We start from the raw sequence: 57,263 nt of genomic DNA on the forward strand, positions 1-57,263 counted from the left end.
AGCGTCCCACCCGCCCGAAAGGAAATGACATCAGAGGAAGGTGGGACGCAGAGAGGGCAAGGGAAGTGAAGGACGGAGTCAAGCCTGCCTGCTTGCTGCTTTTACTACCACCGCCCACCAGTACCGGCACATAAACAGCACTGGGTAAGACAAAGTCATTTGGGGGGGCAATGCCCCCCCTCGACCCCCCCCCAAACTACGCCCATGCTTCAAGCCTCACAAGAAGCCATTGCACAGTGGTGTTACCTACAGGATGGACATCTTGGAGAGGATGCCACTGCTCTGTGGGGTCAATCCCAGGGTATTCATCTCACAAAAGAACAGTGTAGCATGATCATCAAGCAGTGCCCTATGTGTCAGGTCATTAAGCATCTTGATATGCCTGCTATTGCCCATGTTAAGTAGAAACATAGTACTTTTCCTGCACAAATTTGGCAGATTGATTTTGTAGGTCCTTTTCCTCATTTCCAAGATTCTAGATACATTTGTACTGCTGTAGATATTTCCAGTGGTTTCCTTGTTCACCATTCGAGCGCTCCCACTGCTGCTGCTGTGATTGCCCTTGTACAGGATATTGCTTATCATTATGGTTATTCTGTAGAGGTTCAATCAGACAATGGTTCTCACTTTAAAAATCGTACAATTTTCCAATGGGCAACAGAGAACCATGGCTGTTGGGTTTACCATAACCCATACTACCCACAGCCAGCTGGTCTCATTGAACAGCTAAGTGAATTGTTGAAAACACAGTTGCACAAACACACCTCTGATTATTCTAAATGGTCTCAACACCTCTTTGTTGCATGTATGGAACTTCACAATAGCCTTGCTACTGCTACTCCTCTGTTACGCATTATGCCTTTAGTAAATCATTCTCTCACTGAGTTTCATATCTTTAGTGTTCAGTATTGTATGCTACTGCCAAACTGCTTTTGCGTGCCACTCCTGATGCAGCGGGGCTGGATATTTTCAGCCTCGAGGATTGCATGCTGTACACTATGCAACCCCCCCCCCCCCCATATGCTGCCTCTTGGGTTTGCTCTTTCCCCCGGTTGGTAAGCCCAACCTCACCTCTATGTGAAAGCAGCAGATCGCCTGTCCTCGGGCCTTCCTTCACTGTGCCCCGCCCTCGCGGAAATAGGAAGTTACATCAGACGAGGGCTGGACACAGTGAGGGAAGGCCAAAGGTGATCTGCCATTTTCACACAGATGCGAGGCGCTGTGCTGCCAATTAGATATTTTTTTTTTAATGCAGGGGGCCCAGTGGCAGACAGAAGTGGGCTGTCAATGGAGCTGAGGGTAGGCAGGTGGAGACTGGGGACTGTGGTGCCAGCAGCCTAGAAGCAGGAGAGGGAGAGATTCCCCGGTGCTGGGCCCCCCTTGGAGGCCCGGGCCAGGGGAATTTTGTCTCCCCTGCCCCCCCTCCCCTCGGCGGCCCTGATCCCAGTTGTGTGAGAAGCTGATTCAGTGGAATACTAGCAAGACTTTTGATGATGTGGGGTGTATTCAAGTGGGGAGTAACCAAGTATGTGGATTACAAGTCTTCGTGTATGAACACTGCTTACTGCAACATGCCATTAACATATGTGCCTGGAAAACTACCTATCTGATTAATTACACAGAAGTGATTCAAACTGCCACCCATACAGTTTGCGCAGTATCCTCACAATCTGTACAAATCAATAATGTTATATATCACCCACATATTAATCATGGCTTTCACAATGTATCCATGCTAGCTTTTGGAAATCAAATGTATGTACTTTAAAATATTACTCACCAATAGCATGAGCAGATGTATGATTATTTGGAATTGACACAGAATTTCTTCCCACTTATTCATTTAATCCCACTGAAGAAAGCATTAAATGTTCCCCCTGATGCTACGGTATTTAGACACTGTTAATTGATCAATGCTGCAGTTTGAGCTAAACACTTTGATAATGTCTGTTCAACTCATGATCATCATTGGTATGAAATATTCACTGGGTGGTCTGAGGAGTCTGAAGGTAGGATCAGTATGGAATTTGACCTGTAGGTGACCTCTATCTAAATGCAGAAAATATATTGCTTAGCCCAGCTCTTACAGAGACTCTGGAGGTCAGCACCTTTACAAAAGACAGAGAAAAACAGAATGCAGCTTCTATCCTGGCTAATGACAGAAGGGGACTGGAAAGTTACAAAGAAGGAGCATCACATGAGGAGTCAAGAGCCCTATGAGTGATGTGCTGTTTAGCCTTATACAGTTTAGTGTTTAGAAATGGACTATAAAAATACATGAGAGACCCTTAGTCAGACCGTGGACACGCATGAATTTTGTACCCAAGCAAAATTTTCCAGGAAATAGCTGAAAAAACTGCCCAGCTGAAGATAGCCTAGAATGAAGCCAGGCTTGTTGATGTATATTTAATCTGCTAATAAATGTCTGTATTACTTTTATAATTGCTGCATGTGTGTCATATGTGAGTCTTTGTGTCTGTCATTTGTGAGTCTGTGAATTTTCTTGTTCTTATACATTCGGGATCCAAAACAGACCAAGTACAGCATGGTTTGTTGACATAGAGGGGCATTTTCGAAAGAGATGTCCAAGTTGTGATTTGGACATCCTTGTAAAATGGCAAAATCCAGGGGCGGGGAAACCCTTATTTTTGAAAAACAAGATGGACATACATCTTTCAGTTCAAAAATACCGTCAACGACGGCCAAATCCTTAGATTTGGACATCCCTAGATTTGGATGTCCCTAGATATGGACGTTTCTGACTTTCGGTGATTTTCGAAACCAAAGACGTCCATGTCAAGCATGTCCTAATGCAAGCCATTTGGGCATGGGACGAGCCAGCATTTGTAGTGCACTGATCCCCCTGACATGCCAGGACACCAACTGGGCACCCTAGGGGGCACTGCAGTGAACTTCAGAAATTGCTCCCAGGTACATAGCTCCCTTACCTTGTGTGCTGAGCCCCCCCAAATCCCCCCAAAACACACTACCCACAACTGTACACCATGGGTAATTACCATAGCCCTTAAAGGTGAAGGGGGGCACCTAGATGTGGGTACAGTGGGTTGTGGAGGGCTTGCTGTTTCCTCCACAAATGTAACAGGTAGGGAGGGTATGGGCCTGGGTCCGCCTGTCTGAAGTGCACTGCAGTACCCACTAAAACTGCTCCCAGGATCTTCATGCGCTGTCATGGACCTGAGTATGACATCTGAGACTGGCATAGAGGCTGGCACGAAATATTTTTAAAGATGTTTCTTGAGGGTGGGAGGGGGTTAATGACCACTGGGGGAGTAATGGAAGGTCATCCCTGATTCTCTCATCTGGTCATTTCGGGCACCTTTTTGTGCCTTAGTCGTAATAAAAACATGTCCGGGTGAAAACGTCCAAGTGTTCGTCAGGGATGTCCTTGATTTTTTTGATTATGGGTCAAAGATGTCAAAGTGTTAGGCACGCCGAAGTCCCACCTTCGCTACGCCTCCGACATGCCCCCTTGAACTTTTGCCGTCCTTGCGACGGAGTGCAGTTGGAGATGTCCTAAATCAGGTTTCGATTATACTGATTTGGACATCCCTGGGAGAAGGACGTCCATTTTCCGATTTATGTCGAAAGATGGACATCCTTATCTTTCGAAAATGAGCCCAATAGTGGCATTAGTGCTTAGATCATGCTTAGAATCTTCTTTATTAGCAGACTTTACAGTAACATAGAATGCTAAGGATAAATGATTACAATAAATCTTTTATTCTTTTCATTTGTATTTTTCCTGTTTCTTGCACTTGACTCACAGATTTAAGGTAAAGTTGTAGAGATCTTGAAAACTCTATAGTAGCCAATTCTGTATTTGAAAGAAGTGGTCAGCATTTAGGGACTGTGACTTTATCCATGGCTGGGAGCTGGACATAGTAGTGAACATGGCCTATAATATTCATAGCAATTGCAAAGTGGAAGGAAACAGCCTCTGCTCAAGACATGATATTGCAGAGATGCTTCTTTCTGAGCTACATACAGGTGAGTTTGAGATTTTTACGGAAGGTGAGCCCCATTAACACTGACGGCGAAAAATCACAGGCTCCAGTTGTCGCACATCCTTTATATTCATATTTTTCGAATGGAGTACCTGTATACAGAGAGAAATCACAGAGAAATCATTGCTGTTTTGAGTCCTTCTGTAAAAAAAGGACATTTTTCAAAGTTTTCTACCTGAGTACATAGGTATTAGTTTGATGACCTGGCCTATGCTGTACTTTGCTGTATGACCCTCTTTTTAAACCACTGACACGCTAACAAGATTTTACAAGTACAAAAGCATATAGAACAGAGGGGGCATGTCAAGATGGTGGTGTGACTTGGCGGTGAGTGAAACGCTGTGTCTCTGCTGGAGCAAATAGTGGATCCCTCAAGCAATATGCCTCATTCAAAGAGAAAAGGGACGGTGAGGTTCAATCCCCCGCCTACCTCAACTCCCTCTTCAATTCAGCAGAGTCTAGATCGTTTCCTCACCAGGGCCTCGTTAAATGAATTGAGGGTGGCAATTCCCATTGCGGAGGTTACCGGGGGAGTGGACCCTCTGCAGAGATTGGAAACATCTTTATCTCCCCCCTCTGATTCCAACATCCCTCCATGCCCGGCGTTAACAGCGACATTGGGAGATCGTTTCCACACTACCAGAAGTGCAGTGAGTGAACTTTCTGGCGAGGGCCCAACACTGCAGCAAACACGCTTGGAGACTGAGGCCCATAATTTAGTTGGAGCCCTAGAAACAACTACGGAGGTTAGTCTTGGAAAAATTTGGTTAAAGCTTAATGAAATGGATGTGACTGTTCAAAAATCCTCAGGTGAAATATCTGCTTTGTCTTCAAAATTTGAAGAAGTTGTAAAGACAGTGGAAGTTGTGAAGGAAGAACAAACCACTTGGGTTAATTTGATTCAAAAGTATATGAAATTATTACAAGATTTTTAACTCTACAATGGCAAAAGATAAACTGGCTCTTTACAGAAAAATTGAGCAGATAGAGAATTATAATAGGCGTTTGAATCTTCGCCTCTTGAACTTCCCAAAAGTACTGGGATTTTTACCTATTGACTTATTTAAAAGATATTTGCTTGAAAATTTGAAATTTCCTCAAGACGCTATTCCCCCAATTAATAAGATTTACTATATTCCAAAAAAGCCTGGGGAAAATTAGGAGGACTTCAGAGGTGGGGGCGAAAATATTGATTTGGATAACATCTGCTATTCTGGAAACGCTACGGATAGAGCCACGTTACTAGTCTCCTTTCTATTTGAGCAATACCTCAACTCTATTTTAAGACTTTAAACATTCTAAGGAATTTTTTTGAGGAGGAAAAATTTGGATATATCCAGATGTTACTAAAACAACTCAAGAAAGGAGAAAGATTTTTCTTACTATGAAGCATGATGTGTTGGAACTTGGGGGTACATTCTTTCTTGCTTATCCATGTAAATGCTCGATTCAATTCGGAGAGACTAAGTATGTATTTTATATACCTGAATAATTGAAAGCTTTTCTAGATTTGAAAAAGTTAAAATAATGTTGGACATAGTAAAATTAGAGGTACCACACGTAGCCCTTATGCACTGAACTTTACTATGAAACTCCTATGATATTTCCTATTTCACGTCTCCCAATGATTGTGGTCTAAGAAAGCTGATTTAATTAAATTTATGTAATAATTCTTTTTCCTAGTTGGTAAATTCCAAATACCTGTGTTTCTGTTAACAAATGTATGACTTGTAAAAGTGATGTTCAAAACTACTATAAATAAATAATTTAAAAAAAGAGTATGTAAAACAACTCTTTCAACATATTGCTGAATTGCTCCCAGCTTATCTCTTGCCTAGAAAGAGGGCTGATTGAGAACAGACTCCCAGTTTACAAGGCAAAAACTATTGTCTAGCACATCTGAACTGTAAGTAATTTTTTCCTTATTTGATTACTGCATTAAAGAAGATTTTGGTTCAAGAATATTGAGTCTTATAGTGATGTTCTGTACTCTGGTTTAGCTGAAAGCCATTCATGTCAGGCACTGAATGGGCAGAACACCTTTGAAGTCTATGAAAGTGATTGATATGAATAGATACAGATCAATATTTGGATCCAGGATTCAGTATTTTTTTAAAATCTTAGACAGAGCACTTAAAAATATGTATATTCAATGGCACTGAATATACATTTTCCAGTAGCTATATCTGTAGCAGTGATCTTCATCCACTATAGGGGTAACTTTATAAATGAATCTTTAAAAACAAATCATGGTGACATGAAATATCTTTTTTTTCTGCAGTTATAATTACTTAGTATTTTCTTAATATTTATTTTTTAAATTTATGTTTTATAAGTTATATAATTCCTAATGTTTATCCATTTCTTAATTTTACATATTATACAGAAAGTCCCTTATTACAGAAGTATCCCCACCTATAAATAGCAGGTTTTACAAGAACAGTGCTGGGCAGACTTGTACGATCTGTGCCCTGAGAATGGCAAGGAAAAATCAAACTTGGATATTGTCAGGATGCAGCAGAGGGAAGATCCAAGAGTTAGCTAGAGGTTCCACTTCTGTTGCCAGCAACCCACAGGAAGTAATGCTGGACCCAGGGGGAGTGGAGGGGAGAGACAGACTAAGGCAATGGGGAGGGAAGAGGAGAGAGATGATGGACCTGAAAGGAGGGGGAGGGGAGAAAACACAACTTTTGGACCAGATGAGGCACTGGCAGTGATGTCAAAGCTGGGAATTTATGTGCCTTTTATCACCAGCATCTTGAGCCATTGCTCACCTAGTGCAATGGCTAAGTTGTCCCTGGGAGAGGGAGTGGTCACAGCAGGCCTACAATATCAACATGCACATCAACATTTAAACCTGCCTCTAAGCATGTGCCAAAACCGACAGCCATCCCGTTTCCTTCAACCTCCCCAACATTTTGTCCCCCTCAATTATGGTTTCTGGCTATCTAATCCCCCCACAGTGGTCTAATCCTCCCAATAAATATATCCCCCCCACTTGACACCTCCTGGTAACATTAAATCCCTATGAGGCCCCCTGGATGATCACCCCAAATCCATTCCATGGATTTACTGGGGACCCTTGTTGTACTTATTCTGTTAGTGGATTGAATATCTCTGCTATCAATTAAATCCCAGCACTGCCTTGACTCCACCCCTGGGCCACTGTGGCACTAGTTGGCCACAGTGGTCACACAGGATTTTCAGTGGTACTGTGCAATTAATTGCCACTGTAAATCCATGGATGGCCTGTTTACCATGATTTAACTGGGTAGAATTGTCTTCATTACATGGAAACATCAATATTAGGTTTATTTTCCTTGTTTTGAGTTATTGGACCCATAAAATCTATCATCTCAATATCTTGCCCAATCTGAGAGGATTTAGGTGTAAAAAAAAAAGGTGCATTTGTCCCACAAATGGAAATGGTTGCATGTCAGACTATTTTTCAAACATGCTCTAATAGATGTGAGGCTGTAGGGATTGAGTGAGTGTTTCATTATACCATACCCAGATAACTGCAATACATACCTGGCCTCCTCAATTCGCCAGAATATTCAAGGCATTGTTCCTGATTCCCAATACATTTGATAGTTCCAACTTCAGTGCATTCATAAGATCCTTTAATATAGCAAGCTGGGCACTCCAAGCCATTCTTGGTCATATTTATGGCTGGAACTGAGAACCAATAAAGGAAACAAATGCAGTAAGATTAATGTGTTCTTGGATAAAATTATGAGTACTCCATGTTTCATAAAGTGAGAACTACAGCCTTAATTCTACAGTGCAGTGTTTGATAAGCATGCATAGCACACATGTTTTAAAAGGGCATACTATGGCCTTCATTTTTAGATGATCACTCCAGTAATTCAAAACTGCTTATCTGCTACCTGGATAAATAGTACTGACTAGGGCCATCCTTTGATTTTCAGTGCTGGAGTGGTTTGTGGGCAGAGTGAGGGTGGTCCCAGGCCAGAACCAAAACTCTTGTCTGAACGGTTTCAGCCAAAATCAAAACTGCAGTTGAATCTTATTACCTGGTTTTAGCCAAAACCAAAGCCAAATCTGAAACCAAAAACTAAAGTTTGGTTGTGCCAATGTGAACCATTGAGGCCCACTGGGGATTGTCAGAGCCTCTGATAAACCCACAGGAGATTATTACCATCCAGTCCCAGGAACTGAAAGCTGTTGGGGATGCGAGTATGAAAGTCCAGTGTTGATAGTGTACAGATCTACAGATGGTGATCTACTTCTCTTACTGTGGGTTAAAGCAATCGGAAAGCATTTGCAGCACAGACCAGCACAGATACCCCCACCTCCCCTATTCTGAAGAGCAACATTTCATACAGTACAATACTGTCTATGCAGCTGTGTGATGAAGAATGTGAAGGTGGGGGTTGCAGGTGTTTCCATAAGCAGTATACTAATGGCTCTTGACGGAATGAAAGGAGGGTGGATGTGGTGACGGGGTGATAAGATAGGAACTTGATTGCCTGAGGTGAGGGAGAAAAGCATGTTCTTTCTTGTGGGAATGTGACCTTTTCTTTAGGACCCTGACCTTTGTATGAATGAGATAAGGAGTTTTAACAAGAATGGGTGTAATTAGGAAAGCAGGCAATGTAATTTTTCAGTCATGCAAAAAATAACATATTACAGAATCATGAACAATAGTATGTAACACCCTGGATAGGAGGCTTGTGTCAGAGTCCTGAGTCTGCTGGAAAGCTGGTGACTTAGAGGGGCATAATCGAACGCGAACGCCCATTTGTAAAAACGTCCATCTCCGAGAACGGGTCCGTGAAGGGGTGGGCCGAACTGTATTTTCGAAAAAAATGGACGTCCATCTTTTTTTTCGAAAATACATTGGATTAGGGCGTTTTTTGAGCTGGGCGTTTTTGTTTTTTAGCGATAATCGAAACCGAAGCGTCCCAGCTCAAAAACGACCAAATCCAAGGCATTTGGTCGTGGGAGGGGCCAGCATTCGTAGTGCACTGGTCCCCCTGAGATGCCTATATGCCAGCCTCAAATATCATACCTAGCTCCATGACAGTAGTATGCAGGTCCCCAGAGCAATTTTACTTTAGTTGGTGCTGCGCGGGACCCATGCAGAGAGGAAAAATCGGAAGAAAAAAAAAACAAGCAAGCAAGTGCAGTCAGGGATGTCCAAATTAAAAGATAGTAAAAGGGGGAATTGAACCAGCAACCTTTTGCTTACAAGCTCAGTGCTCTAGCCAGTGCACCACTGATTAGACATCTTTCCCTTTCCATGAAGTCCCTCCAAGTTTCTGTCAGCCAATCACAGCTCATTTAGCTGACATCTGTGTCAGCTAAACAGCGGTGATTGGCTGACAGAAACTTGGAGGGACTTCATGGAAAGGGAAGGACATCTAAGCACCTGAATAATGTGGTTCACTGGCTAGAGCACTGCGCTTGTAATCAGAAGGTTGCTGGTTTGATTCCCCCTTTTACTATCCTGGTAATTTAGACGTCCCTGACTGCACTTGCTTGTTTTTTTTTTTCTTCCGATTTTTCCTCTCTGCATGGGTCCCGCACAGCACTAACTAAACTAAAATTACTTCGGGGACCTGCATACTGCTGTCATGGAGCTGGGGATGACATTTGAGGCTGGCTTACAAGTTGGGAAAAAAGTGTTTAACATTCATTTTTTTTTTGGTGGGAGGGGGTTAGTGACCACTGGGGGAGTAAGGGGAGGTCATCCCCGGTTCCCTCCGGTGGTCATCTGGTCATTTAGGGCACTTTTCTGGGACCTGTTCGTGAAAAAAACGGGTCCAACAAAAGTGACCTAAATTCTCTCTCTTTTTTCCATTATCGGCCGAGCACGCACATCTCTGCTCAGCCGATAACCACGCCTCAGTCCCGCCTTCACCACGCCTCCGACATGCCCCCATCAACTTTATGCATTCCCGCGACGGAGTGCAGTTGGAAACGCCCAAAATCGGCTTTCGATTATACCGATTCGGGCACCCACAAGAGAAAGACGTCCATCTCCCGATTTAGGTCGGAATTTGGGCGTTTTTCTCTTTCGAAAATAAACCTCCATTGTTGAACAAAAGTATGAAAGATTTGTTGAATAAAAGTATGAAAAATGCGGAGTGGAAGGCTCCATGATTACAACAAGCTGGTTTAACACTAACCCTCCTGAGGCATGAGAAATTTGACGGACATTAAACATTAGCCAAAGGCAGGCTCCAGAAAGTCTGTGGGCTAAATAGGGGGGTAATAGAAAGCAGATGTTCTGCACATGATTAACAGTTTGTGGTATTCAGAGACTTGCACAGGAATGTTGTATGAGAGAATTAGTCAGAGGCCCGGTATAAAACTAGAGGGAACAAAGAAATAAGTAAGCATTTTGAATTTCTCTTTGTCTGTCTATAGCATTGCTTTAAGCACTCTGATTTCTCTCTCTGCTGTACATTGCTTTGTTTTTAAGCATTCATTCTGACTCCTTAGCTTTAAGCATGCTAATATCTTTGCTGTATATTGCTTGTGTAGATATGATTGGAGTACAGAAATGCTTCCTGACTACCCCAATTAAGGGTAATCAGTAGAATTGTAAATAAACTGTTATATTAAATATGAAATTCGTCTAGTCTTCTCTTCAAAGTGGCGAGCCAGCCAGGAGTAGAATTAGGCCGCACACGGAAAAGAGAAGGCGAGACGAATAACAAATTAAGTGTTTGTTGTTAACGAAGTTTTTTACAGGATTTTGAGAGAGCAAGCGTTGTTTGCGCCTGATTACTATGTACCACGGATTTGGGAGTGATCAAACTATTGAAGTGGACATACAGGTGACGGACTCCTGGGCTTGCTAAAAAGAGAAATAAGAAGACGCGTGAGTAAGCTTACATTGTGGACTTAGGTATATTTGTTTAGCTTTGTAGTTTTCTGTTTTGTATATTTTCTTGGTTTAGGTGCATTAGTATATTTTTGTAGGTTGTGGCTTTATAGGAGAAATTGTAATAGTCAGAATAAAATGGAAGGGAAAGGGGCAGATAAGAAAGAAAAGCCTCCTGTATATGCTATGTATTTAGATTTAGATAGTTCAAAAAAATGCACCCCTTTGCAGCATGTCATAGAATTATTCCCATTAGAAAAAAAACAGATTGAAAAAATACATGAGAAATGGTATGATGCAAAAGATTCTTTTTTGAGCTGGTCTCAGTATGGATCGTTTGAAAAAATACAGCAAGAGCGGGAAAAGCAACCTTTTGTTCAGCCTGAAGGTTGAGGAATGTCATCTGTTTTTGATTTCTCGGTGTCTGGCTGTTGCTAAGAACTGAAATTTTCTTTGTTCCTTTTAAATGTTTTAGATTAGATTTAAATAAGTTCTTTGTCTTATAGGGAATTCTGATCTCTGTTTATTTTAAAATATGTGTTAATTAATAAGTTCTAGTTCTCTATGTGGAATGTCTTTGCAATTTAACTTTGTTTGACTCTTTTTTTACGTGAGATTCCTGCAGTGTTAAGAGATCATCTGGCTTGAATTAGTCACAGTCCTAGCTAGTTCTGTGTGTAGGGCTAGGTGAAAGAGGTGATTTAGCAATATGGTCACTATGCCTCAGAATGTTATCAGAATGCAGGAATGCCCCAAGTACAAATGCAGACACAGCAAGGATTGATGCCACAAGTAATAGGGATGCCTGTGAGTGCCCCGCAGACTGCAATACAGCAGCCAGCGACGCAATCACAGGGACCAGGAGCTGCAGTACAGAGACAGGGTACTGTAAATGCTTTTCCAACTTGGCAGAATATTCCAGACCAATGCTATTGACTGGAAGCAGACCCGTGTCAGGAGGAGGGAATGATTTTCAGATTAGACACAAGGGAACCCTTTATTACATTGGCAATTGGCAAATATGGAACTCCTGTGAGATTTTTGATAGATACAGGGGCGAGTACCTCTGTGTTGTGTGCAAAACCACTGGGAGTTAAGCTTTCAAATCAGTATAGAACAACAGTGGGATTTACGGGGATAGAACAAAGAAAAAGGTTAACAGAACCGACTCTGGTGCGATTGGAATGCCAACCGCACGGTTCAAGGGAGGCTGTGGTACCCTTCTTAGTGGCACCTGATTGCCCAGTAAATTTGTGTGGTAGAGACTTATTGTCTCAATTAGGACTGTGTTTAGATTTTGGAAATAAAGAAATACCAAGTTTGCTCACCATGGTCCAACAGTTGAATAATGAAAATAAAGTAAGGGTTATGGAAGAATTACCACAACATATTTGGAGTACAAGTGATTCACCATATGGACTAGCTGTAAATGCAAAACCCCATAAGATAGAATTAATAGAAGGGGCAAAGGGGCCGAAGCAAGACCCTTACCCCATACGACCTAAATTAGTATCCAAAACCCTGGAGCACATTGATAAATTATTGAAATGTGGTATTATTGAACCTTCAGTATCCCCGTATAATACCCCATTGTTTCCAGTCCCAAAAGGGGAAAACAATGTAAGGATAGTACATGATTTAAGAGAGCTAAATGAGGTTACAAAAAATCAATTTCCGATTTGTGCAAATCCTGCTACACTTTTGCACACCCAGAATATATATGCATATAACACTGTTATTGACTTGTCTAATGCATTCTTTTCAATACCTCTTCATCCAGAGTCTAGGGATTTGACGTCATTTATAGTACAGAATGAGGCATACAGATGGACTAGGATGCCGCAAGGCTTTACTGATAGTCCATCGGTATTCTCAAAACAACTAATGATGGATTTAAAGGATTTCAGGAGTCAATTGCCTGATACGGTGTCATTGTGCATCTGTGGGTAAAAGATTTGGAAAATATCAAGCAGTACTTTTAGGACAAGATATAAGAATAATACCATTAACTAAAGAACAGAGAAATAAGATAGATCTGCTTTTTCCTGTCAATCTAGAGGGTGAGATCGATACTATAGAAATCCCTACATTTCACTGTCTTACTTTTGAACCCTTATCTGATGGATTAATATGGTTTACAGATGGAGCTTGTGAAAGGACTGTTGCAGGCTTTGCCTGCGTGCAGGTAGATGAGAATCTAAGAAAGATAATGCAAGTACAATATAAAACCCCTCCTGACCATACTGCACAGCATGCTGAACTTTTAGCCGTTATTACGGCCTTACAACACACTGATATGACTCAAAATGTTACTATATATACTGATAGTGGTTACGTTGCAAGTTCACTACAGTATCATATATTAAAATGGCAGCGTAGGGGGATGATAACCAGTGCAGGTAAAAATTTACAACATTACACATACTGGAAATTGCTGTTTGAAATTTTGGCAAGAAGGGAACGTGAAGGTAGAAAAACTGCAGTTGTGTGGACCCCGGCCCACACTGAAAGGCCAACCTTTGAAGCACTAGGTAATGCAATGGCTGATGCAGCAGCAACGGAGGTTGTTAAGCAAAGTGAAAAGATTTTGTATGATACTAGACAGACACAGGAAGGGCCACTTACGAATGTAGATAAGATTGAAATGTGGCAGCCAGAGGGACAGGAAAGTGAAAAATGGTTGAAGAGAGGATGTATGAAGTTGGGAAGTGAATGGTTTAATGAGGAAGAAGGATTACCTTGCATGCCAATGAGCCAGGCGATTAAGGTATTGGCTGAGTGGCATGCAACCATGCATTGGAATAAGGAAACAATGAGGCAACAGTTTGAGCAAAGATTTTGGACTTTAAAAATTGATAACTTGGTTCAACAGGTTGTGCAGAACTGCATGGTATGCAATATTAACATACCTAAGCGAGGTCCTAAAATATCACATGTTGAACCTGACAAGTGATATGATCCGAACAAATGTAGTATCACAGGCAGGAACTACTAATGATGTTTGTGCTTTTAAAGTAGGTGACCTAGTGCTATGAAAGAACTTTACACATAAAACATGGAAGGATCCTGTGTATGTAGGGCCTTTTGCTATCACGGCCCTTACTCAGACCTCTGCCCGTCTGGAAGGTCATACTTCTTGGATACACTTATCAGATATTCGACGAACTAATAATATTGAAATGGACAAAGAATAAACAAACATGTCCCGAAACATGATGGTATTGGGATGTTGTTGTTTGTTAATGGACAATGAACACATATGATAATAGACTTGTTACAGTGGCCAAGATGTTGAATTTGACTGATTGTATCATATGTGCCCACTGACTGACATCATCCTTGTCCTTGCCAACTATGATATATGGGACTACAATGATAAAATCATGTCTGTTATCCCAATAATACCTGTGTAAGAGAGGATGAAAACCTTCATTGGACAAATGAGACTATTTATAAGCAAGCCTTGCTTATGGACAAGTACCCACAGACATCATGTTGGTGTCTGATTAATAGTATGACAACTGAACACATTCCCCCGATAAAGTGCACTTACACGCAGAATGTTGTAACAACTGTTAATGAATGTTATGCTTTTAATTTGTGTAATTTTTAATGCCACATCAGCTAATGAAAAGTAAGAATGAATGACAGTGTATTCCCCTGTGATGAAGCTCACTGTCCTATAAATTATATACCTCAAGAGATATAAATTTTGTACCCTAGTACAATTGAATCTGTTTAATGCAACATGTATTAGCATGTTTGCAAAGATGTGCCAGGATGTTTTTAAAATAACAATGATAACTGAAATTCAGAATAAATAGAACTTTAATATGTCAGCCAAAAATATTGAAAAAGCGTGCAGAAACTGAATGCCACAAACAAAGGGGGGAGGAAATTTAGAAGGGAGGTAAGGATACAGACTGGAGCTAAAACAGATGTTTGAGTCCTGGAATACCCGGCCTCAAAAGGGAGGATTTGTTGAACAAAAGTATGAAAGATTTGTTGAATAAAAGTATGAAAAATGCGGAGTGGAAGGCTCCATGATTACAACAAGCTGGTTTAACACTAACCCTCCTGAGGCATGAGAAATTTGACGGACATTAAACATTAGCCAAAGGCAGGCTCCAGAAAGTCTGTGGGCTAAATAGGGGGGTAATAGAAAGCAGATGTTCTGCACATGATTAACAGTTTGTGGTATTCAGAGACTTGCACAGGAATGTTGTATGAGAGAATTAGTCAGAGGCCCGGTATAAAACTAGAGGGAACAAAGAAATAAGTAAGCATTTTGAATTTCTCTTTGTCTGTCTATAGCATTGCTTTAAGCACTCTGATTTCTCTCTCTGCTGTACATTGCTTTGTTTTTAAGCATTCATTCTGACTCCTTAGCTTTAAGCATGCTAATATCTTTGCTGTATATTGCTTGTGTAGATATGATTGGAGTACAGAAATGCTTCCTGACTACCCCAATTAAGGGTAATCAGTAGAATTGTAAATAAACTGTTATATTAAATATGAAATTCGTCTAGTCTTCTCTTCAAAGTGGCGAGCCAGCCAGGAGTAGAATTAGGCCGCACACGGAAAAGAGAAGGCGAGACGAATAACAAATTAAGTGTTTGTTGTTAACGAAGTTTTTTACAGGATTTTGAGAGAGCAAGCGTTGTTTGCGCCTGATTACTATGTACCACGGATTTGGGAGTGATCAAACTATTGAAGTGGACATACAGGTGACGGACTCCTGGGCTTGCTAAAAAGAGAAATAAGAAGACGCGTGAGTAAGCTTACATTGTGGACTTAGGTATATTTGTTTAGCTTTGTAGTTTTCTGTTTTGTATATTTTCTTGGTTTAGGTGCATTAGTATATTTTTGTAGGTTGTGGCTTTATAGGAGAAATTGTAATAGTCAGAATAAAATGGAAGGGAAAGGGGCAGATAAGAAAGAAAAGCCTCCTGTATATGCTATGTATTTAGATTTAGATAGTTCAAAAAAATGCACCCCTTTGCAGCATGTCATAGAATTATTCCCATTAGAAAAAAAACAGATTGAAAAAATACATGAGAAATGGTATGATGCAAAAGATTCTTTTTTGAGCTGGTCTCAGTATGGATCGTTTGAAAAAATACAGCAAGAGCGGGAAAAGCAACCTTTTGTTCAGCCTGAAGGTTGAGGAATGTCATCTGTTTTTGATTTCTCGGTGTCTGGCTGTTGCTAAGAACTGAAATTTTCTTTGTTCCTTTTAAATGTTTTAGATTAGATTTAAATAAGTTCTTTGTCTTATAGGGAATTCTGATCTCTGTTTATTTTAAAATATGTGTTAATTAATAAGTTCTAGTTCTCTATGTGGAATGTCTTTGCAATTTAACTTTGTTTGACTCTTTTTTTACGTGAGATTCCTGCAGTGTTAAGAGATCATCTGGCTTGAATTAGTCACAGTCCTAGCTAGTTCTGTGTGTAGGGCTAGGTGAAAGAGGTGATTTAGCAATATGGTCACTATGCCTCAGAATGTTATCAGAATGCAGGAATGCCCCAAGTACAAATGCAGACACAGCAAGGATTGATGCCACAAGTAATAGGGATGCCTGTGAGTGCCCCGCAGACTGCAATACAGCAGCCAGCGACGCAATCACAGGGACCAGGAGCTGCAGTACAGAGACAGGGTACTGTAAATGCTTTTCCAACTTGGCAGAATATTCCAGACCAATGCTATTGACTGGAAGCAGACCCGTGTCAGGAGGAGGGAATGATTTTCAGATTAGACACAAGGGAACCCTTTATTACATTGGCAATTGGCAAATATGGAACTCCTGTGAGATTTTTGATAGATACAGGGGCGAGTACCTCTGTGTTGTGTGCAAAACCACTGGGAGTTAAGCTTTCAAATCAGTATAGAACAACAGTGGGATTTACGGGGATAGAACAAAGAAAAAGGTTAACAGAACCGACTCTGGTGCGATTGGAATGCCAACCGCACGGTTCAAGGGAGGCTGTGGTACCCTTCTTAGTGGCACCTGATTGCCCAGTAAATTTGTGTGGTAGAGACTTATTGTCTCAATTAGGACTGTGTTTAGATTTTGGAAATAAAGAAATACCAAGTTTGCTCACCATGGTCCAACAGTTGAATAATGAAAATAAAGTAAGGGTTATGGAAGAATTACCACAACATATTTGGAGTACAAGTGATTCACCATATGGACTAGCTGTAAATGCAAAACCCCATAAGATAGAATTAATAGAAGGGGCAAAGGGGCCGAAGCAAGACCCTTACCCCATACGACCTAAATTAGTATCCAAAACCCTGGAGCACATTGATAAATTATTGAAATGTGGTATTATTGAACCTTCAGTATCCCCGTATAATACCCCATTGTTTCCAGTCCCAAAAGGGGAAAACAATGTAAGGATAGTACATGATTTAAGAGAGCTAAATGAGGTTACAAAAAATCAATTTCCGATTTGTGCAAATCCTGCTACACTTTTGCACACCCAGAATATATATGCATATAACACTGTTATTGACTTGTCTAATGCATTCTTTTCAATACCTCTTCATCCAGAGTCTAGGGATTTGACGTCATTTATAGTACAGAATGAGGCATACAGATGGACTAGGATGCCGCAAGGCTTTACTGATAGTCCATCGGTATTCTCAAAACAACTAATGATGGATTTAAAGGATTTCAGGAGTCAATTGCCTGATACGGTGTCATTGTGCATCTGTGGGTAAAAGATTTGGAAAATATCAAGCAGTACTTTTAGGACAAGATATAAGAATAATACCATTAACTAAAGAACAGAGAAATAAGATAGATCTGCTTTTTCCTGTCAATCTAGAGGGTGAGATCGATACTATAGAAATCCCTACATTTCACTGTCTTACTTTTGAACCCTTATCTGATGGATTAATATGGTTTACAGATGGAGCTTGTGAAAGGACTGTTGCAGGCTTTGCCTGCGTGCAGGTAGATGAGAATCTAAGAAAGATAATGCAAGTACAATATAAAACCCCTCCTGACCATACTGCACAGCATGCTGAACTTTTAGCCGTTATTACGGCCTTACAACACACTGATATGACTCAAAATGTTACTATATATACTGATAGTGGTTACGTTGCAAGTTCACTACAGTATCATATATTAAAATGGCAGCGTAGGGGGATGATAACCAGTGCAGGTAAAAATTTACAACATTACACATACTGGAAATTGCTGTTTGAAATTTTGGCAAGAAGGGAACGTGAAGGTAGAAAAACTGCAGTTGTGTGGACCCCGGCCCACACTGAAAGGCCAACCTTTGAAGCACTAGGTAATGCAATGGCTGATGCAGCAGCAACGGAGGTTGTTAAGCAAAGTGAAAAGATTTTGTATGATACTAGACAGACACAGGAAGGGCCACTTACGAATGTAGATAAGATTGAAATGTGGCAGCCAGAGGGACAGGAAAGTGAAAAATGGTTGAAGAGAGGATGTATGAAGTTGGGAAGTGAATGGTTTAATGAGGAAGAAGGATTACCTTGCATGCCAATGAGCCAGGCGATTAAGGTATTGGCTGAGTGGCATGCAACCATGCATTGGAATAAGGAAACAATGAGGCAACAGTTTGAGCAAAGATTTTGGACTTTAAAAATTGATAACTTGGTTCAACAGGTTGTGCAGAACTGCATGGTATGCAATATTAACATACCTAAGCGAGGTCCTAAAATATCACATGTTGAACCTGACAAGTGATATGATCCGAACAAATGTAGTATCACAGGCAGGAACTACTAATGATGTTTGTGCTTTTAAAGTAGGTGACCTAGTGCTATGAAAGAACTTTACACATAAAACATGGAAGGATCCTGTGTATGTAGGGCCTTTTGCTATCACGGCCCTTACTCAGACCTCTGCCCGTCTGGAAGGTCATACTTCTTGGATACACTTATCAGATATTCGACGAACTAATAATATTGAAATGGACAAAGAATAAACAAACATGTCCCGAAACATGATGGTATTGGGATGTTGTTGTTTGTTAATGGACAATGAACACATATGATAATAGACTTGTTACAGTGGCCAAGATGTTGAATTTGACTGATTGTATCATATGTGCCCACTGACTGACATCATCCTTGTCCTTGCCAACTATGATATATGGGACTACAATGATAAAATCATGTCTGTTATCCCAATAATACCTGTGTAAGAGAGGATGAAAACCTTCATTGGACAAATGAGACTATTTATAAGCAAGCCTTGCTTATGGACAAGTACCCACAGACATCATGTTGGTGTCTGATTAATAGTATGACAACTGAACACATTCCCCCGATAAAGTGCACTTACACGCAGAATGTTGTAACAACTGTTAATGAATGTTATGCTTTTAATTTGTGTAATTTTTAATGCCACATCAGCTAATGAAAAGTAAGAATGAATGACAGTGTATTCCCCTGTGATGAAGCTCACTGTCCTATAAATTATATACCTCAAGAGATATAAATTTTGTACCCTAGTACAATTGAATCTGTTTAATGCAACATGTATTAGCATGTTTGCAAAGATGTGCCAGGATGTTTTTAAAATAACAATGATAACTGAAATTCAGAATAAATAGAACTTTAATATGTCAGCCAAAAATATTGAAAAAGCGTGCAGAAACTGAATGCCACAAACAAAGGGGGGAGGAAATTTAGAAGGGAGGTAAGGATACAGACTGGAGCTAAAACAGATGTTTGAGTCCTGGAATACCCGGCCTCAAAAGGGAGGATTTGTTGAACAAAAGTATGAAAGATTTGTTGAATAAAAGTATGAAAAATGCGGAGTGGAAGGCTCCATGATTACAACAAGCTGGTTTAACACTAACCCTCCTGAGGCATGAGAAATTTGACGGACATTAAACATTAGCCAAAGGCAGGCTCCAGAAAGTCTGTGGGCTAAATAGGGGGGTAATAGAAAGCAGATGTTCTGCACATGATTAACAGTTTGTGGTATTCAGAGACTTGCACAGGAATGTTGTATGAGAGAATTAGTCAGAGGCCCGGTATAAAACTAGAGGGAACAAAGAAATAAGTAAGCATTTTGAATTTCTCTTTGTCTGTCTATAGCATTGCTTTAAGCACTCTGATTTCTCTCTCTGCTGTACATTGCTTTGTTTTTAAGCATTCATTCTGACTCCTTAGCTTTAAGCATGCTAATATCTTTGCTGTATATTGCTTGTGTAGATATGATTGGAGTACAGAAATGCTTCCTGACTACCCCAATTAAGGGTAATCAGTAGAATTGTAAATAAACTGTTATATTAAATATGAAATTCGTCTAGTCTTCTCTTCACCATGTAGCCTATCCTATTTTTGTATCCCAATTATCTTTTGCTTACGTTAAAGATTACTTGATTGCTGGCTAGGAGTTTTGGTGTTGGTTTTTTTTTCTGACCCACTTATGGTAACGCCCCAAGAGGTACAATTGGGATAGGGTGTGTGGGTTGCAGACCAAATGTTCCTGGTCCAGTTCTGACCCACACAACTTTGTGCTGAAACCCGAGAAAAAGTGTCGGGCAGTTCCCAATCACGTGCACATGTCCGGAGTGGCGAATCCTACATTTCCTGACTTATCTTTGTGACTGAACATGGACAATGGTCTTGGGACATGGTGAGAAAATGGCATTGGTAAGTGAATTGAATTTATTTACTTGTATTCTCTTTTCTGTTGTTATAGAATTTTTGTAGTAGAATAATATCTATCAGAATGCAAACCCCTCTAGGTCAGGTATCTGAGGCAGTCCCTTCTTGCAAAAAGGAAGTTTTGACTTCTCACAAAAAATGAGTTAAAGGTGCTAGGGACTTAAGTGTTAAGTGGTCAGAGCAGAGAAGTAGGCTCTGACAGCTTTGAAGTTGTGGATAGAAAGAAGTAAAACAAAGAAACGTAGAGAGAAATATTTAAATATGTGGAAATTGTGGGACACAGTAGCGAAGCCCATTTATGACCAGGTTGTCCAGCCCCCTCTGCCTTACGTGGCACCCTCCAAGCAATGTATGTTTAAGGAGGAGACTTCATCCTCTCCAGTTTGTCCTAAGGAAATCTGGAGGAGGAGAAAGTATATAAGCCAGTGGAGAAGGCAACTGTATGGCTAGTGATAGCAGGATATACGGTCCTGGAATCTCTGGGTCCATCTGCGCCAGCACCTTAACCCGCTTCTCAACCCAAACCTAGGGTTAACCTGAACCTGCCCGAGGGGGGAGGACCCATTCAGCATCCAGACACAAATGAAGACAATAGCATGTGGACAAGGACTTGTGGTTTTCTACATCTTAAAGGTTTGAATCATGCCTTGGCTGTAGATGAATGGGTAGAACAGTGGATGAAAGATGGATCGGTTTAAGGAGGATGTTAGGAAAATCAAATCAGAATACCATGAGGAGGAAAATGAACTGAAAAATAACCAAAGCTGACAGGTAGATGAGGCAGGGAAAATCCATACCTGGAGTGTGAATAAAGACAAATTACCCCGAAGGAGACAAGACCCAAACCTTCTGAGATATGCTGGCAGGATGGATTGAGTCTTTACATAAGACTCAGTGCGCTCCCTGGCCCTGGGTTCTTTTCAATCTGGACCCATGAATTTAGCAAGAAGAGGTATCCGGGGAGACTTTGGGAATCCTAAGTGCCCTTATCTATATACGGACTAATGCTGTCAAATATGGGAATGATATGAAATTCCAGCTGTAAATTCGGCTGCAAAAATGAACCCAGTATGAAGCACAACTCACCTGGACAGGTTAGGTAATCCTGTTATGAGATATGTCCCCTGGTCTTTTATAGACCTTGAAAATGTTTGTAAATCACTACCCTCTATAGAGAAGGGAGCATAAGCTTTTATAGCAAAATTTAGCCATGGGAGATGTAAAAGCATTGTTGGCCAGGAAAGTGGTGTATACTACTGATGAATGTTTTAGGATGGCAGGATTCCCTGGGGTCACACTACAGACCTCAGATAATGATAGGGCTGCTTTAGGTCCATGCGTAATGATTTATGGTGAGTTTTGGGAGGGGTTCCTGAGATCAAACACGGAAAGGGGATGGGGGGTCCTGAGACCTGAGAGGAGGGGGAGGGAGACATCTCTGGCACACACACACTCTCTCACACACACTCTCTCTCTCATACACTGTCTACCACACACTCTATCACATTCACTATGTGTCACACAGTCACTCTCAAACACTCTCTTGATCTCATACACTCACGCTGTCACAGAGAGTCTGTGTATTGCACATGTGGAGGAGAATAATCGAACGGCGCTGGCGAAATACATGGCCGGCGATGTATTTTGGCGGTGCCGCAAACAGCTGGCCAGACCCGTATTTTCGAAAAAGATGGCCGGCCATCTTTTGTTTTGATAATATGGTTCCGGCCAGCCAAATGCCTTGGATTTGGCCGGGGTTTAAGATGGGCACAGTGGCGTAGCTACGTGGGACCTGAGGGGGCCTGGGCCCCCGTAGATTCCAGCCTGGACCCCTTCCCGGCGAACCCGCCGCCACCTACCTTCACTTTTGCTGGCAGGGGACACCACTCCCCACCAGCCGACGTCCTCCCCATCCTGCTCCTGCTGTTGCATGCATTGCTGACGTCCTGCACGTTCTACGTGCGACGTCAGACTCAGAGAACAGAACTCTGTTCTCTGAGTCTGACGTCCTGCACGTACAACGTGCAGGACGTCAGCAATGCATGCAACAAGAGCAGGAGCAGGATGGAGAGGATGTCGGCTGGCGGGGAGTGGGGTCCCCTGCCAGCAAAAGTGAAGGTAGGCGGCGGCGGGGGAGGGTTCGCGGCGGGAGGGGGTCGGAAAAGACGTGGGGGGTGGCAATGGCGGCGGGGGGGGGGGGGGGGTGGCTCCGGGGGAGGGCTAAAATGTGACCCCTCCCCTCAGGCTTTGGACCCCCCTCCCATGGAAGTCTGTCTACGCCCTTGGATGGGCGGCTTAGTTTTTTAGCGATAATGGAAAGTTATGTCGGCCATCTCAAACCCCGGCCAAATCCAAGGCATTTGGCCGTGGGAAGAGCCAACATTTTTAGTGCACTGGCCCCCCCTGACATGCCAAGACACCAACCAGGCTCCCTAGGGGTCACTGTGGTGAACTTCAGAAAAGCTCCCACGTGCATAGCTCCCTTACTTTGGGAGCTGAGCCCCCCCCCCCCCCAAACCCACTACCTATAAATGTACTGCACCCACTAAAACTGCTCCAGGGACCTGCATACAGCCTCTAGGACTTATTGCTGCTGTATAACTTTGGCACACCAGTTCACACCTGAAGACTAATCTCTTTGAAAAAGTCCTTTATTTGAATAAACACGTTTACTCACAGTTAACTGCAGATCAGAGGTTGTGCCCCACTGGCAAAGAGTCCCCTGGTACTAAGATTAGCAGTAGGTCAGAGCTGGCACAATGGTGTACAATGCCCTCTTTCTGCACCATTCAAGGTAAGAACTACGTTCTCTAACGTGGGTAACAGAGGAAAGGGAACTAAAACTGGCTTACAAAAATGGCCACTACCGCATGGAAAACAACAGGAAACAAAACAGGGCACACTCTGACCCAGTAAGCAGGGGGAAAGCACCAGGGGAGTATAGCTTACCAACTACCAATACCTACACCCACCACAATGAATTGCTGATGTGACTCTGCAGTGCAAATAACAGAAAAGGTGCCACACTCACCCCAGAGCCACATCACAAGCAGGAAAAGGCTGTCGGAGGACAGAACACATTCTGCTGTCATGGAGGTGAGTACGGCATTTGAGGCTGGCATACAGGTTGGAAATAAAGTGTTTAAAGTGGGGTTTTTTTGGTGGGAGGGGGTTAGTGACCACTGGGGGAGTACGGGGAGGTCATCTCCGCTTCCTTCCGGTGGTCATGTGGTCAGTTTGGGCACCTTTTTGAGGCTTGGTCGTGAAAATAAAAGGACCAAGTAAACCCGGCGAAATACTGCTTAACACCGCATTTGTTTTCCATTATCAGCGAAAGCCGGCTATCTGGTAGCCAAGCCCATACCCGCCCATGTCCCGCCTTCGCTTCGCCGCCGACATGCCCCTTTGAACTTTCGCCGGTGAGGCAACAGGAAAGCGGTGATGCTGTCAAAAAAAGCAGCTTTCGATTATACTGATTTCGCCGCTTTTCCCAGATCGCCGGCCATCTCCCGATTTGTGTCGGAAAATGGCTGGCGATCACTTTCGAAAATAAGCTGGATACTCTCCCACACTATATCTGTCTCACACAAACACTCTCTCTCTCACACACACACACTGTAACTGTGTGAAACACACTCTCTCACACTCACTGTGGCTCACATACGCACTCGCACACATTCTCATTCTCACACACACACACTCACTCTCTCTGTCACACACACACATTCACTCTCTCACACAGTCACTCTCACACACACTCCGAGGAAAACCTTGCTAGCGCCCGTTTCATTTTACTAGTATGTCAACGTTGCGTACATTTGTACACAACGTTGGAATGCACTGCTGAATGCCATAAAAACAACACAAGATTTAGCAGCCTTCTGGAAACTATTAAAGACTAACCTGTTCAGAGAGACTTATCAAAAGGGCCCTTCTTAAAAAACAGGACATAAGAACTGTACCAGAATTAGTTAACATTGAATTATTCTTATTTTGGTTACTTTATCACATTGTTATTATTGAATGCTTTTCACTACCCATGATTTCAGCACCTGAAATGTATTGATTACCGATTTTATTCTAATTTACTGTGTACTCTATATACTCTGATTGGAACATTTTTCTGTATTTCTTATTCCGGAAATTGCGATCACCACTACGGTATTTGTAAGCCACACTGACCCTGCAAAGAGGTGGGAAAATGTGGGAAATAAATGCAGAAAATAAATAAGTAAATAATCTAGAATGAATTGAACTTGCCTTTGTGTTAAGCTTGCCTTTTATTCTACCTGATAAGGTTAACCAGCTGAAGCAGATGCTTAATTTGGGATCAGGTTCATACCAAGGATAAAACACCTGAGCATGTGGCGTACCATCAGGATATCCCACAGCCATATCTGGTACCTGTCACTGAAGCTTTTTGTGGTATATCCTCTGTTTAGGCCAATGAGAAATGTAAGGTTACTGGAACAAAGCTCACAGGCACCATGTGAATGTATGACACTGATAACACCGATTACTTGGCAATAGTATCTGATTATGTCTCTGAGATAAAACATTCTGTTATCAATATAGAGACAGCCCTACTGCCTCACTTGGACCCTGTTCTGGTCCACATTGAGGTGGAAATGTGGGATGTACCTTGCAGTCACTCCTTGAACTCCATTCAAGAGTTATACAACCTCTTGAATCATAATGACTGCCAAGTCACAAGCTGTGGGAAGTTTGTTCCCCAAATGTGGTGCCACTACCAAAGTCCTCTAGATCTCAGAAATTGCAAACAAATTTTTCTCATCATTGTTAAAAGGATTGGCCTTAGTAGAACGAAGATCACAGCAAGGCACAAAAGTCACAAGCAAGCAAGCCTTCAAGGTTCTGGGGACCCATACCTTTCCTGTCCTTAAACATATCCACCTGCTGAAAGATAAACTAGATCACAGCAGTCAGCAAAGTCCTGAGAGCCTGAGTAGTTATGCAGTGGAGCTGGTAGGAGGAAGAAAGCAAAGGCAGAGGCAGCCTGTGCAGCTGAGGAAAGGACAGTTCAGATATATGCAAAGACAGAATGGTTGACAGTGTTTATCCAATGAGAATCTAATTCTTGTTTGCACTGGTATGTTTTACTTTTATCTATCAGTTAAAATCTAAAAAGTGAAACCCAAATATAAATTGTGGAATACAGTCTGCATACGGCACTAATTCTATCTTTGCAGCACTGATTATCCTTCTGTAAACAGCTGTAAAAATAAAACCCCCACTACTAAGAGTCATGATATCCCTCTGATCTGCAGTATCCTGCATAGTAATAAACAGAGATAGAGCTCCTACCTGTGACTGTTCCGTTGTTACAGTTGTCTTCTTTGCAATACTCAATGTAGCCAGTAAAGAATACTGGACCACCACTGTACAATATAATACCTTCAGGAATCCTGGGGTCATACTTTTGACATCCCTTGAAAACTGACAATCGCATGTCATTTCCTAGAGAAGAAAATATTTGTAAGAGTTATACTTGCAGAAATTTAGAAGACTGATAATAAATTGGTCAGTGTTTCACTTTTGGGCATCTTTAGCTCAGTGTATACAAGTTACATTTTGGAAGGTCTTTGCCCAACGCAAGGATCTGAAGCCCAGCCAAGAATGAAACAGCCTCTGACACAACCAGCCTCTCCTTGGAAGGCTGGAACTTACCCACTGTGGAATTTTCTAGCGTTGTAACACACACTTCTTCATCTTTACAGGGAGAAGACACAGTTTCACACGAATGACCATGAAGGTTCACACAATGATCACAAATCAGGCAGAGTCCTGAGGAAAAAGATAAACCATATTAGACAAACAGTGTCAAATTTTTTCAAACATCCTGTACTCTCTTTCAGGGGCGTATCTGAGGTTCGGCGGTAGGGGGGCAGGGGCTAGAGTGAGGGGGCACATTATAGCCCCTCCTGGCCGCCGCCCCCCCTACCGCCGTTAACCCACCCCCGCCTACTGCCGTCAACCCTTTCCCCACATACCACCATCACCTACCCCCGAGGTCCGCTTCCTCCTGCCGGTTTTTAAAAATATTGCTTCAGCTGGCGGGGGACCCCAACCCCCGCCAGCCCAGTTGAGGTCTTGTTTAAGTTCTTCATCCTCGTGCTGTGAAAGCTGCATCCTTCCAGTTGGACGGAGTCTGACGTCGCAGCACGTAGTACGTGCAGGACGTCAATGTGCTGCGACGTCAGACTCCGTCCAACTGGAAGGATTGAGCTTTCACAGCACGAGGATGAAGAACTTATACAAGACCTCGGCTGGGCTGGTGGGGATAGGGGTCCCCCGCCAGCTGAAGTAATATTTTTAAAAAACCGTCAGGAGGAAGCGGACCTCGGGGGTAGGTGACGGTGGTAGGCAGGGAAAGGGTTGACGGCGGTAGGCAGGGGATGGTTAACGGCGGTAGGAGGATCCAGGGTGAAATCTGCGGGGGCCCAGGCCCCTGTGGCCCCACGCAGATACGCCCCTGCTCTCTCTCTTTCTCCACTATCCCTTCTATAGCTGTACATTCTCTCTTCTTCATCCATCTCTCCTTTCCTCCTCCTCTGTTGTCTTGCTTTCATCCCTCTCCTCATTGCTCCTCATTTCTTCTCTCCTTCTTCCCCTATCTCTCCTTTCCATTGCCTTAAAAAGAAGTGAAAGGTTGTATCTAAAAATAGGAACAGATGGGAACATCCACTTTATTGGTCTTCCTGAAGAAAATATATTTGAAGTTGATTTAATGGAGTGTCAGATTAGGGACAAGGCACATGTATTCAGCGTTGTTTCAAGGGAGTTAATTTTATAACGGAGTACCTACAAAAATTCTCCAAAACGTGCCTATTTCTGTTTATGAAACATGATCCCAGAATTATCCCCAGTAATGCACAAATGTTTTCACACACACTTGCACCTTCTCCAAATCAGGTGCAAATATGTGTGCGTTCTCTATGTGTGTACGCATATATTTTCTACAGAGGGCTTCTGATTTTAAGTTTTTACCAATAAACACGGATAAAACATTTCTTAGACAAAAAAAGCTAAAACCAGGTTTTTATCGAATTAAAACCTGAAAAAACACATTTTCCCTTATACTCACTCACTCCTTCCTTCACTGTCTCCCTTGTATCCTCCACTCAGTTTTGTGCCTTTTTTATGATGATTTCTAAGTGACACAAATGTATATGTATGTGATACCACTGGAAAAGATACTGTGACATGAAATCTCAAATAAACACCAACTGTTTTTCACCGAGCTCCTAATTAGCTGAAAAGTAAACATTTAAATCTACACTAGTAAATATTCAGAAGCAATCACCGGCAGCATCACATATTTGCTATCCAGAAAATATCCTTACAGATCATCTAACCTCTCTATCTTGATAGTGCTTGAGTGGAACGTGGATGGAGTCAGGACTCCCTATAACCCAGGCTGACTGCTGGGATGATGAGAAGTTGAAAGTATTGATTACCCATCCCCTCCGAAGGGACACCACCTTGTAGTGGTGGAAGGGCTTCCGTGTTTCAATGACTCAGGGAGGGGGCTATGCTGAAGGGTTACCCATATCATACAGGCCTCTGAGGAGAAACCAGACAGAGTGTCCCAAACTATGGAGAGTGGAAAGATGGTGACCTGAGGCTCGTATGCTCAACGGCCCAGCTGTCCTCTGATGTTTTGTCTTTGTTTACTTGAAGTTTCCTCATTGCATTTGCAGTTGCCTTAACTGAGAGGAAGGGGACAATGGGGGGTCAGCCGCTGATGACCAGCGTTTTGTCCCCTGTGCAGCAAGTGTGGGACTGCTGCGCGACGAGCTGCCCACAGATGACTGGGTTGATGAGTCCTTTGATTAGCACTGGTGAAGGAGCGTCAATGCTCTTGTACCTGGAAACAACTTCATCGCTCTCAAATCATTTAACCACCATGCCCAAAAGAGTGGAGGAGTGAGTTAGCAGGTATGCTGAAACGGAAGTTGTATACAGCTGAACCCGTGTTGGCGGTGCTACTCCTAAACCCGTAAGAGCTATCAGCTTGGAGTTTTTGGCTCCCGTGGAGGTTACATTGAATATCATCTGGAAGGCGCGCCAGGACTTAATGGTGGTAGTAAATAATTTTGCTTCAGATATAATCTTATTAGTGAGCCACATGGATATTCTAATTGAATCCTTTGAGAATGAAAAATTGATACAGCAAATGAAGTTCTACAGGAATAGGAAATGGTTAAGATTTTGAAGATGATAATAGACCAGAAAAATTTGAACAAAATGAATATTATTACAGATGATTAATATCGAGATTGTTGTTTTCCCAGAGTTCCAGGTATGACTCCTAAAGTTTTTTTCCTCTGAAATGATTCCTCTAGTATATTAATTCAAAATGAGTGAAGCCTGTGAAACTGGGATTACCTTAATCATTGGGAATTGGTTTAGAGATTCAAGTGTTTGTATTGTTATTATTTCCACTAATATTGGATAATAAGTATGTTGTAAACGGGCCCGCTGCTCCAATATGGGGGAGGAAGCTGCCTCCCCTGAATAGCCAGAACTTCACAAAACTGCCACCAGGAAATACTTCAAAACATTCCTTTATTTTCCAGATTCATAAACAAAACTTCACTCCAGAGTAGAGACTTGCTTCTCAGGCAGGGCTGTTCTGTCTTGCTCAGTACATCAACCAATTACACAAAGACTTTGCCCCCTTCCCGGAGGGGAATGCATTAGTCCTTTGGAAATCCCTGCTTTTGTGGTCTCAGTCAGTAGCAAACAAATAGTATTTGTCCCACAAGCAGGATTTCCCCTCAAGACAGTGTAAATCACCAAGCAGCCTTTACTTTCAGGAGGTTCAATACTTTTGGGACTTCCTTCCACCCAAGGTATTTCAGCCTGCTTCAGTTCTTTAGGGACCTGTCTTGCCCAAGGATTTTCAGCCTGCACTGCTCCTCGCCTCCTGAACTGAACCCCTCTTCCCACCAGGCAGCCCTCCTTCATAAACAAGCCTTCCAACTTCAGAGGTTCTCACAATAATCAGGTTTCAAAACAGGTTAGTAATTCCCCCACCACTCAGGGTTTCCCCAAAAGAAAACCAGGCTTCTCTACTTAAGCAGGGTTTAAACCAAAATAAATTCCCAAAACCATGTAGGTTCCAAACCTTCAGGGGCTGCCTTCCTCAGCTCTCAAGCTCCCATTCCGTTCTGCTTTCTTCCCCTGCTCAGGCTGATTAATTCCCTCTTCCATCCAATCCTCCTCCTGCTTCTCAGCCCACCCCTCCCTATTACAGGTGGGCAGCATGATATACAGATTGCTGATCCCGGGAACTGGCTCCTTCATTCACCCTCCCTCTTGTGGTCAGAGACGGTATATGGCCAGCTTGCCTATCCCCTGGGATCTCCCTGCTAGGACTGGAAATGCATTCTGGGATATGTAGTTCATGGTTCTGCTGCTTCACTCTATACATCGGGGATGTAGCCTTGTCACAATGTTTCCAACGAAATTATATGTGACTATAATAGTATTACTATGTTGTATCTTCATTCTATGAGGAAAAACAGACCATTATTTTAGCTAGTATTTCAAGCTGCCAGGCACTTGTTTGCTAGCCATCTTCAGATAAAAGAGGGAATCTATAAGGGGTACAGGCCCTTTGTTTATACAGTTGTAATGCAGAGCTTGACTTGACAACCTCCTACAAGAACAGAACCCAGAGCAGGGTGAACTTTAGCCTGAATTCACTCATTAGCTGGAACTGGTCTACCTAGCTGATGTCATTTGCATAAACTGTGCCTTGTGCTTTTTGTACAGATACCAGATTGACCCCCACCACTCTGTTGCCTGGGTTCAGGGGCTTTCATGAATTCTAAGAACTGCATCATCAGTTATATAAATATGGTTTTTGAGGAACAAATGTTCAGAAGATAGGGAGGAGTTTGCTTACTTGCTTATTTTCAAGGATAAAGCCTCCCCCAGAACCATAGAAGAAGCAGCGATTGAAAATTTGTCATGTGCTTCCTACAGTTTAGCCTGTCTTCATCCAGGCAAGATTTACACCATCTCCTTTCCAGTTTCCATCCTTCGCATGTATGGATCCAAAGTTCTAGAGAAAACCAAGGTGAGCATGTGAGTGGGGCATAAGTCCTTTTGTATTGGTGCCATTTTCTCTTAGGTCTTGGCTAAGTGTGTATTCCAAAAGTCAACCTGTTCTGACAATGTAGTTGTCTTTTTCAGCCACATGTGGATAGTCCAAGGCCTCTAGGAAATTCTTAATGGTCAGCTTTTTTTTTTTTGGCTCTGATCTTCTTCCAAACTTTGGGAAGTGCCACTTAGTGGTCACTTAGGGAAAATTTAATTAGAAAATGGTCTGACCATGATAGGGGTGTTATTTCAATATTGTTATCCCATAATTCTGAAATGTCAACCCCTTTGTAGAATACCAGGTCTAGTATGTGATCCTTTTGGTGGGTTGGAGAATTGATAACCTGTGTAAATCCTAGTGCTGTCATTGTGTCCAAGAAAGCAGCTGTGGTGGTATTTGGGATTTTGATTGTAGATTGAAACCTCCCATGATCACCAGCCTAGGGTAATTCAGGGTCACTTGAGTAATCAGGTCTAGGAGTTCTTGTACAGATAATGTGTTGTTAAAAGCCATGAGCAGCCTGATTGGTTTCTCCTCTTCAAATTCAATTAAAAGAAACTCTGATGCATGTAGCTGGGGATGGAGATTCTGCACAGTTTGATTGTATCCCGAATCAAGACTGCTACCCTTCCACCCTGTCTTCCTGGTCTTGGTTGATGTTGGATGTGGAAACCTGTTGGGCATAGTTCAGCCAGTGGTAAACCCCCACTTTCATCTATCCAAGTTTCATGTATTCCTAGGATGTCAAGATGCTGTTCATGTATGACATCATGGATCACCAAGGATTTCTTTGCAGTTGATCTGGAATTCACCAGTCCTATAGTTCCCAATGGTGGTCTGGGGGTAGCTTTGGTGTAGCAATAAGGTGATCTTTTAAGTACTGTTTGACCTCTTGCGCTTTTGCCTTCTCTTTGGTTGGTGGGGATTATATTTTCCTCTCCCACACCCCCCCAAGGTCTCATGATCTGCCAGACTAAGGGGCATTTTTTGTGTTAGAAGCTAGTTAAGCAAACTTTCACTGGATGGTACTGCAGTCCATCCTGTGGAGCTCACCCTGTGGATAAGCAGTTTTATTAGTTGGCAATGCAGGGTTAAGGCTTTAAACAATCTAAAAGAACAGATGTTTTTAAAGTTGTAAATTCAGACCAGGCCTGTAAGATCAAAGGCTTCCAGCAATAGAGAATCAAATGGCTGTACTTAGCTCTTCTATGTGAATTTCTTTGGAGACTTGATGCAGAGAGGGTTGCTGGTTGACATTAATTTTAAGGAATCTAACAGATTCAGAATTTTAGAAATAGTTTAGTAGCTAAAATAAAACTTTAACTCACGGCTTGCGGATATGAACTTTATACTTTCTGATTCTGATAACCTTGGATGGTCTAACTGATGCAGATTGTTGTAGGCTTTTTCTTTGTTGTCCAGGAGGAGGGTTATATGTAAATATAGATCCAGCTCCAATCACAGGGCACTAGGAGAGTTATTTGTAATATGAAGGGAAAATAAAAGTTTCTTTTCTCCAGCCAAAATAAATGAAAGAAGTTCAAAGTAAAATTGAGGACTGGTGCCTCAACAAAGACTGAGCAGAAGTCTGTAAAAGTTTGGTTTGTAAATAAGCAAAACATGTATTATTTAATCTATTTTGCAGAGCCTGATGTGAACCCAGCCTGCCACACCATACTCCCACTCCTAGGGAGTCGGAGGTCACAAGTGAAGGAAGGTCTTTTCTTCTACCTTGAACCTTACCTTGAGACTTACCTCAGCTCAAGCCCGCTTGCAGGGCTGATAGAGTGTAACCACTAATTGGTGTCAATTAGTGCCAGTTAAGGCAAATTATAGCCTTAACTGACACTAATTGACAAATTATACTCCCCTTCAAATCACAAATCATAAACCTTGGAATACAGTTAGATTCAACATTTATGCTGATTCCCCAAAACCAAGCAACCTTCAAGAGCTGCTTCTACTATTTGTGACAACTTCACTGCCTCTGTCCTTACATTGAGAAGGTAAGTTTTGTCTCAGTTGTGCATGCCATGATAACATCAAGACTGGATTACTGTAATGCACTCTATACTGGTCTAACTACAAAGGGTCTGTACCAGCTCCAATTGATTCAGAATGCTGTAGCAGGGCAAATAGAAGGTTGCAAGTGACATGACCACATCACATCATTATTGCAAAACCTTCGCTGGCTACCAGTACAATACAGGGCTTAATTTAAAATCTGATCTTCAAGGCCCTTAAAAGAAATGGTCCCAAGTACTTGAAGAAAAGGATCACCCTCTACACACCTCCAAGGACATTAAAGTCCACCCAAGGAGTATCCCTTACCACAGCCTCTCCGAAAGACATTACACAATGTGATACCTGCTAGGAACCCTTCTCTGGATCAGCCCCCACACTCTGGAATACACTCCCTGAAAGGCTGTGCTTAACGCAAGACTACCTCTACTTCAGGAAGCAGGTGACAGCTTGGCTCTTTAACCAGGCATTTAATGGAAGAAGTAACTAATTTGCAAGTCTTACCCACATATACAAGGGGTGACACGGGCTACATATACTGTAGCAGAACATGTTTATCCACTTCTACCCTAGCTAATATATAATCACCTCTCTGACCTCATGTGCAACTTTCTTTAAAATAGTCCCCTCATTTTCTAACTTCTCTTAACTATCTATATATTCCATGTTTGCTTATACCTTACACTTTCTAATAAAATGGTTTATTACATACTGTGTTGACACTGTAATGTTGCATACTATGCCATACTTTGTATTATTTGAATATTTTAACTGCTGTAATTTTCTATTGCTTATGTTTGACTTTTTCTTACTGTACATTGCCTTCAGGGAATTCCTTCAAAAAGGCAGTAAATAAACCTAATAAGTTACTAAATATTACAGCTCATTAACTCCAATTATCAGCTCATTACTACATTAATCTACATGTTATTCTATAATTTGTGTGCACTAATTTGTGTGCTAGTTGATGTGCAACTTTATAAAACTAAGAGGTAAATGGGTTCAAATATGCTTTTTAATATCGTTTTTCAATGCCTATGTACCATTTACTTTAGCTTTATTTGTGTGTCCTTACTTCCACTCCCCTGTTTCCAACCCCTAAATTACTGCTCCACCACTCCCAAGCAAGCCACACTTGAAAAAATGTCTCTATAAATGCTACAACTCTCCCAAATTAACCCCAATGCCCTACTTCTTAAAACTATAACCCTGAAACTATCCCCAAGCTCCACAAATGACATCCCCAAACTACTTCTCCACAACCATCCCTAAGCTCCTCAAATCTCCACCTGCAGCTACTCCCAATCTGCCACACTGCCTCCACCCCTGCAAAAAAACTAGCCCCCCACAATTGCCTCTGCCCTTAAACCTCTCCAGAACTACTCCCAAAGATCTCCCTGCCCCTCAAACACTTATATGACAAATGGTATTGAATTCAGTAAGGTATGCAACTGGGAGGAAGGAGCAGGATTGCTAATGGGGATCAACCTGTGAATGGTAACAGACATTTCAGGGAAGGAGTCTTACCTGTGACTATCAGAGCAGAGAAGATGCAGATGCTGCTGAGAAAAGCCCTCATGATGCTGGAGAGAGGATGGAGCTGAGTGCAGTGTATGACAAGGTCTGAACTCAGTCTCTGTTTCCTAGAACCCTTACTGTTCAGGGTGTAGTATTTATACCCTGGTGTGTAAAAAGATCTGTTTTGATCAAGATATTTTCTCATGAGAAATGTCTACTTTTAAATATTAAGTGACGGTGTGTCACTTCAGTGGCTCTTAGCCAAATAAACAGGTCCCGGTGAAGTGCCTGTAGACATTAAGAAGAGTAAGTTCCCACATATGAGATGAGAAATTCTCTCTCATATTTATTCAGTACTTGTTTATTTATTTATTCAAAAGCAAGGATATTCACACAGCACATATTTCAGTACTTAAATTTCCAAGCCCTCCAGAATCTGACTAATAAACAAATGCTTGTATTTAATTATGAGGTTATGTGTCCTCATACAATCACTTTTCGATATTCATGTATTACAACCCTTCTGATCACAGTATCCCTTTCCAATGCTTGAACATAGACAGATTGTGATTTTCTAAAGGATACTGCCTTTATGGAGAGATCCATCCAAAATGGTGTACAACAGGTATAACTTGGCATAGCCTGGTATATTATAGTAACAACAAATGAATAGCACAATTATAGTAAAAATAACTTAGGAAAGAACAGACAATCACAGAACCTAGTCAGCCTAGCAATTCTCTGGACTCATGTGTCTAAGGGTTGGTACTACTGAACACCAAACAGGATTTGTTTCCAACAAAAATGTGTAAGAAGTACAGAAAAATAGAAATCTGCATATAGGTTCAGTTACAGGACTAAGAATTATTCCATAGAAGAGAATTCTAAAAGCCAAAGATATTCATCTAATAAACCATGCCCATGAAAGCTAACACAGCCTTTGGCAGACTAGAAATAGTAACTAACTGTCCCCAAACTATAGGAGTGAACCCCAGTTTCTCACCATCATAAGTCAATTACTTTGTAGCAGGATCTCTGGATGAAAGGCGGGATTCTTTCCTTCGTCTCTTGCTGTGTACACAGCAAGCCTATCAATAAATATCTGGTTAGTGTAGAGATATGAGTTACACACTTCAGCCAGCACTAGTGGCCAGTTTAGCACAAGATTAGAAGCCATAACTCTTCTCCTTGTTCTTCACCAAGTCCAGTATTACACTTCTGTCCACTGTTCTCAGGTGATTGTTTTAGCCCAAAGAGATCACACATTCCTCCTGTCTAACAAATGAAATTCAGGTTTGGAGAACAATGATATCCATAGTTGATTCAGACACACTACTTGCAAATGCTGGTGCTGACCAAGGAGGCCCACAGCCTTATCTCATACTCCTTTCCGTATAAATCTGTCTTGTTACCAAATTCTCACCCAAAGATGAAGTGTACATGCTTTGAAATGCCATTGTGTCTTTGAGCTGGCAGGCAGTGTAAAAACAGTAATATAGTAAGTGATGGCAGATAAAGACCTGAAAGGTCAGGGCCGTGCCTTGGGTCTCTGGTGCCCCCCTGCAGACTATCAGTTGCCCCCCCCCCCCCCCCCCCCCCGTCTAGCATAAAATACCATATATACCAAATACCATACTGTGCAAAATATAAAGACAGCAGATGTAAATTTGAAAAAAAACTAACAAGTACCAATCACCACTTTACAAATTAACAAGTAGAAATAAAACAAATATAGAAAATAAAATAATACCATTTTATTAGACTAATACATTTAGCTTTCAGAGGCCAAAACATCCTTCCTCAGGTCAATACAGTATAGTGCTGTTACAGTATCCTATCCTGACCTGAGGAAGGGGGTTTTGTTCTCCGAAAGTTAACCAAAATGTATTAAAATTAGTCCAATAAAAATATTACCTTGTTTACACGTTCTATTATAAACATTTATTAACACAGCTACAATACTACTTTATCCTAAAGCAAAAAAAATAAAAATATATATTTTATTTACAGTTTGTTGTCTCTGGTTTCTGCTTTCCTCATCTTCTTTTCACTGTCTTCCTTCCATCCAGCATCTCTTTGTTCTCGCTGTGCCATCCAGTGTCTGTCCTCTCTGCTGCCTCCTCCATCCAATGTCTGCCCTCTCTCCCTGCCCCTTCCATCCACCATCTGCCCGTCTGCCCTCTCTCTCTCCCCCTTCCATTCACTCTCTGCCCTTTCTATCCCTTCCATCCACTGTCTGCCCTTTCTCTCTGCCCCTTCAATCCACCATTTGCCCTCCCTCTCCCATCCATCCAGGATCTGTTCCCTTTCTCAGCCCCCAGTTCCAGCCCCACTGTCCCACCAGTCCCCAGTTTCAGCCCCCAGCCACTTCTCCCTGTCCCCTTTTCAGTCCCCAGTCCCCACAATTTCAGCCCCTGCCCCTTTTCAGCCCCCAGTCCCAGTACTAGCCCCCTTATCCCACCTACCCTCCTTTTCAGCCCCTAGTTCCAGCCCCCTTCATCCACATTCCTTGCATTAGGGCCCCCCTTTTCAGCCCAACCCATTCTCCCACCTGACCAGGCATGCTCCATTTTTCCTCATGACCCCTTCTCAGACCCCAGTTCCAGCCCCCTTCTCCCATCTGAGAACCTCTACCCCACCCCTTCTCCCATCTGAGAATCCCCCCTTCTCCCATCTGAGAACCCCTTCCCCACCCGTCCCCTGCTCCCATCTGAAAACCCCCTCCCCATCTGAGAACCCCACAACACCCCTCTCCCATCTGAAACTCCCCCCCCCTTCTCCCATCTGAGCATTCTATTTTTTTAGTTGGTCTGGTCCCAGTCTCCTTTCCACTTTCCATGTATCAATATTCTCCTAAATTCTTTTCCAGGTTGACTTTTCCACGCCCTTTTCTTGTCTTCTTACTGTCCTTCTCTGTATCTGTCTGGCACTGATCTTTCATTTTACGTCCCCCCCCTCCACACACACCCACCCACCCACACACTTTTCTCTCACTCTTTAGTCCTTAGTATCCATCTACCTACTGGCTTTGACCATCTTCTGCTCCTTCCCTCTGCTCCCCATTCCTCCCAGTCCCATCTATCTCCTGCTCCTTCCCTCTGCTCCCCACCCCTCCCAGTCCCATCCATCTCCTGCTCCTTCCCTCTGATCCCCACCCCTCCCAGTCCCATCCATCTCCTGCTCCTTCCCTCTGCTCCCCACCCCTCGCAGTCCCATCCATCTTCTGCTCCTTCCCTCTGCTCCCCACCCCTCCCAGACCCCTCCCACCTATGCGGGAACAGGAACTTGAAGAGAAGGCTTCCAGGGCAGAGCCGAAGGCAGCATGCATACATCGCTACCGCTGCCAGGAGCACAAGGCTGCTGCGCCGGAGGGAGGGAGGAAGAGAGGGGGTAGACAGAGTCGCAGCATCCATGGAGTCGGCACCAGTGGTGAGAGGCGGAGCAGCGGGAGTGGTATGGCAGGGCAGCACCGCAGCGGCGCCCTTGAAGGCAGGCGCCCCCCTGCGGTGCTTACCACGCTTACCGTGTTGGCACGGCCCTGTGAACGGTACCATCCAGTCTGCCCAGCAGTCACATTTATTATCAAGTGAAGATTAAATCAACAATAAACATGAGATTAAATACTTGACCATGGTCTTTCTTTGGTGTTTCTGGGACATAGACTGAAGAAGTCCTCCTGGCTCTGTCCTTATTTTCCAACTATTGGAGTTGTTGTCAAAGCCCACTCCAGCCTATCCGAATCCGTCATGTCATTTGCGGGACACAGACCATAAATGTCTGTGTGGCACTATCCTCACATTCCAAATTACTAGATTCTCCTTTGAAGCCCTCTCTAGCCCATCTTAAACTGGATTGCTATATGCATAGACTGGAGAAGCCAGCCCAACACTGGCCTTAGTTTTTATGCCTTTAAGTTTTGTTCTGTATACCATTCATTTTCTAATTAGAGATCCACTCCTAAGTCTACTACCCAAAACTTCAATTCATGTCCTCTAGTTTTAGCATTTTCCCTTCTATGGAAAATATGTTTTTCTGTATTAACACCTTTCAAGTTTTTAAACGTCTGCATCATACCTCCCCTGTCCCTCATCTCCTCTAGGGTACACATATTCAGGTATTCCAGACTTCTCATACATTGTTTGGCCCAAGCCCCTTACCATTTTTGGCACCTTCTTCTGGACCACTTCAAGTCTAAGTAACCATACTTGGACTCAAACTCCCTGGTCAGATCACAGTAAACTCGAGTTCTCTCTCTATTGGAGGGAAAATACAAAATCAATGAAAAATAAAAGTATCACGACTCCTCACAAAACTAGAGGGAAAATAAATACCACAACCTTCTGGTCTAACATCTTGAACAATACTGCTCTTCCTCCAGCAGACAGTAACAACTTCATGAGTAAATGGGATGATCTATGCAAAATGTCTTAAATATTAGCACAGCTACTCTCAAATCTACAACCAGAAAATTTCACCATTGGTTTAATCAATCTATCCTTCTTTTGAAAAGGAAATGTAGAAATCTGGAAAGAAAATGGGCTAAAGACAAATCAAACCAAAACAAATTAACTTGGAAAATTGCCATCAAAGCATATAAAAACAAGATCAAAATTACAAAAACTCAATACTATAACAAAATAATTGGTGGTAATTTCCTTAATACCAGTTATCTTTTCAATCTGATAAAAAGCCTATTATTCACAAAGGAAATAGCCACAACCACATAGTCCCTACCAACAGCAAAGCAACTGGCTACTTTTTTCAAACAAAAAATAGTTAAAATCAGAAAAGGAGTCCTCAAATTAAAAATCAACCATCAAGATATTTACAAAAAACAGTCAGACACACATACAGGAATACACACCAACAGAATCTGGTCTTCCTTCCAACTACCAACCCATGAAACAGTAAAACATTACCTCCTAAAATATTCAACCTCACAATGCATACTAGATCCTTGTCCTAGATACCTACTACTACTACTTATCATTTCTGTAGCGCTACTAGACGCAAGCAGCGCTGTACACTTGAACATGAAGAGACAGTCCCTGCTCGACAGAGCTTACAATCTAATTAGGACAGACAAACAGGACAAACAAGAGATAAGGGAATATTAAGGTGAGGGTGATAAAATAAGGGTTCTGAACAAGTGAATAAGGATTAGGAGTTAAAAGCAGCATTAAAAAGGTGGGCTTTTAGCTTAGATTTGAAGATGGCCAGAGATGGAGCTTGACGTACCGGCTCAGGAAGTCTATTCCAGGCATATGGTGCAGCAAGATAAAAGGAATGGAGTCTGGAGTTAGCGGTGGAGGAGAAGGGTGCAGACATAGGCGGTCGGTGGCCCAACTGTTTGGGGAGGCTAAAGGGGGTGGGGTTAGGGGTGGGGCCAGGGGTGGAGCTTAAATCCATAATTGTCTGATAACACGCAGAAAAAATAAATAAATAAAAAAGTCACAATTAATACCTTTTATTAAATTTAGATATTAGATATGTATCATATGTCAAAGAATAAAGTGGTTGCTCAAAGCATATTCTAACCACAATCGCTCAACTGCAAAACACTATGCACAACTTTGTCCAAAAACACACTCAGAACCTTACTGTACCATAAATATTACACTGGGCAGACCTAATACACCAATATACCACCCATATGGAAAATGCAGACTGTCAACAATATGAAACAAGGGATTATATCATCACAATTCTCATGTAGAGCCACAAAACACCCTAATTCATGTTTAATGTGGGATAAAATGCCATAAATAAGTAAATAAATAAATATAAACTTTTAATGTTGAGCACCTGATTCTCAAAGTGGACATATTCCAAACACTATAATGAAAATAAAATGATCTTTTCTACCTTTGTTGTCTGGTGACTTTTTCTGATCATGCTGGCCCAGTATCCATTCTGCTGCTATCTGTCCTCAGTGCAGGTCAGGAAGTCATCCTCATTAAATATCTCCCTGGCAACCCAGGACACCTCCAGTCAACCCCCCCTGCTTTCCCAGCAGTAAGGTAAACAAACCATAAACCAATTTCTACAACTGCTAGAGGGCTTTCACTGCAGCTCCTGCTGTGAGGATGGAGGTAAATCAACAATTTAATCACCTCAGAGCAGCTGGACTCCACAGCTGATCCATTCTGCTGCAGCAGGGGGGAGGCTTAGCCTCTCCAAGCCTCTTATACTGGGTGCCTATGGGTGCAGATAAGAGAGATTTACCCAGTGAATGGAGTTCCTGGGGAGGAATGTAGGGAGAGATGAGAGTGGAGAGGTACTGAGGAGCTGCAGAGTGAATGCACTTATAGGACTATGAGGAGTTTGAACTGTATGCGGAAACAGATAGGAAGCCAGTGAAGTGACTTGAGGAGAGGGCTAATATGAGCATAACGACCCTGGTGGAATATTAGTTGTGTAGCAGAATTTTGAACAGATTGAAGAGGAGAGAGATGGCTAAGTGGGAGACCTGTGAGAAGCAAGTTGCAATAGTCTAAGCGAGAGGTGATAAGAGTGTGGATCAGGCTTCTGGTAGTGTGCTCAGAAAGGAAAGGATGAATTTTGCTGATATTATAGAGAAAGAAATGAAAGGTTTTAGCAGTCTGCTGAATATGTGCAGAGAAGGAGAGGGAGGAGTTGAAGATGACCCCAAGGTTACGAGCTGATGAGACAGGAAGGATGAGAGTGTTATCCACAGAAACAGAGAATGGGGGTGGAGGAGAGGTTGGTTTAGGGGGAAAGATAAGACGCTCAGTCTTGGTCATGTTATGAAGGAAGCTCCTAATATATTTATTAATCTGCTTCAGCAGCATATCTCCTTCCTACTATTCCACAGCACTTTCCCTAATAATAAAGGTTCTATTATCCTAACACCTATACAAAAAAACAATTCAATCACTATAACTGATGTAGCAAACTACAGACCAGTAGCTTCCATTCCTTTGATGATAAAGGTGATGGAAGGAATAGTAGCAGCACAAACTATGGACTACCTTTCACATTTCTCCCTACTACACAAATTGCAATCAGGTTTCAGGCCATGCTATAGCACTGAGACTGTCTTTACTACCCTAGTATCAAATCTCAGAAAAGAAATTAGCATAGTGTCTAAGATCTTAATAATGCAGTTTGATATGTCTAGCGCATTCAATGTAGTAGATCATAATATTCTACTAAACATACTAGAGAACTTTGGTATATGTGGCACAGTCCACAAATGGTTGCAAGGATTCCTGAAATCAAGATCTTACAAAGTGAAAATGAAAGGAACCTTATCCTCTCCTTGGTCACCGGACTGTGGCATCCCTCAGGGAACTCCACTATCGCCTATTCTGTTTAATGTAATGATGTTACCACTAGGTAACAGAGAAACAGCAGGATTCAAAACATTCATATATGCTGACGATGTTAGCGTATACATAAGCTTTAAAAAAAACATTCAAGACACCTTACAAAAGGCAAAATTTGACTTAAAATTTGATGGAAACTTGGGCCTCAGAATCCAAACTAAAGCTAAATAAAGAAAAATTTAAATTCACGGTCATTACCAACCTATTTGACTAAAATGACTATAACAGTTTCACAATTGACAACACTTCATTCCCCATTGACAATAATCTGAAAATTCTAGGTATAATTATAGACAAATATTTAACATTTGATACTCAAGTTTCCTCAGTGATCGCAAAATCTTTCAGGTCTCTTTGGAAACTAAAAAGGATCAGACCCTATTTCTCATCAGAAACATTCAGACTATTGATACAATCATTAACATTATCCCAATTCGATTACTGTAATGCCATATATGCTGGCTGTAAGGAGTACCTGTTGAAAAAACTCCAAACAGCTCAAAACATTGCAGCCAGGTTCATATACAAATTTTCTCGTTTTGAAAGTGCCTCCCCTTTATTAATCAAATTACACTGGCTTCCCATCAAAGCGAGAATCAACTTCAAATTATGTACCTTTATCTTTCAAATACTAAATGGCACAGCTCCAGACTATATGGTACCATTAATAAACTTACCTCAAAAAACACTAAATATGAGGCAAGAAACTATCTCATGATTACTCCTCCCAAATTGCGAAAAAAGTGATCTACAAAACTGTCCACTCTGCAGACTTCACTTACCTAGGAACCAAATGGTGGAACTCCTTACCATCCAAAATAAGAAATACACAGGAATATACTAGATTCCGCAAAATCCTCAAATCCTTCCTATTCAAACAAACCCTCACAAAGAACAACCATATCTTAAACAATTAATTATTTCCTGAATTGGTTATTGCTGTATTTACCATTAACTTTCTCTTTGCTTCATGTACAATTTCTCATTCATAATAGATTTTCTAAATGTTAAACATCCATAGCTATTCCAGTATGTTTATGATACTCTATTGTAATATTGGATTCTTACAGCAAATTACTTTCTTATGCATTATTATTTGTTGTGTATCCTATATGGTTTATTGTAAGTCACACTGAACTCAAACTTGTTTGGGATAATGTGGGATATAAATGTCACAAATAAATAAAGTCTTCTTACATCTTAAGCAAGATGCACTGTTTCATCATCTTCAGATCCTCAGATACTATCACCCCAAGATCCCTCTCCCTATCTATGCATATCAGCCTCTCACCTTCTAACACATAGGGCTCCCTTGGATTTCTACTCCCTTACTGCATCATTCTGCACTTCTTTGCTTTGAATTTTAATTGTCAAACATTAGACCATTATTCTAACTTTTGCAGATCCTTTTTCATATTTAGAGTGGAGGAGTGGCCTAGTAGTTAGAGTGGTGGACTTTGGTCCTGGGGAACTTGGTTCAATTCCCACTGCAGGCACAGGCAGCTCCTTGTGACTCTCAGCAAGTCACTTAACCCTCCATTGCCCCAGGTACAAATAAGTACCTGTATATAATATGTAAGCCGCATTGAGCCTGCTATCAGTGGGAAAGCACGGGGTACAAATGTAAATAAAATAAAAAATATTTACCACTCCCTCTGGAGTATCCACTCTGTAACAAATCTTGATATCATCTGCAAAATGGCAAACCTTACCTTATAACCCTTCAGCAATGTTGTTCATAAATATATTGGAACAGCAAAACAGTAGCGAGATCAACAAGACACTGTGGAGGCGAGTAATCAAAATGCTTTATTAAAAGAAAGTTAAAAAGACTTGACACGGAGCCATGTTTCTGTGAAAAACGCCTGCTTCAGGAGTCTACAAATCAAGAGAGGTATATAATTACAATGCACACAAATGCATCCAACTTAGTACAATCATATAAATAGTAATGACTGAGAAAACAATAAGTTTTTTAACAGACATAAAAACATATATTGAAAAGATAAATGATAAACATCCAAGAAGACTATAGATCACATAAGGCTAGTAAAATAAAATAAACTGTAAAATGAGCCATAAAATAAAAAAAACCAATATAAAAGTGTAAAAAGAAGGAATGAAACCATAGCTCTGTCCATCCTTTTACAGGATTGAAACTAATAAGTATAGTAGATATCAAGTATGGGTAATATATAGATGCGAACCTGTTTGTTGTGTAAGCCAACGAATGAAACACCATAAGCAAGGCAGCCAAATCAAGCCTGAAATAGTGAACAGTGCCAGAACATGAAGAATGCATTTAGTTAGAACGAAACAAACACTAAAGGAAAAAACAAAAGATTTAATAAGTACCTTTAGAAAGGCTAATGACAGATGAATGCGCCAAGCATAAGCTTAGAAAGACAATCAAAACTATGGGGATAACAAACAGGAAAAGAGTATTTGTAAATACAAGATACTGGAGAGTGCGACTTGCAGGTAAATAACAGGAACAGATGTGGGATTAACTTAGCTGTGAACAGTGCTGTAGGGAAGGGCCGTGAGTTGTGTAGGAAAAGCATATGCTAACGTCCGGAGGAGTGGTGTGATGATGAACATTGAAAAACAGCAGAAAAAGAGAATTGTAGCCAAGAGGTAAGTATGCAATAACGGAGAAGCAACTAGTCCTAGAAGTGATAGTACTAGAACTGATGGTGCTGGGAAAGGACATATGAAAAAATGAAACAAAACCACAGAGTGATGATCCGAATAGAGCTGCGCAAAAACAACAGGAAAAAATGATATCAGATGAAAGGCTGAGTGAAGAGAAATGGCAACAGACCTGGAAGAGAAGTCAACCGCAGTGGTGCTAAGCACGAAACGCTAAGGCAGCAATGAAAACAGTAAAGCCAGCGGGTCTATTTAAAAGGAAGAAAAGGCAGCAAAAAAAAGGGGGCGTGGTCAAACAAACCAAAAAGGTGAGCGCATAGTATACGTGGCAAAAGAGGCGGGCAGTACAAGAAAGAAAACGTGAGAGTGACTGGGGGTGGGCAGTACAAGAAAAATAACGTGAGAGTGACTGTACAATGTAAAAAAAGGAGGAAAATGTCAAAGTATCTAAACAATGAACAAACAAAAGGGGAAAGTGCAAAAACAAAGACCAAGTGAGAAAGCGAAACGGAGGCTAAAAAAGCAAAAGCAGAGATGAAACAGTAATTTGAAAAAACTACTAAATGTAAAAATCCAGAAGAATGAAAATCCTGTTATGTGTATTAGACATGTGACAAGGACAGGAAAACAAAAAAGAGGGGAGGGCAGAGAAAAGGGGGGAGGGGAAAGACACAAGGGAGGGAAGAAGAGGACAATATGAGCAGAAAAGAGCCAAGAAATGCAGATACTAAAGTGTGGATAAGGGTATTAAAGTGTGCAGGGCCGGTCTTAGCAAGTGCGGGGCCCTATGCAGACCAATCTGATGGGGCCCCATCCTAGCCCCGCTGCCACCCTAGCTCCAGGGCCGGCCACCCCTCCCTCTGAGCTCCAGGGCAGCCACCCCTCCCTCCGAGCTCCCGGGCCATCCCCAGGGCTCCCCAGCTCCCTCCCTCCCTCCCAGCTCCAAGGCCGGCTGGCCAGTCTCTCTCTCTCTCTCTCTCCCTCCTACCCACCAGCTCCAAGGCCCCCTCCCTCCCCGCTCCAAGGCCTGTCTCTCTCTCTCTCCCTCCCTCCCACCCACCAGCTCCAAGGCCCCCCACCCAGCTCCCACCCAGCTCCAAGGCCCCCCTCCCTCTGAATTTTAAGTTACCTCGTCGTCGACGTCGGAGCGGCCGGCAGGTAGTAGCAGCAGCCGTGAAAAGCGTGCGAGCTGCTGGGCGGCACTTCGGGAGCCTTCCTTTCCCTCGCTTAGCTCTGGTCCGAGGGCGGGACCAGAGCTGAATGAGGGAAGGGAAAGGAAGGCTCCCCCGAAGCGCCGCCCAGCAGCTCACATGCTTTTCACGGCTGCTGCTACTACCTGCCAGCCGCTCCGACGTCGACATAAGTACATAAGTACATAAGTAATGCCACACTGGGAAAAGACCAAGGGTCTATCGAGCCCAGCATCCTGTCCACGACAGCGGCCAATCCAGGCCAAGGGCACCTGGCAAGCTTCCCAAACGTACAAACATTCTATACATGTTATTCCTGGAATTTTGGATTTTTCCAAGTCCGTTTAGTAGCGGTTTATGGACTTGTCCTTTAGGAAACTGTCCAACCCCTTCTTAAACTCTGCTAAGCTAACCGCCTTCACCACATTCTCCGGCAACAAATTCCAGAGTTTAATTACACGTTGGGTGAAGAAAAATTTTCTCCGATTTGTTTTAAATTTACTACACTGTAGTTTCATCGCATGCCCCCTAGTCCTAGTATTTTTGGAAAGCGTGAACAGACGACGAGGTAACTTAAAATTCAGAGGGCGGGGGGACTGGAGCTTGGGTGGTCGGGGCTGGGCGACTTCAGGCGTGCCGCGCGGGGCCCCCTTGAGCGCGAGGCCCTATGTGGTCACCTCGGTTGCCTCGCCCTAAGACCGGCCCTGGGTCTTGCAATCCAGAGGTGGCCGGTTCAAATCCCACTGCTGGTCCTTCTGATCTTGGGCAAGTCACTTAACTCTCCATTGCCTCAGGTACAAACTTAGATTGTGAGCCCTCCAGGGACAGAGAAATATCCAGTGTACCTGAATGTAACTCACCTTGAGCTACTAATGAAAAAAGTGTGAGCAAAGTCTAAATAAATAAATAATAAAATCAGAGAATCCACACAGGGATGAAACCATTTACATGCACTGAGGGGGTAAAACCTTCAGTTGCAATGTTATAAAAAATAGAAAGCTTGGCATCAGGTAGAATAATGGAAATGTGACATCCCAGGAAAGCAATAGGGCACTCTAGGGGGTATTGCAGTGGACTTTGTATAATGCTCCCAGGTACACATCTCACCATTGCTCCCTTACCTTGTCTGCTAAGCCCACCAAAACCCACTACCCCCAACTGTACACCACTACCATAGCCCTTATGTGTGTGAAGGGGGCACCTATATGTGGGTACAGTGGGTTTCTGGTGAGTTTTGGAGGGCTCATAGTTTCCTTCACAAGTGTAACAGGTAGGGAAAAGTATGGGCCTGGGTCTACCTGTCTGCAGTGTACTGCATCCACCACTAGACTACCCCAGGGACCTGTATGCTATTCTGATGGACCTGAGTATAACATCTGAGGGTGACACAGAGGCTGGCAAGTAATGTTTTTCATCACATTTTTTTGGGGGGGTGGGAGGGGGTTAGTGACCACTGGGAGAATAAGGGGAGGTCATTCCTGATTACCTCCAGCAGTCATCTGGTTATTTAGGGCACCTTTTGTGCCTTATTTGTTTTAAAAGCAGGTCTAGCTCAAAACATCTTAAGTTTTAGTCCTAGACGTATTTGTTTTATTCCATTATGACTGAAAAACATCTAAGTTCCACCCTGAACACGCCCCTGGCACTCCCCCTTGAGATCTGGACGCACTTCTGGTGGACTTCAGAGAAAACGTCTAAAAAGTAGGTTTTGAAAATGCTGATTTGGACGTTTTTGTGAGAAAAATGTCCAAATGCAGACTTTTGCCACTTTTTGGACATTTTTCTCTTTTGAAAATGAGCCCAATAGCGTTCCAGATACAGTCTAAAGTCACCTCTGCAGGCTTAACCAGGAAAGAAATGACAATATGTTTCCATGGATCTTCCTGACATCCTCCTGAGATAGCCTTCATCTGGCTACCAGGTGGTAAAAACCCCAAAGCAGAGGGCAGCCCCTGTCCTCCAATTGAAGTTGTAAGTGGTGACAGCAACTCAGCCGCTGTAGACTTCTCAAGGGTTGCCATAGATCATGGAGTAGGAGGATTAGCTAGGCCAACCGGGCTGAACTTAACATCGCTGTCCAGCGCAGGGCTCTTCCTAATGCCCTGAACAGCAGAAATGCCCGACGATGCAACATTCAAGTGCGCTAACTGCAAAATCTCCTTCTGCTGAAGTGGAGAAGCAGACAAGCTGGATGGTGCCCAGAGCTTCCCCTTATGCTTAGGCATGAAGGAAAAAAAGGTACAGTGCTTTTGAGTGCACTAAAATGGAAGTGTAGACGGAGCTCAGTTTGCAGCGTCCTTGCTGGCCGCCATCTTGCCAATGTGATTAATCATGCAATTATAATTAATCACGTGATTAAGTGAGCAATTGTGCAATTAAAAACTGCTTGCATTTGGGGCCATAAAGTGTAATTCCAACAAAATGTAATACTGAAACTTAAGTAAAAATCAATACTTTAATGCTACTGTAACTTAAACTTTCAAAACTGTCACATGCCTTTACAAAATGTAATACTGAAACTGAAGTGAAAATCAAAACTGACATCTGCCATTTAAAATTCTATTCACGGTTCAATCAATTATTCAAACATAACAGCTTGTTAGCATTTTCTGGAGTAAGGGCTGCCCTAGCTGATTAAAATCCTGCACATACTTTCCAATTTTTTTTAACATTGACCCAGACATCCTTTTGGAAGGGGCTCAGCATGGCTGAGATTATTCACTGCACTGTTTTTAAAACCTTTATCACCACCATTCTCTGGTCTAGAAAGTTTAAAATTTGACGGGAGGGAGGATAGGGGTTGGGGCTGTACTGGGAGGGGGGGGGGGAGAAGGGTATGACTGGAACAGTGCTGGGGGAGGGGAGAAGTGCCAAGACCTTCAAGGAAAGACTTTTTGGTTACCGTACACTATTTATGCCTGTTCATAAGAGATGGTACTCTCTCCCAGTAGAGCTCCAACCATACCCCTCTCCCTCCCTCTTTCCAGTACAGCCCCAGTCCCCATCCTCCTTCCCATCATAAACCCAGCTCTCTCTCCCTCTCTAGCAGCACAGCTCCAGCACTCGTATGCTTGGAATCGGTCTTCCTTCCCAGCTGCCAGGATGACTTATGCTTTGCCTCCTCTCCCCCCCCCCCCGCCCCATCCCATGTAAGCAGGAACTGCTGGTTAAACAAATGTTTTTTCCACCGCTACAGTTTTTTTTTAAAGAAAAGCAATAACACACATGGAAGTCCCTTTTGTAATCAAATTAAATTTTCTCCAATCATAACACGCAGAATTCTGACTTTTTGTGTAGAGGACACGCCCCCCCCCCCCAACCTATGTAAGTATACCTTACCTCGGAAGACAGTCCAGAGAAAGGGCTGCTAAAATGGTGTTGCGTTGCCGCATTTCCATCAAGAGACTGCTCAATGCTACTCAGCGCTGGTGAATGGAATTCGTTCGGAGGAGGAAAAGGTGAGTAGTGGTGTGCCTCAAGGATCGGTGCTGGGACCGATTCTGTTCAATATATTTGTGAGTGACATTGCCGAAGGGTTAGAAGGTAAAGTTTGCCTATTTGCGGATGATACTAAGATCTGTAATAGAGTGGACACCCGGGAGGGAGTGGAAAACATGAAAAAGGATCTGAGGAAGCTAGAAGAATGGTCTAAGGTTTGGCAATTAAAATTCAACGCGAAGAAATGCAAAGTTATGTACTTAGGGAATAGAAATCCTCAGGAGACGTATGTGTTAGGCGGGGAGAGTCTGATAGGAACAGATGGGGAGAGGGATCTTGGGGTGATAGTATCTGAGGATCTGAAGGCGACGAAACAGTGTGACAAGGCGGTGGCCGTAGCTAGAAGGTTGTTAAGCTGTATAGAGAGAGGTGTGACCAGCAGAAGAAAGGGGGTGTTGATGCCCCTGTATAAGTCGTTGGTGAGGCCCCACCTGGAGTATTGTGTTCAGTTTTGGAGGCCTTACCTTGCGAAGGATGTAAAAAGAATTGAAGCGGTGCAAAGAAAAGCTACGAGAATGGTAAGGGATTTACGTTACAAGACGTATGTGGAGAGGCTTGAAGACCTGAACATGTCACTCTAGAAGAAAGGAGAAACGGGTGATATGATACAGACGTTCAAATATTTGAAAAGTATTAATCCGCAAACGAACCTTTTCCGGAGATGCGAAGGAGGTAGAACGAGAGGACATGAAATGAGATTGAAGGGGGGCAGACTCAAGAAAAAATGTCAGGAAGTATTTTCTCACGGAGAGAGTAGTGGATGCTTGGAATGCCCTCCTGCGGGAGGTGGTGGAAATGAAAACGGTAACAGAATTCAAGCACGTGTGGGATAAACATAAAGGAATGCTGTTCAGAAGGAATAGATCCTAAGGAGCTTAGCCGAGATTGGGTGGCACAGCCGGTGGCGGGAGGCGGGGACAGTGCTGGGCAGACTTATACGGTCAGTGCCAGAGCTGGTGGTGGGAGGCGGGGCTGGTGGTTGGGAGGTGGGGATAGTGCTGGGCAGACTTACACGGTATGTGCCCTGAAAAGGACAGGTACAAATCAAGGTAAGGTATACACAAAAAGTAGCACATATGACTATCTTGTTGGGCAGACTGGATGGACCATGCAGGTCTTTTTCTGCCGTCATCTACTATGTTACTATGTTACTATGTTACCTAGAAGCCTTGCTGGCAGCACAGTTGCATCAGGGGTGGAGGGTGGGATGAAGCAGAAGCAGAAGCGCATCTTCCAGGTTGGCAGCATGGCAATCAGTGCCGCTGTCCGAAATTGAAGAGGAGATGAGGTAAACACAGGGTTGAGGGGTGGGGAAGCATTAAAACTGCCAGCCAGTTAAAAAAAATATATTGTCTGCATTCAAATATTAATGGGTTAATCATGTTAATATCGCATTAATTGCCCACCCCTAATAATATATGATTTGAAATTACTTACCCAACATCTTCACAGACCTTTTGTTGTTGTTAAGTGACATTGAGTCAGACCCTCTGAATAGTTGCCCTGAATTGTGTTTGGTCTTCAGTCAAGTGGCTAATTATTGATAGAGTTGCATCCATAGCTGTTGTAATTGTATCGATGCATCGCATTGCTGGTTTTCCTATTTTGCTCCCATCTTCAACTTTGTCAAGCATGCTGTTTTTCTCTAAAGATTTTTATCTTCACATGATGTGTCTGAAGTATGAAAAGTCGAAGTCTTGTCATTTGAACCTCCAAGGAAAGCTAAGGTTTGATCTCCTCCAATACTAATGAATTTGTTCTTTGGGATCCTCATAGTTTGTATTGTATTCTTCTCTAGCACCATACCTATACTGATTGCATGGCATCTCAGATCTTTTCGTTCCTGTAACATATATTTTGGCATTCATTTCCTTTTTTGTTTGTAAACTTCTTTGTACTTCATAAAAGATGATACAGTAGAGTGCCAATTATCCAACATAAACAGGACCAACAGATAGTCAAATAACCAAAAATATCAGTTAATCAGGATATGTGGAGGCACCACTGTCACACTCAGTGCATCCCTTTCTCGCTGCACCTCCTCGATCTCCCCAAACAATAGTAGCTCACCTCCCAGACCCCCCCCCCACACACACACACACACTGAACAATAGCAACTGTACCTCTATGACCTCCCTTGAAGAGTAGCAGTGAGAGGTGTATATCACAGAGGCCATGGAAAGGTGCAAAACCTCCATATTTCTAGCTTTTAATTTTAGTATAGCTATATTGCATTTTCTGAGCTGGGAGCAGCCATGAAATTGCAAGACAGCTAGAAGTTTGTGGTTTGACATTTGGCTTATGCTAACTTGTGATAAGTTGCTGGACAGCAACTAACAGCCAGAGACTCCTATGACTAAGGACACCTGCAGTATCCAGATAAACAATCAAAAGGAGAAGTAAGTGAGTGTGGGTAAAACTGTATGCTCAGCAAGAGGGTGGAGGGGGCTAGTATAATTACTATGCATAACAAGGACATAAGTCAATCCATATCAAATGGAAACTTATGCTTTATATGACAGGCTTTAAACTGTCAAAGAATTTGAGGGAATAAATGATAGAGGTTGATGGAACGTGCTGGAACATCACCATAACAGGAAATAAAATATCCTGGAAAAAATGCATATTCATTAGGTAGGAAGGGTAATTATAATGAAGAAAGGAAGAAAAAAAAAAGTATTTAAGTGGAAACAGAATTGAGGATGGTGAGCCTCAGTGTGTCCACTAACAAGTGGACATATTGACAGCTCCCAGGGAAAACTCTGTTTTTATTTACTACATATTATACTGTATTGGGAATTTATTTGTTTATATTTCAATAATTACTGATTGGCTTCTGTGACAATTTGAATAAACATTTATTATGTCTAATACTTATTTAGTAGCCAGAGTTTTTCATGCCTGGGGTTCTGCCTGGGGGGCAAGGGTCCACCCTCCAAGAAACCTCCAGAAGGTTACTCCTGTCTCAGAGACAAAGAGTATACAGAGGTCATGGTAGCAATTTTGAAGGCATACCCAACATGAGCAGGAGTGACTCGGGATTGCATATGCCCTGACTTTATCACTAGACCATCATCAATGATGGTCCTGGTTAAATCACTTGTTTGAGGCTAACCACTCATTTTCAGTGGCACTTAACCAGTTAGTGTAGCTGAAAATGTCCAGTGTCCAGTTAGTGCCCATCTCAAAAACATTTTGGGGGTGTTCCGGAGTGGAGTCAGCACTTGGCTGTTAAGTGCCAATATTCAGCACTTAGCCAGCCAAGGTCATCGCTCAAGAAGGACCGTATAAATGTCAGTCCTTTATGCAGTTCACCATAGTCAGTTCAGTGCTGAATGTTGCATTTAACCAGCTATGGTTTTGCCAGATCCATAAACCCAGAAATTCAATACTGGAGCCCAGAAGTGACCCAGCATTAAATTTCCAAGCATAATGCCAGTGACAATCAACAAAACACTGAGCACAATTGGCAGAATATCAACCCCTAAGTTCTTGAATATTGACCCCTTAGCTTATATGTTAGGGATGAGCACTTATATCAGCCGTAGAGCAGGTCCTCCATGCTTCTGTCATGACCTCATTGCTACAGGATGGTGGTGAGCCCTTGTGTCGCCTCTAGCATGAGAGGATGGTAATCAATAATCCTGAAGGAGTTTCACCTGGACTGACCACCTTTTCCTGAGCATTGAGCCCTCAGGTTTGGGCGGTGAGCAGGACTTAGATGGAGGCCCAGGAGAGACAAGGGCCAGCAGTAGACCGAATTCAGGCAAGGGTTGAGACAGGCAGTACCAGAATTCAGGCAAGGGTCAAGGTAGTCAGAAGGCAGACAGCGTCAGAATTGAGACAAGGGTCAAGGCAGGCAGAAGGTAGACAATGTCAGAATTCAGGTAAGGGTCGAGGTAGGCAGTGTCAGAATCCAGGTAAAGGTCGAGGTAGGCAGAAAGCAGGAAGCATCAGAATCCAGGCAAGGGCCAAGGCAGGCAGAAGGCAGGCAGTGTCAAAATTCAGGGAAGGGTCGAGGCAGAGAGAAGGCAATGAAGGGGAAGAGTCAGACTCCAAGAAACACTAGAGTGACTGACCTAGCTGAGGTCCTGAGGAGTGCGTGGGACTCCAAGATCAAGGAAGTGGGTCTGATGTCAGTCCTGCGCTCTGTGTCACCTGCCAACTGACATCAGCCTCAGCCCTACACTTCTGTGGTGAACCAGAAGAATGTACACTGTGGCGCAGGGAGGTACGTGATCTGGCGAGCTGAGTGATCACAGTAGGGTGCCTTGACAGCTTCTCTGGCCTGGATCCAATGGATCAGAGTTTATTATTTGTTACATTTATATCCCACATTTTCCCACCTATTTGTAGGCTCAATGTGGCTTACAAAGTACGGTAAAGGCATTTGCCATTTTGGTTGATAACAAATACAAGATTGTATTGTGGTCAAATGAGGTAGAAGTGAATCAGGCGTCATGGGTCGAGGGGAAAGAGGATAGTAAATTGTCCAGTATGATCATTGATTATGTTGTGTTGCTGGGTGTGGGGATTTATGTTGGATCGGTGGGATAAGCTTTTCTGAAGAGGTGGGTTTTTAGTGATTTCCTGAAGTTTAGGTGGTCATGTATTGTTTTCATTGCATACGGGAGTCCATTCCATAGTTGTACACTTACGTAGGAGAAGCTAGATCCATAAGTTGTTTTGTATTTTAGCCTTTTGCAGTTTGGGTAGTGTAGGTTTAGGTATGATCGTGCTGATCCGATTCTGTTTCTAGTCAGTAGATCTATGAGGTCTGTCATGTATCCAGGGACCATGCCGTAGATGATTTTGTGGACCAATGTCCAGATTTTGAAGATGATCCATTCTTTGATTGGGAGCCAATGCAGCCTTTCTCAAAAGGGTTTAGTGCTTTTGAATCGTGTCTTACCATATATCAGTCTGGCTGCTTTGTTTTGGGCAGTCTGGAGTTTTTTTGTGAGTTGTTCTTTGCATCCCGCATAGATTCCGTTGCAATAATCTGCATGGCTTAGGACCATTGATTGTATTAGTTTACGAAAGGTAATCCTTGGGAGGAAAGGTTTTATTTGTTTGAGTTTCCACATTGCGTAGAACATTTTCTTTATTACGGTTTTTACTTGGCTCTCGAGAGTGAGGTTGCAGTCGATTGTGACACCGAGTATTTTTAGGCTGTCTGAGATAGGGAGTGTGTGTCCTGGGGTGTTTATGATTGCAGGTTTGTAAGTTGTTACAACAGAGATGAGAGGATAAAGCAATGTGTTTTTTCAGTGTTCAGTTTCAGTTGGAATGAGTTTGCCCAAGAGTCCATGATGTTCAGGCCATCATTGATTTCATTAGTTATTTCAGTCAAGGCATGTCTGAAGGGAATGTAGATTGTAACATCATCTGCAAAGATGAATGGGTTGGATAAGGACTTTGCCAGTGGGATCATCATCATGTTGAAGAGTATTGGTGATAATGGTGATCCTTGAGGTGTGTTCTGGTGGTTAGAAAGCCCTTGATCCAGTTGAGTACGTTTCCAACAATCCCGAAGTGGCCAAGGAGTCTTAGTAGTATATTATGGCTTACCATGTCAAATGCGCTCACATGTCGAATTGAAGGAGAAGTATGCTTTTACCTATGGCTATTTCCCGTTTGAATTTAGTCAGGAGAGTGACTAGGACAGTTTCCGTACTATAGTAGGAACGGAATCCTGATTGTGAGTCCTGTAGTATTGAGTGCTTGTCCGGGTATTCCGTAAGCTGTTTGGTCACCAGGCTCTCCATCAATTTTACTACTAGAGGGATGGACGCAACTGGGCGGTAGTTGCTGAGGTTGTTTGTTTTTTTCTTACTGTCTTTTGGTATTGGGGTAAGTAGGATGCTACCATAGTCTTTGGGGAAGATACCTTGTTGTAGCGTGAAGTTTAGGTGGGATGTGAGGTCTTCTATGAATCGGCTGGGGTCGGATTTGAGTAGATGACTAGGACATATGGCCAGTTTGCAGTGGGTGTTGGCGAATCTATGAGTCACTTGTGTAACTGATTCAATGGTGAGTAGATTGAATGTAGACCAGATACTGTCGGCTGGGTATCCGCCCGGGATTAGGTCTAGGTCATTGAAGAAGTTTTCGATGTCAGTGTTATGATGAGGAAGGATGCTGCGTAATTTTATTTTGTCCTTGAAGTAGGTAGCCAGTTTATCTGCAGATGGGATGTCTGTGTTGGATGTAGTGACAGGAGTAACTTATTTACGAGTTGAAATAGTTTCTTAAGATCTTTGTGTTCCGGTCCTAGTTTAGTCTTGTAGTATGACCTTTTGGTTTGTCTAATTGCATATTTGTATTTTCTGTGTATTTGTTTCCATGCATTGAGTGTATGTTCGTTTTTAGTGTTTTTCCATGCTCGTTCAAGTTTTCTGGATTGTGTTTTGATTTTTTTTAAATCATCATTGAACCATGGTATCGAGTTTTGTCTTTTTGATATTCTTGTCTTTAAGGGTGCTATTTCGTTTAGTACACTAGTGCATCAAGCCTCCCAGTGGTTGAGATAGTGTATGGAGTCAGTTCGTGTTGTCCATTCATTGTCGTATATCTGTTGCCAGAATATTTGTTATCTATTTTCCCTCTCGTAGTGTAAGTTGTTTGTTCTGGTATGCGATTTGAGCCCTTCTTTTGCTAATTTAGGGATAGGTTAAGTTTGTAGTGATCAGTCCAAGGTACTTCTGACCATTTGATAGGTTAAGATCTGTGGACAGTTTGTGTGATAAGAGGTTGAGTGTGTGTCCCTTGATGTGGGTAGGTTGCATGTGAGGCCATGTGAGATCCCATGACTGTAAGAAGTCTTTGCATTCACGTGCATTGGTTGAGTTGGGGTCTTCTAGGTGAAGGTTTATGTCACCTAGTATTAGTGTATTGGGATTATTTACACAAGTGTTTGAGATAAAATCCGTGAAGATAGGCTGGCTTTCGTTCCATTTACTGGGCAGTCTGTAAAACAGGACGCAGGTCAGTTGATCAGTCAGGGATTTATTTTGGATTCTGAGTGAAGCAATTTCTAGTTGGGGTGTTATGGACTCGGTGATGGTTTCGGTAGTGAATTGTGCTCGGTGGATTAGCGCGATGCCACCACCTCTCTTTTCGAATCTGGTCCAGTGAGTGATTTTGTAGCTTGGGGGGCATAGTTCGAGGATTATGGAGTCCTTTTGATTGTGGATCCATGTTTCACTGATGAAGATAAGATCGAGGTTTTCTGAATTAATCCAGTCTGATATTGTTGTTGTTTTGTTAACTACGGACCTAGCATTAATGTAACCTACTTGTATATTTTGGTATTGGTCTGCTAGGTTTGATGTTGTGTGGATTCTTGTAAGTTGTCGTTCATTGGATGGTGTCTGTTTGTTGTGAGATTTCCTTCCATTGCGTTGGTAATGACCGTAATTGGATAAATTTCCTTTACTTTGGTGAGTACCAGATTGGTGGAGTGTGGAGTGTTTGATCAGTCTTTGGTGGTTTTGAAGGATGGGTATGATATTGTATTCTGTAAGTGGGATGGATAATGTTAGGTGGGTCAATGTGAGGGAGTAGATTGCTAGGAGTATTTTGATTGTATTCATTTTGTTGGTGATTTGGGATAGTTAGATAACTCACAGGCAGATGCTTGAGGGTGATGTCCTGGGCACAGCGCTCTGTAACTCTGGACACCGTCTCCTTCCTGTTCCTTCCTATGTGCAGCTTAGTGCCGCGATTCCGGCCAAAGGCCATTCATTTCTCACACCGTGCCTCGTGGTCGTCGGGCTGCTTCTCGTAGTTATCATCTGTCTCTCCGTGCACTGCTTCTTTCCACCCCCGTACTCAGCTTCTTCAGGGATCAATATTTATAGCTACAATGCACATCTGTTTATATTCTTGCTTGTGCACTGTAATTTCTTCTACAGGCGCCTGTCAAACACTGGTACACAGCAAGGCCCTTGCAATTCCTCCACCGACACTGCACACAAGAAGCTAAACCGTGCTCCGATCCAACGTCCGTCCCCTGTGCACGAGGTAGTGTCAGTCAGAAGCTTCAGCAGCCTGTTTGATGTTGAGGAGTGTTGCCCCAGGGTGCAGGGCTCAGAAGTTCTGAGAGCTGTGTTGTTGGTTGGAGGAAGGAAGCTGGTGAGGGACAGCTGTGTTGTGGAGGAAAGTAGATAGTCAGCAGTAAGAAGTTGCTCGGGAGAGCTGCAGCTGCAGTCACCACACAGGTGGCTGGAGTTAGGAATCGGGCAAGTAGCAGTCTTGGTCTTCACTGCTGATGTGTGCTGGGATACAGGAGCCCTTCTCTGTGATGTGTATGCTGCGCCATTCACGTTCTTCTAACCAGCCATGTGGCGCCATCA

The 57,263-nt window shown here is 42.6% G+C and overlaps 1 protein-coding gene across 1 annotated transcript; it reads right to left on the bottom strand.

Moving 5' to 3' along the window:
- Nucleotides 1–3,657: 3,657 nt before the first annotated feature.
- LOC115476212 (phospholipase A2 inhibitor and Ly6/PLAUR domain-containing protein-like) lies at nucleotides 3,658–34,354 on the bottom strand. Its single transcript, XM_030212458.1, has 5 exons — nucleotides 34,227–34,354; nucleotides 26,234–26,350; nucleotides 25,871–26,023; nucleotides 7,557–7,703; nucleotides 3,658–4,117 (listed from the first exon to the last, which is right to left on the bottom strand). The coding sequence occupies exons 1-5, from the start codon at nucleotides 34,276–34,278 to the stop codon at nucleotides 3,999–4,001; spliced, it is 588 nt and encodes a 195-aa protein (XP_030068318.1). The 5' UTR covers nucleotides 34,279–34,354; the 3' UTR covers nucleotides 3,658–3,998.
- Nucleotides 34,355–57,263: the final 22,909 nt, after the last annotated feature.

Source organism: Microcaecilia unicolor, chromosome 8, assembly GCF_901765095.1.
Source record: "Microcaecilia unicolor chromosome 8, aMicUni1.1, whole genome shotgun sequence".
In the NCBI taxonomy this organism is placed as follows: domain Eukaryota; kingdom Metazoa; phylum Chordata; class Amphibia; order Gymnophiona; family Siphonopidae; genus Microcaecilia; species Microcaecilia unicolor.

Coding starts and splice junctions, on each gene's coding strand:
- LOC115476212 (XM_030212458.1), bottom strand. CDS start 34,278: ATGAGGGCTTTTCTCAGCAGCATCTGCATCTTCTCTGCTCTGATAGTC. Junction 26,351..34,226: donor CTCTGCTCTGATAGTCACAG/GTAAGACTCCTT, acceptor CTTTTTCCTCAG/GACTCTGCCTGATTTGTGAT. Junction 4,118..7,556: donor TGGCGAATTGAGGAGGCCAG/GTATGTATTGCA, acceptor CTCTGTATACAG/GTACTCCATTCGAAAAATAT.